Source organism: Dasypus novemcinctus, chromosome 30 (assembly GCF_030445035.2).
Source record: "Dasypus novemcinctus isolate mDasNov1 chromosome 30, mDasNov1.1.hap2, whole genome shotgun sequence".
NCBI lineage: Eukaryota > Metazoa > Chordata > Mammalia > Cingulata > Dasypodidae > Dasypus > Dasypus novemcinctus.
The window spans coordinates 34,842,854-34,914,942 of NC_080702.1; the positions used below are offsets into that span (position 1 = coordinate 34,842,854).

The window sequence follows — 72,089 nt, forward strand, 5'->3', positions numbered from 1 at the left end:
GACATATCTTAGACCCAGAGACTCTGGAGGCTAAAAGTGAATGGTTGGAAAACAATCATACAAGCAAACAATAATCAAAAAAAGGCAGGAGTAGCTATATTAATATCAGACAAAATAGACTTTAAATGCAAAACATTTGTGAGAGACAAAGAAGGATACTACATATTAGTGAAAGGAACAATCTGTCAAAAAGATCGAACAATCATAAATATTTATGCTCCTAACAAGGGCGCCTCTAAATACGTGAGGCAATGCTGGAAAATCTAAGTGAAAGAATAGATGCATCTACAATTATAGTGGGGGATTTTAATACAACACTATGAACTTTGGACAGAACATCTCAAAAGAGAATCACTAAAGAAACAAAATATTTGAACAGTATATTAAAGGAGCTGCATCTAATAGACATATACAGATCATTAAACCCAAACACAGCAGGATATACATTTTTCTCAAGTGCACATGGATCATCTCCCTCAATATAGACCATACACATCAGCCACCAAATAGCATTCTCCAATAGACCATACACTAGGCCACAAAGAGAGGCTTAATGAATCAGAAAGATCGAAATCATACAAAATAATATCTCTGACCACAGTGGAGTGATGCTGGACATTGGCAAGGGCCAGAGGCCCAGATTTCACACCAAGATTTGGAAATTAAACAGCACAGTCTTAGAAAAACAGTGGGTCAAAGAGGAAATCTCAAAAGAAATCAATGAATACCTTGAAAAAAATGATATTGATAACACAACATACCAAAATTTATGGGATGCAGCAAAAGCAGTACTGAAAGAGAAATTTATTATAGGCATAAATTCATACATCCAAAAACAAGGAAGAGCAAAAATTAAAGAACTAACTGCACAATTGGAGGAAGTAGAAAAAACAACAACAAAGTAATCCCACAGGAAGAAGAAGGAAGGAAATAACAAAGATAAGAGCAGAACTAAATGAAATAGAACATAAGAAAGCACTTGAAAAGATAAACAAGACCAAGAGCTGGTTTTTTGAGAAGATCAATAAAATTGACAAACCTTTAGTGAGACTAACAAAGAAAAAAAGAGAGAAGATGCAAATACACAAAATAAGAAATGAGAAAGGAGATATCACCACTGACACCACAGAAATAAAGACTATCATAAGAGGATACTTTGAAAAACTATATTCAAACAAAAATGACAATTCAGAGGAAATGGACCAATTCCTAGAAACACATAAGCAGCCTATAGTGACAAAAGAAGAAATTGATGATCTCAACAAACCCATCCCAAGTAAAGTGATAGAATCAGTCATTAAAAACCTGCCAACTAAGAAGAGCCAAGGGCCAGACGGATTCACAGGTGAATTCTACAAAATATTCTGGAAGGAACTAACACCAATCCTGCTGAAATTCTTCCAAAAAATCGAAACAGAAGGAACATTGCCTAACTCCTTCTATGTTGCCAACATTACCCTAGTACCAAAGCCAAACAAAGACACCAAAAGAAAGGAAAATTACAGATCAATTTCTCTAATGAACCTAGATGCAAAAATACTTAACAAAATACTTGCTAATCGTATTCAACAACACATTAAATGAATTATACACCACGATCAAGTAGGATTCATCCCAGATATGCATGGATGATTCAACTTAAGAAAATCAATGAATGTAGTACACCATATAAACAGATTGAAGGGAAAAAATCACATGATTATATCTATAGATGCAGAAAAAGCATTTGAGAAAATAAAGCATCTTTTCTTGATAAAAACACTCCCAAAGTTCGGAATACAAAGAAATTTTTTGAACATGATAAAGAGTGTATATGAAAAACCTACAGCCAACATTGTTTACAATGGAGAAATCCCAAAATCCTTCCCTCTAAAGTCAGGAACAAGACACTGATGCCCACTGTCTCCTCTTCTATTTAACATCATCTTAGAAGTACTTTCTCCAATACTGAGGCAAGAACCAGATATAAAATGCATTCAAATTGGAAAGGAATATGTCAAAATTTCATTATTTGCAGATGACATGATCCTATACATAGAAAACCCCGAGTCGTCTACAACAAAGCTTCTAGAACTCATAAATGAGTTTAATAAAGTCACAGGTTATAAGATCAATGTGCAAAAATCAGTAGCATTTCTGTACTCCAATAATGAGCAAAATAGGAGGAAATCAAGAAACAAATACCATTCACAATAGAAAATAAAAAATCAAGTATTTAGGAATAAATTTAACTAAAAATGTAAAAAACTTATACATTGAGAACTATACAAGACAGTTCAAGGAAATCAAAGAATACTTAAATAAATGGAAGAATATTCCCTGTTCATGGATAGGAAGACTAATATTATTAAAATATGTAACCTACCAAAACTGATCTACACATTCAATGCAATCCCAATAAAAATCGACCCAGCCTTCTTTAAGGAACTAGAAAAACTTGCTATGAAATTTATTTGGAAAGGAAAGAGGCCCCAAATAGCCAAAGACATATTGAAAAAGAAAAACGAAATAGGAGGAATCACACTACCTGACTTCAAAACATACTACCAAGCTACAGTAGTGAAAACAGCATGGTATTGGCATAAGGAGAGACACACAGACCAATGGAATTGAATTGAAAGTTCTGAAATAGAACCTCATATATATAGTCATATAATATTTGATAAAGCCACAAAACCCTCTCAACTGGGGAGAATGGCCTATTCAACAAATGGTGCCTGGAGAACTGGATGTCCATATGTAGAAGAATGAAAGAGGATTACCATCTCACAACTTATACAAAGATCAACTCAAGATGGATCAAAGGCCTAAATATAAGAGCCAAGACCATAAAGACCTTGGAAAGCAGTGTAGAGAAGCATCTACAAGACGTTTTAATAGGAAATAGCTTCATGAATATCACACAAAAGCGCGAGCAGCAAAAGAACAAATAGATAAATGGGACTTCCTCAAAATTAAAGCCTTCTGCACCTCAAAGGAGTTTATCAAGAAAGTAAAAAGGGAACTTACACAATGGGAGAAAATATTTGGCAACCATATATCTGATAAGAGACTTATAACTTGCATATATAAAAAAACTCCTTTATCTTGAAAATAAAAAGATAAACAACCCTTTTAAAAAATGGGAAAAATATTTAAACAGACACTTCTCCAAAAAAGAAATACAAATGGCTAAAAAGCACATGAAAAAATGCTCCAAATCTCTACCTATCAGGGAAATGCAAATCAAAACTACAATGAGATACCATCTTACTCCCATAAGATTGGCAGCTATGAAAAAAAACAGAAGACTACAAATGTAGGAGAGGATGTGGAGGAATGGGAACACTCATCCACTGCTGGTGGGAATGCAGAAGATTCCAACCATTCTGGAGGACAGTTTGGCAGTTTCTCAAAAAAATAACCATAAATTTGCCATATGACCCAGCAATACCACTGCTGGGTATATACCCAGCAGAACTGAAAACAAGGACACAAACCAATATATGCACACCAACGTTCATAGCAGCATTATTCACTATCGTCAAAAGTTGGAATCAACCCAAATGTCCATCAACAGATGAGTGGATCAATAAAATGTGGTATATATATATATATATGATGGAATACTACTCGGCTTTAAGAACAAATACACTAAAAGCACCCGTGATAACATGGATGAATCTTGAGAACCTTATGTTGAGTGAAGGAACCCAGGCATTGAAAGACAATCAATGATATGACATCAATGATATGAAATAAGCAAGCTGCCTCAGAAAGCTAGAGACTGGAAGGTAGGCTTACAGGAAATCGAGGGGAGGAGGAAGGATGTGAGCTGACGTCTGCAGGGGTGGAACATATGATGAGCTGGCGGTAAGTATGAGCACAAAGAAGAGATAAAATGGGGGCAAGGGGTTGCCTTTGGGTGGGGCTTTGCGGGTTTGAGGGGGGCTGGGGATGGGCAGATGTGTAATATTACCCAAAAAGTTGGGGGCAGGGAGGGGCAACATACAAACATAGGATATTGTCTGTTGTGGGTTGAGAGTAAAATGCTGAGAAAACCGTATCAGAATATAATTAGGGGGGTTACCTCTTTAGGATGCTCAGAGGGGATGGTCTGATGTGGGACAGACTCCTGGGAATGTCTGAATGCTCATTTTGCCAGGGTGGGTTGTACCATTGGGTAGAGACCCAAGTAGTGAGTGTGGGGGTGGACCCACATCCTGGGGAGGACTAATGCCATCAAATAGAGGGAACTGTATCTCTCGAGAGAAAGGGTGGCTCCCAGGGCATTAGGGCAGTTGAGCAAGTCAGGCCCTGAACATTGTTGCAAGTAACTCTGGACGTGGCTCCTCAGGAAATGGATATGGTTGTCACTGTGGGCCCCAAGGGGAGGGGAAAATGGATGTAGAATGGATGGAACCAAGGTAAATGTGGGGGCAAGAGAGGAGTTTTGCAAGAGTACACAAGGATGGATATAAAACAAGCACTATTACACCAAAAACATATAGGGGACGACAGAGTAATAATGTAAACCATAATGTAAAACATAGGATAACTAAAAAATTTAGTAAACTGTATAGCCTAATGTATGGACCACATTGTAAGCACAGATGTCACCTTGTTTGAAAGCTATTGTCTCAGAGTCTGTACATCAATTTCAGTAAATATGATATGAATAAGTTAAAAGATTATCACTGTGGAAGGGAAAAGGTTTTATGGTGTATGTGGGAGTACTGTTATATTGTATATATGAATTACTGTGATCTAAGGCTCTTGTGAAGAGAAGCTCAATAATTAGGAAAAAAGAAAAGAAAAGATAGGATGTAGAATATTTTCAAATCAATATGCATTCTATATCTAACCTTGAAACTCATGGCTATATTCCATTTTACTAGTAAGGGAACCTGACATTATATTGGGCTTCATTTTCAGGAAGTTTTGGATCACAGAGTGGTTCAAGAATGGCAGCAGAGGAATACTGATATGGGATGTTATTGACAGGTGATATATGGTTGACAGGGATTTATACAGGGCATGTGTCCAGGGTGCATGGAATTGTTTGGATATACTCATAGTGGAAGAAATTAAAAACAACAGCTGGGGTGGGTACTGGGTTACTGGCCGGGGGTGGGGGCTCTGTCGTGGTCCCTAGGGGAGCAGCAGCAGTCCCCCAGGTGCAAGTGTAAAGACCAGGAAGGAATGAGGGTCCAACAGTGAGCCCCTGATACTAATGTCTATGCTTGTGAGCCTATACACCTGAAATAAGAACAAGGCCTAGAGCAGCACTGTACCTAAAAGTTCCCTCCTGACAGCCTCCGTGTTACTCAAATATGTCCAGTCTCAAATTCAAACTCAGCATGTAAATGCAATGCCTTCCCCCCATTGTGGGACATGACACCCGGGGATGAGTCTCCCTGGCACCGAGGGATCACTACCAAGTGCCAGCTGATGATGTAACTAGTAAATGACCTTAAATTAAAGGTTCAATGTGGACCAGCAGAATATCCTTGTCTACATATAATAACAGGAGTTAAAAATGCTGTTTGACCTAAAGAAAGGGGGAAATGGAAAGGACAAATGAGTTCATATGACTATGTGTTTCTAAAAAAGAGTCTCTAGGTTGTCAGAATGATTGCTCTTATGCACACCTGAGCAGAGTCTAAGAGACAGATAAAGGAGATACAACCCCAGATATTGGTCCTTTTGAGGGCTAAAGAGACCCACAGGTTCTATGGTCATGACAGATGGGGTTCACTGCCATGCCAGTTGGCCCTTCTTTGGAGCTGGTGTTTCTGCGTGATGGAGCTGGATTCAGATGGGATCTCTTTTCACAACCCTTTCATGCTACTTTACTGGAATTGTTGTTGGTGCTGGGGCTTAAGATATATCTAGGGGATTTGAATCTCTGGACTGACAATATGATAGCCAGGCCCTGAGCCTCAACAGACTTCAGCTCCTACACTCTGATTTATTGGACTTACTCCACTCAGCTAACATGGATTTGAAGAATTTCATCCATGACACCATGGAGCCTAGAGTGCCTACAACTGAAAGCAGGAGAACTGCATCCAATATCCATGAGGAATCTAAACCCCCTCTTGAGATAGATGTGGAATGGACACAACTAAGCCAAGGTCCACAGGAAGGAGGACTACAGTAAGGATCAGAGTGGACTTACTGATATTCTATTCAGGAACTATTGTGGTTAATAATCGAGAAAATGTGGCATTGTTGTGGAAAAAGTGGCCATGGTGGCTGCTGGGTGTGGGGAATGGGAGGAAGAGAAGAGATGTGGAGGCATTCTGGGGACTTAGAGTTGTCCTCAGTGGTGTTCCAGGGACAATTGCCGGATGTTGTATGTCCTCCCATGGCCCACTGGATTGAACGTGGGAAAGTGTGGGCTATGTTGTGGAACATGGGACATGGGGTACAGTGATGCCTGGAGATGTACTCACCAGATGCAATGGATGTGACATGATGATGGGGGAGAGTGTTACTGTAGGGTGAGTGGTGGGTTGGGGGCGGTGGGGACGAATGGGGACCTCATATTTTTTTAATGTAATATCTTTTTTAAAAAAATGAATAAATTGAGTAGAATTTGGGGAAAAAAATCTAAGAAATTATTTTATAATCATAGACAATCATAGATTTACATAAAAAGTTGAGTTACAAGGATATTAATCACAACTTTCTATGTAATAACAAAAAATCAGAAATGTCCCAAAGATCCAACAGGCAGAGATTGATTTCTTAAGTGTTGGCACAATCTTAATAGAGAATATTATTCACCTATTAAATATGGAAATGTTGAATAACATCCTCAATGAAATAAGTGAGTTACTGAGTTACATAACAGAATATACACAGCAAACCCATGTTTATTAAAATATATTATGCACAGAGAAAAGACAGTGAGTTATACATAAAAATAGTTATGCTTTATTTAGCTTATTGTGATATTATCCTTTTTTGATTTTATCAGTATTTTCCAAAATTTCTGTAATAAAGTATATTCATTTTGTTAATAAATAAGTAAATAAGTAAATAAATAAATAACACAAGATACAAGAAACTCATGGTGCAATTATCACAGCAAGCTCATGTAAGAGATTGCTGTAAACATGCCTGACATCCTCAAACCAGTGCATAGAACCACAGTTCTTTTACTACAGATTTAGTTTTAAGAAAAAAAAGTGTATAGATGTTTATTCATTATTAAATAGTAAAAGACATACTGTATTATTATGTATAATAACAGTACATACCTTTTTTGCCTTTATGAGTTACTAAACTTTTAAAGATATCTCTACATTTCTAGCTTTTATGTGTCATCTGCTGGCTTTTGTGTTCTTTCACAAAGTTTAAGTTTTTACTTATTTTAACTTTAAAAAAGAAATGGTTCATATTTGTGATATTAATAGATAAAACATATTGATGTTATACAACACTATACACATATTCAATGCATTTCTGAGTTTCTAAACTTTTTCTGTGTCATCTGCTGGTCTTTGCATGCCATCTGTGGCTTCTGTGAAACACCCCCCCCAAATTTCCATTTAATTTCTTATGCCCACCCATGACATATCAAAACTGTGATGTGGAAAGTCCTGATGTGGAAAGTTTAATTGTACTCAATTTCATGATAACCTCATCCCTATGCATACTCCCAGGAGGTAAAATGCAATCTATAGCTTATTCCTGAGAAATTCATGATACTTTAGTGTCCTGGGATTTCCGATACTCAACAAGTCTTTAATATTGACATTTGTAAATCATTTCATTCTATGTTGTGTTCTTAAGAGCAAGGGCAATAAAATCATACTTTCTATGCTAATTAAGCCAAGATCAGAAGCTCTTTACAATGTTTCATGACTCTCAAACTTTGAGCATTTATGAAGGTTTTGTTAAATGGGATCTTTCTTGGAAATGTCATACTGCTGCTTCTAAACATAGAAAAATCTCCTTTCAGCTCCCCTTAACTGACTCTTTATCCTTTCTATAAAACATATTGACGGTCACCCACAGCTCCTGCTATCGATTTTCCACTTCTCAACTACCAAACTTTCACGTTCCCAAGTTTTTAACCTGTTTCCACACCTTCTCTTGTTAATCTTCTGCAGCTATACAACTACTTTCTGTTATACCCATATACCTCAGCTCCCTCAAGCTGAGTTAAATACTTTCCAAGAGACAATTGTTTTGTTCCTTTACCAATTTATGACATTTGTGCTATTTACTTGTTGTTTTACCAGTATCTTTAAGCTCCTTGTCCACTTCTAAATCAGAAGAGGCAATCATGGACAATAACTTGTGTGGTTTGTGAGTTTGGTTAGTATAGGGGAGAAAATTTGAACTTTCGGTCAGTGGATACGAATTCAAAATAAAGGCCTCAATCTTACATCAAATAATTGGCAAATAAATGGAGATTCATGTTTTGATTTAAAATAAAATATTAATGTGTAATTTAAAAAAATAGGAAAGGAATACACAAGACAATGTAGTTTTATATTAATCTGATAAGGAAGTGGAATGATATGAGGAAGTTATATGTTCTGACTTCTCACATGATTTTACAACTCAAAATATAGTTCAATATGTCTATAATTAAAACAATGACAACATTAATGAGCATTTATTGGATAACAAAATCAACAGGTGGACCCCAAATCTAAGATCATGGATAATAGGATGCAAAGCCACAAAGCCCATATTTACCAGCTCAGATCAACTAAAAATTCAACAATAATGAAGAGTGTATTATTTGCAGAAGTACAGCCAAAGATAATTTATTTGGAATCAGAAAAATGTACATTTGAATATCTTCTCCCACAGTTTCTAGAAAGATGAATTTGGGTGATTTCAGAACCACTTTCAGTTGGATCTGAGTGGGTTTTCTGCTGTGCATGGACACTGGGTACATTGTGTGGAGGTGATTGGGAGGTTGGATTTTTCTCCATTAGATAAGAGTGTGAAATACTTTCTTCTATCGTGACCTGTGCTTACTTCATATTTCCAGGCTGCTCCAGCCAAGAAGAGTGCTGGATTGGATTTGATGGTCTGCTCTTGCTGAAGGGACTGTGGGATTGCCTCTGGGGGTCTGCTCATGATGAGGGGAGACTTGAATTTTTAGTTGATCTGAGGTGGTAAATATGGGCTTGGTGGCATTGCATCCCACTATCCATGATCTTAGATTTGGGGCCCATCGGTTGATTTTGTAATTGTGTTCTAGAAGATGAGAGAGGTTCAATTATTTGCATTTACAAAGGCCAGGACTCAGGAATGATTTTGGGAAGGAAGATATGATCTATTGATGGCCGGAGAGATTCGGGAGTTTTCTATTTCAAAACCGAGACCTGAACAAGATTTCTGAGTTCATTTTTTTTTTATTGACTTTGTAATAATATTACATTAAAAATATATATGTGAGGTCCCATTCAGCCCCACCCCCCACCCCCCCTCTCCCCCCCCCCAACAACACTCGTTCCCATCATCATGACACATCCATTGGATTTGGTAAGTACATCTTTGGGTACCTCTGCACCTCATAGTCAATGGTCCACATCATGGCCCATACTCTCCTCCATTCCATCCAGTGGGCCCTGTGAGGATTTACAATGTCCGGTGATTACCTCTGAAGCACCATCCAGGGCAGCTCCATGTCCCAAAGACGCCTCCACCTCTCATCTCTTCCTGCCTTTCCCCATACCCATCGTCCACCATGTCCACTTTTCCCAATCCAATGCCACCTCTTCTATGTGGACATTGGATTGGTTGTGTCCATTGCACCTCTATGTCAAGAGGAGGCTCAGATTCCACATGGATGCTGGATGCAATCCTCCCATTTTCAGTTGTAATCAATCACTCTAGGCTCCATGGTGTGGTGGTTGTCCTCTTCAACTCCATCTTAGCTGAGTGAGATGAGTCCAATAGATCAGATTGTAGGTGCTGGAGTCTGTTGAGGCTCAGGATCTGGCTATCACATTGTCAGTCCAGAGATTCAAATCCCCTAAATATATCTTAAACCCCAACATTAACTGCACCTCCAGCACATTAGCATGAAAGTCTTATGAAGGAAGATCCCATCTGAGTCCAGATTCATCACACATAAACACCATTTCCAAAGAGGGGCCATCTGCCCTGGTAGTTGACCCCATTGGCCATGACCATAACTCCCTTGGGTCTCTTTAGCCCTCACAGGAACCAATATCTGGGGGTTGTATCTGCTTTATCTGTCTCTCTGACTCTGCTCATTTGTGCATGAGGGCAATCCTTCTGCCAGCCTCCAGACTCTGAGTTCATTTTATACAGAGGAAGGGCCAAATTGTTCTTTGTTTCAGTTTAGGTATCCTTTTTGCATGGACTTTACACATTCTAGATAAGCTTTTAGCACATTTGGTTTACATTTTCCCTGAATATTTAAAGTTTATAGAGTTGCATTGCTAAACTGTTTCTCCGGGTCTGGAGTCGTTGCCATGGTCACCAAGGGCAGGGCTGCAGCCTCTTACTGTCCCACACCCACAGGTTGGGACACCTACAGCTTAGTTTACCTACAGAAGGGAAGAACAGCCTCCCACCCAGAGCCCCCATCATTTCCCCCCCTTATGCTGAAGCTTAACTTGCTAAGCTTTGGCATAACTATTGTTGGAGTTATGAGGTGGGTGACTGTTTGTTGTTTTGATTGATTACTTTACTTATCAATTTTCAGTGAGGACCTAAAGAAAAAGTTTCTGTTTTTAGAAGTTTTCATTCTGGACAGTAGAATCCTGGGCATGGAGCCACCTTGCAGTCATCGTGGGGCCACTGGTGCTCACATGGAATTCCAGTCAGGCCCAAGAAACATCTGTTAATTTGATTTTACCCTTGAAGAGTTTACATCTTTGATCTTAAGGGGGTGCTGAATGGGCATGATCTCTTTTCTGTAACTGATTCCTGCTGGCCATGGACTATAGTCATTGCCTAACAAGGTGCACAACTACTATTTTATTTTAACTCGAGGAAGATGGATCTGGCATTCTGTATGAAGTTTTCATATGGTTAATAAGAAGCTCATTCTGAAAGAAACAAACTTAATAAAAATTTTGGAATACCCATTTTTAAAAGAGGACATTGAATTACAGACGTAGACAAGGTTAGGTGCCTATAAAGATGGCACCCCATTTTAAAAGCTGGTGGGAATGGTGTATATATATATATATATATATTTTTTTTTTTTTTCCAGAGAGAAACTGAAACAAATATTTAGCTTTGTTTTGAAGACTCATTTCAGGCTGTTTAATGATTGGCACTCATGTGCTCTGTCAGATGCTCTTGGTGAACTGGCAACTTTTCGGCAGTTGGTTTTATTTAGGATTAGTACACCAAGTTGGAAATTTTCTTAGTTTTAGCTGTGGGAGTGATTAGAATTACAGAATAAAGGTGTTTTTTTTTTTTTTACATTTTGGTTTTAATTGTACAATTTCTGGTAATTTTGAGTGTTTAGTAGGTAATCCCTTATTAGAAAGCAAGCCTCATTTTTGCTACACAGTAGAATAGTAACTTGATTGAGCCTGGCTAATACTGCACCTTATTTTATAAATATGTTTATTAAATAGTTAGAAAATGAGGTTACCGAGATTTTAACATGTCTAATGCACTTTTGTACTTGATCTAGAATAGAAAAGATAACATTATAATTATTAGGCATATATTTAGTACAGGATAAAAGTACAGCACTTAATATTAATTAATGTATTACTTAATGCATAAGGATTCTGAGTTGCCATTAATAGTTTTAAGTTTCAGGTTTGTAATATTTTACATGTTATCTCTCCATGGGAGCAGGCCATAATGCCAATTTTGTTTAAGTTTTACTTACAGAATCCTGGTAATCGTGGCTCCACTTAGCATGTTCTTCACACAGTGAGTAAGTCACATCATCATTGATCCTGGAGAGAGTTTCCAGTATTCTACCAGCCTTGCACATAGTGCTCACGGGCACTATGGAACAGCGCCAGTCTGGAGGCGATATCCATTGTACGCTTTGCTATAGTGAGTCATCATTGGCTGCTGCATGAGCTTGAAACTTCAACGTAGTTTTTGTCAACTTCAGGAGGAAAACATGAGGCTGATAGAGCAGATATTTCTATTTGAGGGGTCAGGGACCAGCCTAGCTAATAACTCACATGGAGAAGCAACCTGTAATGTATTCAAGGCCTGGTTTGAATGCACAAAAGAGTTTGACAATGTTAAAATTTTTCCTTGTTTTTATATATTTTAAACATTTTAATGCAACACATCACATGTATCAAATGACTTTATTTACTTATTCAAATTTACCACGAATAAAATAGTAGGTATTTTACTTTACTAATAGAGGGAAATTTTTTTTTTCATTGTTGAAATGAAAATGGAAGATTCCCAGTAGAATCAAGATAACTTTTCATTACCCTTTACTTAAATGTGCACCTTGGGGTGACTCTCAGACTGGCTTTATGATCAAAAAGATATTCTTTGCCACTAATACTAATCCAGGTTTTTAGTTAACAGTGAATTCTATAACTAGAACCATTTAAATGTTTTCAGTTTGGAACATGTTTTTACAAACTCTTTATAATTGACCACAACCACATAGACTAGTTACCTTACATTTAAATTAACTTATTAAATTACAATTAACAAGCAAAGAAGTTTACTTATTTATTTAAAAGAGCATATCTACATTTTTTCTTAGCTTAAATTCATTAACATGAATTTACAATTTTCATTATTTCAAAGAATTTGTATGTATAATGTTAATTTATTTAATGGGTAATTTATAAACTAAGGGAGATTACACACAAGCTAAATAAAATTGAAACTATTATAGTTTATGCAATTAAAGTTCTCTTTTCTTTGCAGGACGCTACAACCTCTTTTCTTTGTTTAAGTTTTGAAACTGTGAATACTTTTAAATGTATACTTGCTACCAGGTTCCAAAACACATTATAATCCTATAATTTGCTTAATCATAATCCAGGAAAGATCTCTCCATAGCTTTTATGGACCTTCCTTTACTTACTGAAATTTAGGCAACAGAACCAAAACCACCCTTATTTTAAGACTGTCAAAAGGTTTTAAACTGAGGAATTACAGGGCAAACTTATTCTTAATTCCCTAGCCTAGTAGATGGGTTTTAATCTGCCATACCTAGTTCAGCCCTCAAAGCTCCTGTAAAGAGAAGACCCTTTCCCAATAGTTTCTATAATCAGATTTTTATATGACCATCGTGCTTAGATTAATTTGTGATACGGGAATATTTATTTAGATATATAACTGCATATTTCACTTTTAGGAATTTCAATAGAGATCTTTTAAGAATTTTCATTTGTTACTTTGATATTATTATCCTCATGTATGAAGATATGCACTGAGCAAATATGCAGACACAAATAGAGTTAGACACAGAAACACAACTCATTGATGTTACTTATAATTTGCATTATTTTATATACCCTTCAGGTACTATATATATATACATATATATTTATATAACTGCATATTTAAGCAACAATGAGCAAATAGGCATACACAGAAACATAACTTAGTTACTTAAAACTTTCATTTTTTTTAGAAAACAAGTGTGACTGCAACATTTCTAAAGTTCTTTTTCCCCTTAATTTCCACTATAACCATGCAGGTTTGCACAAGAATTTTGTTTCTTAACTAATGGCTTATAACCAAAATGTTCCCAATGCTTTAGCACCATTTTCTTTTGTTTCAGAATTTTATATTTTACATTGAATTTAGCAGAATTTTGAATGAACAATGACACTAATTCTTTGTACATTTACCAAGGCTATTGGAGACTCAGGAATACTGTTTCTTTCATGAATTGCCAATCAAAGGAACCCTGACAGTCAAGGCAGGAGACCTCCTTTATTTTCCAGTCCTTGGAGATAATAAAACTCCTGTGGTCATTCAACCCCAAGGGCTAAGAATTTCACCAGGCAGTAATTTAGTTCACACCTGGAATCATGAGAGAAAGCAGGGTTACCAATACCACTAGGACAGGAGAGACGGATGTCCCATGTCTGCTTTTCCCAGGAGTATAGGGGCAGAAGTTTTTATGAAGTAACAATAAGCAAAGGCAAGGGATGAGGCTAGGCTTGATGTAACCATAAAAGAAGTTAAGGTTAGATTAGAATTTACACTTATGTTAATAGGTTCAGGCTATAAATACACCTATTCATAATTTCAGTTATTATCCTTCTGCTTCTTTATAATATAAATGCATCTGTAAATGATCTTAACTCTTTTTTTATTTTTATTTTTATTTTTTATCTTAACTCTCAGTTACAGTTTTCATTAAGTTTTAACCGTATGGTGAATTGGATACCTTGATTAATTAAGTTACAAGAATTTTATTAATAATAATTCTGTGAAGTTTTGTGTTTTCCTAGTAATGAAACAAATTCTCATCTGCAAGTTATACATTTAATTCACCATCAAGAGTGTATTGGCATTTAAAGATTCATTTTAAAATTATCTCATACAATGAATAGTTAAGCTCCAACAACCAACAAAAACCAAACACAGATTTTTTCCTCTGTAATTTTACAACCCTGATGTTCCCAGCCAGGCCATTAAAAAGGCTATCAAATGATTAGAGATCTATTGTTTCAAGTGATAGCCTCCTTTCTTCAGACAAGTGTACAGTTCTAAAACATTTCAAAGAATTTCTACATAGTCTCACAGAGAGAGAGATTTGGAAAAGCAGAAGAACATGGGCAGAATGCAAATTTAATTTGACCATTAACACTCTAGGGAGGAAACTTTACTGCATTTATTTGGATCATGCTCTGCATCCTTTTTACCTCCCCGCTTCCAGGCAGTTATGTGCACTGCAATCAAATAAGAATGTAGCTTAAAAATAGAAGGTGTGGACTCACTGGAAAGGGGCAAGCCATATCCCCTTTCCAGATTTCTGCGAAAATGGGCATAAAGAACCTACTCAAATTTGGTGTCCCTCATGGGGACCCATGCACCCTGACTGGGGCCTGCCCCAACAACCCCAAGTGCATGGTGTGGAAATGGACAGCCCCCAAGCCCCAGAAAAGGGACAGACCAGAGACAAGACAGCAGAGCATGAGCAAACATCCAGACTCTGCAGGTTGGCCTTATAATCAATTCACCCCCTTGCCAAAGGCAAGGGAGGGTTCCAGCTCAAACAAATTCCACCACTTTTTGTAACCACAGAGCATTGAGATGACACAGAAAGAAGCAAAAAGGTCATTAATCTGGCCCACAAGTTCTATATATATTTTTTCAGCACAGCTGCCCCCAGAGCCACAAACCTTAGAAAGAGAGAACACTTAACATTAACATCTGATATAAAGTAAATTCATTTGCAATTCAGCACCATAACAAATGTTGCCAGCTAGACCGTTTTCACTGTTTAACTTTACACCCAGTCTAAGCTTCACTAGAAAAGGTGAATCATTTTCCCTAACCAAGTTTTTCAAAATCCAGACCAATTTCCAGGACCTTAGGACTCAAAACTATAAACAACCTTTCCCATGATAATCAAGCCTCCACTCTTTCAGCAGAGATAGGACCAGTACTAGAGTCTAACATGCAGTTAGACAAAACAAAAACATCAGGTTTTTCCCTTTTTTCAGACCTAAAGAGAACTGCTTCCCCTCAAATTTCTGGAGGTACTAGGGTCCTTTCTTGAGAGGGGATCAGGCTCCTTCTACAGCAATTAAAGCTCTGGGTTTTCCCAACTAGGCTCCCCTGGGGTCTATTACCTTATGCCAAAACCAGAGTTCTTTTTTTTCCCCAGAATTTTCCTTCAGACTTTCCATTGCCCTCAATTTTCATCAGGAAGACTCTGCTGGAGCCCACATATTTTCTGAATTAATTTATTCCAGGAGCACCCTGATGACTGGGATTCACCCAAGTCCTCCCTGCTTCCTCTGGGATCTGAAAGGGGCAGCAAAATGGTACTGTCTCTTGTCTTCATTTCCAATCCTGGATGAGACCCCAAAATATTATAGAAGATGAGCGAGGTTCAATTATTTGCATATAGAAGGGCCAGTACTCAGAAATGATTTTGAGAAGGAAAAAACAATTTATTGATAGCCAGCCATACTCTGGAGCTTTCTATTTCAAACACGAGCCCCAAACAAAATTTTTGAGTTCTTTTTATACAGAGGAAGGACCAAATCATTCTTTGTTTCAGTGCTCAATATGCTTGAATTAGCATATACCTTAAACATCCTAGGTAAGCTTTTCACATGGACTTTATACATTCTAGATAAGCTTTTAGCACATTTGGTTTGCATTTTCCTGGAATATTTAAAGTTTATAGAGTTTCTCCAGGACTGGAGTCTTCGCCATGGTCACCAAGGGCAGGGCTGCAGCCTCTTACTGTCCCACACCCACAGGTTGAAACGCATACAGCTTAGGTTATCTACAGAAGAGAAGAACAGCCTCCCACCCAGAGCCCCCATCAATTGTATTTTTGCTTTGATGTGGGAAAATGTTGACTTTGAGGAAGTCCTGATATTGATGTTCTGTCTTTGTTATTTCTGTTGGTGCTGTGTGCTCAGCTACATCTGATCTCGGTGGTGTTTTGGAAAATTGGTCTGAATTTGGAGGAGAACCCCTTAAGAAAAAAGAAATGCTATTCTATTTCCACATTGCCTGGCCACAGTATAAAAAATGGTGTAAATAACCTATTAATGAGTCTTTAAATTTCAATAATATCTTGCAATTGATTTCTTTTTGTAAAATAAATCACCACTGGAATTAGTTTAACTGCTGAAGAAGCAGAAAATCTTAGCAACATTGTTGTTCTCAGTTTTGTTTCCATGTAAATTCTACTGGGTCTTGAAAGATAAGTTAATAATATCCATGTGTTTAAAGTTTAGTAACTTTTGAATTAGACAACTCTATGAACATAAAAGAGCGGGATAAAATAGAAAAAATGCTAGCTGCTTTTGTAAGCCTGCAATTTCACTGTGACTTAGCACTGAAAATGTGGCTCAAGAAAATTGTTTCAGAGTGTGTTCTTGTAAATGATTCTTAATACAGCTCTATAAAATACTGAAAAATACTAAACTAAAGATCCCTATAAGCTATCAATATACAAGTAGTATTTAAAATGAAGAAAAGTTATGTTTCCATATAACTAAATTGAATCATTATTCTGACCATTTTTCTTAGTGTTGATGATAATTGCACACTTCAAAGAGATTTGCTTGGAGAGTTTCCAAAGTCATTACAGTAATTTTATTCATGAATGTACATAGAATGTGTTATTAGAATTAAGGAAAGAGAAATTAATTTCATCCTAAGGAAATGAAATGACTGTTACTTAAGAAAAAAAAAAGGGAATTGTACTTGGCCCAATGGAAAGAGCATCTTCCTACCACATGTGAGGTCTGTGGTTCAAACTCTGGGCCTCCTTGACCTATGTGGAGCTGGGCTCTGCACAGTGCTGATGCATGCACAGAGTGCCCTCCCACACAGGGCTGTCCCCTGTGTAGGGGAGCCCCATGCACAAGGAGTGCACCCTGTAAAGAGAGCCACCCACCATGAAAGAAAGTGCAGCCTTCCCAAGATTGGTGCTGCACACACAGAAAGCTGACAGAAGGTGACACAAGAAAAAGAAACACAGATTCCTGGTGCCACTGATAAGGATAGAAGTGGTCACAGAAGAACACACAGCGAATGGACACAAAGAGCAGACAAGTGGGGCCAGGGGAAGAGAAGAGAAATGAATAAAAAAAATAAATCTTAAAAAAAAAAAGAAAAAAGAAAATATGGGACAAAACCTGAATGAATACAGAAAATGCAGAAGGTTCACAGAAAAGGAGTTTTTATCATCAAACTTAGGTAAGATTTGATGGATCTAGTTTTAGCATAAAAATCTTTAGCATCAAGTAGTATAGTGATGCAAAAGTAAAATTTGTTTTTTCTCTGTTAAAATGACAAAGTTGCTTAAATCATTAGTATATATTAGTAAAATATCATTTAGTTTTTCTCCTGAATAAGCAGTAAACAAAGGTGAAAGACTGTTTTGTCAAAAAGAGCTTCTTGGGCTTTGAATTTATTGTGTCCTTGGTTTAAGGGAAAATATTCCTCTCACTTTAAAAACAAAAGTGTCTAAACCACAACTTTTAACCTTTTGCTTTCTCAAAGGCAATTCCTGAAAATTATCTTTTTATTTCAAATGATTTCAAAAAATATATTCTATCACCTTATAAAATGTAAAGTACAAAATTAGTTAAGTTCAATGGAAATGTTATAAAATACCTAGGTAAAGATTAGAAAGTGTGTAAAAATTTTAACAGTTGGACTTCAGTGTCATTAGACTCTCTTGTTCATTTAATCCAGGCCCCTACTACTGTTTATGGTGCCTCCCAATCATTATTAGCTAGTTTGACCTCTATGACCCCTAAAATAATAAAGGTATCTGTCACAACTCCTGGACAATCTCTTGGAGAACATGGAAATGTGTTTCTCCTTCATATATCGTTGGCTCTGCCAACTGCAGATGGCATGGCAATACCTCCATACTGTCTCTCCTTCATATCACGGAGATGCTACGCACCAAGTTTGTGGAATTTATGTGCATGAACATTGCAAGATTTCTGAAAAATATTTCCAAATTATCTTCAAAAATATTTACTTTATTTATATCTTTTTAGTTACTCTATACATTATAGTTTCTAATGAACTATAGTAACAATTTCCACATCCTTTCTCTATGAGAGGTTATTATTTTCATTTTCATTTGAAAATGGTTAGGGAGTGCATTGATTGGAGGCTGGATGTGTTTTATGTGGACTAGTGTGGAGGACTGAATCATGACCCCCAAAAAGGCTTGTTCTGGTCTCACACCCAGCTCATGGGTGTGTGAACCCAGTTGTAAATAGAGTCTTTTAAAAAGCTATTAGGTAAGCTGTCCCCAAATTGAATGAGGGTAGGCATTAATTCAAATTGGACACCAAGAGTAAGCCATTGGTTCCAGCAAAATAAAGGAAATCAATATAACACAGGGGAGAGATTAGATTCCAATGCATTTTTTTGCATTGGACTGAATTTTTTTTTTCACTGTGCAAAACAGGACATATTGGACATTATTAAGTGAAAAACATCAAGCTTAAATTTTGGACATATCTCCTCCATTATTTCATCTAATTTGGATTTTTTGTTGTTCAATGTATTCTCTCTGAAACATCTTTAGTGACTGGAATCATTCAAGATTATCTCAATAACACTCATTTTCTTTGGTATTATTCTCTGTTTTCTCATTCTTTTCTGAGTTCTTGGTAAATTCTACAGTTCTATGTCCAATTCCAGTCTTTTGATGACTATGTTCATGTCTTGTCTAAGTATTTGTTCTAAATATTTAAATTGTATAATTCATTTCAACCAGTTTATACATTGTTTTAATGAATTATAATTTTTCTTTTTCTTATCTTTCTGATCTTGATTACTATATATCAATTTATTTCACATTAGTTTCTTAATACACATAATATTTCTTACTTCTTTGAAGAACTTAAATATACTTGATATAAGTTCACTTTGAGATTTACCTATTAGTTTTATTTTTCCTGAATGAATTCATCTCCCATTTTTGAAGGCTGAGCAGTCTCAATTAGTAACATTTTCCCTCATATCTTTGGATGAATTTTGGGATTTTCTCTCTCCTTCCATGACTCACTCCTGCCTACTTCTACCCACACACAGGAACCTCTACCAAAGAAGAAAAATTTCCATAAATATTCAAGAATAATTTTTAAACTCTGATTTCTCACACTTAGGAGCCACAGAAGTGCCTTGGAAAGACAGTTGCTCAAAGCAGGGAAGTAAGAGAGGTGAGCTGCCCATCTCTGTGAGCAGTGCGTCACCTCATGGCTAACTTGCACAAGATGGAAGAATCAAGGGAAGTGATGTTGTTCGGACTATCAATGCTAGAGACTTCACCAATTTAAATCACGGTGTGGTGGTAGCTATGCTGAAAACCAGTGCTGCTTCCCCAGCTTATGCCCTTAAACACTGGAGGTCCAGTTTTAGAGGAGCCAGTACAAGCCATGAAAGTGCACCAAGTGCATTCAGTGAGAATGAGTATCCTGCCAGCTGGTCCCCATCATGGGCCACATGGTTGGCCTTCCAAGAGCCCTGCATGGCTGCCGTGATTTAGTTTTAAGAAGAAGCTATTTGGCAAGTTGGGGCTTTACTATTGTTGGTGGACATGAGGAGAGCCACACCAATCAGCATTTTTTCATTCAAAGTATCATCCTGGAAACTCCTGCTTATTATGAGGGAAGAATAAAATGTATAGACAATACAGTGGTGGTGGATGGCCTATCTGACATGGGAATGAGCCACTCCACATTAGTCCCCATCCTGAGGGAGCAGAGGAACAAAGTCATGTTGACCATTTGTTGGCCTGGAAGCTGCATGTATATTTTTGAAATTTTTTAATATATTTTTTATTTATTTTTAAAAGATAGAAATAGCACACAAAATGTTACTAAAAATGTAGGAAATTCTCATATGCCCCATTCTCCTCAACCCTCACTTTCTTGAAATTAGTTTTGAATCAAGCACCTTTTCTAGTGAAAAGATGAATTTGTAAAGTAATTATAGTTTAGTGCTGAAGATGGTTAAAGCATTTACTTGAATAGTCCTGCAGCATTAAAAATTCTTTGCCAAAGGAATGTTTCATTATGTAGAAAAATTCTGAAGCAGTTTTTGCTAAATATTGTTTTTGGAGTATGTATTTTTATTATCAGCCGCATTGACTGGAAATATTTTTGTGACTTATGCAATTAAAATGGATGAAGATAAAACCATACTGCTATTAGATATACACTCATACATATATATCAAAGGTTAGTAAGAGGAGATCATTTATCTTATTTTCATAAGTCTTAAATGTTTTAGAAGCCCTTGTTTTCCCATTATTTCTTTAATTCTGAACTTAATTATTTCAAGTAAATTATTGAAAAGTTATTATTTTAATCTGAAACCGTAGATATTTGATGTTACCTTACAATCAACTCTTGGTCACTAGACTATTTCATATTTTGAAATATTTTTGAAAGACGAGCACCTATATATATATATATTTTTGGTCCTTTACTCAATATGGTTTAACTTTGAAATAGCATAAATAAATGAATTTCAAAAAGTATCATTTCCTTATTAATATTATGCATACTTGAAAAAAGTTTCATTTAGAAAACCAGTACAGAATGTAAGCTAATTTACAAATGACCTCTGGAATAAATGGTATTGATGATCAGAGAATATATTTCAAAACACTATATCTGTTGTGCAACACAGCCACTTTATTTTCCAACTTAGTAATTTCCTTACTATGGTTTAGTATATCTATACGGCACTGATGATTTCAGTAAGTTTTATAATAATTTTTTAAAAAAACATATCTCTTTTGACTAAACAAGAAATTGCATGTATAATGATTCCTGATAATTTCAGCACCTTTGCTACGCTCTATGGTGAACATATAACCAGGACACAGTGAAATGCCCTCTACATTACAGTATGGTTATTAGATGATTGCTTTTGAAATAATTTGATGTTGGAATGCTTTGATATGTTAATTGACATGGAACAAGTTTTTTCCTGTTTTGCAGAGAGAATTTTGTAACCTACTTTGCTATTTTTCAAAACATTTTATAAGAGTACATCTTTTTTATTGGGGAGTAGCCATCCATCAACAAATATCATAATTATTAGTCTGTTATATGTGAAAGACTCACATTGAGCCCTGGGGTATAATGAGCATTTTTGGAGGAAAATGTTTTCAATCTTATTTTTTTGTATACTTGTTTTATTAAAGTTAATAGATCAGAAAGAATCCTGCATTTAAAAACATAAAACACATAAGAGGTCCCCATATAACCCACTTCTGACCACTCCACCCCATCATTTTCATAAATTGTAATTTTTTTGGAGATATATACGGAAGCTGTGGAATGAGTTTAAGGCACAGGTTTTCTTACAGAGGATTTTTGATACTGGTCGGAATGATGTTTGGTGATGAAAACTTTTTCATAACTTATTGACACTATGAAAACACTTGGATTTTCTCATTTTAAGGTCTCTGGTTAAATATTTTGATTGCTCTGTGTCTTCCTTGAATTATTTCAGTGTTTTTCAGATGTGTTTAAATAATTTTGTTATAATCATTTTGGATGGAAACACAAGACATATTTTCCAATTAAAAAAGAACAACAAAGGAAAAACCTTCTCCTAAATCATACCAGATTCAGGACATCTCAAGACTTCTGTCTTCCTCTCAAGTTCTGAGAGTTATCCCCTCTCAGACCAAATGAATTGTGCCATAAGCATAAAATATTTTACACAGTCCCATGTTAAAGCAGGAGTTTCAACCCCTCATTCCACATTCTTCCACAGACTACTAGTTTAGCATATGTAAAAACAAAGGAACCATTTCTTCTTGGAATGTAGATGATTCAAAGTCTCAGGCAACAATCCAAGCATTAAAAAGAAAAAAAAAATCTGTTTCATAGAATATCTTACTTGCTTCATCATGAACTGGTTAAGGAGACACTGTTCTTTGAAATATGTGAGGAAGGACCCATTGTGCATGACTACATTTACCTTTTTTAAGTATATTGAATTTTAAATATAGATGTTCAATGAAAAATATAGAGGATTCCCACATGCCTCACTCCCTTCCCCTCCCACACTTTCCAACATTAACAACATTCTTCCTTAGTGTGGAACATTTGTTACAATTGATGGACTCACATTGAAGCACTGTAGTTAAGTGTGGATTATAGTTTACATTGTATTTTACACTCTGTCCTACACAATATAGTATTATGAGAAAATATATAATGGCTTGTATCCATCCCTGCAATGTCATTCAGGACAATTCCAAAGTCCGAAAAATGCCCTATATTACACATGTCTTTCCCTTTTCCTCCCCCTCAGAACTTCCAGTGACCATTGTCTTCACCTCAATAATAAAATACCTAACATTGCTGGAATAACACTAAGAATGTTCTAGAATAACCATAAAGTTTCCATAGTCCACCTTTCATTCCCTGATCCTGAGGATGCTGGGATGTTGTTGCTCATCCCACCTCTAAATGAGTGAGTCTTGCAGTTTCTCTCTTTCCTTGAGGTGGATGTGGTCCATCATCATCTCCTTGATACTTGTCCTGGGTGTGTCCAATGAAATGGAGAATAGGTGCTAGAACTCTGTTGAGATTTAGGGCCCAACTGGCACATGGACACATCAAACATTTAAGTCTTACCAAGGCTAGTACTAAGTAGAGGTTCAACTAGAAAGTGCAGAAGAACAGTGTGTAGGGAAACCACAAATGAGTCTAACTCTGTCACAGAGTCCAAAGTAGGGCTCATTGGCAGGTGTGAAATACAGTTACAACTTGAGAGCTCTTTCTGCCAATTTGAATCACTTGCATCACCTATATCCCAATAAACTTCAGCACAATATTCATCGTCACATGAAATTGTCTCAAAACCCTCAAATATGGTAATGAACTTACCAATATATATGACTTCAACAAAACCACAGTGGGAGTGTTTATGTATGAACTTCACTACTACCTGGAAGAGAGAGTAAAAAGCCCCTGTTGTCTGTTTAAGTTGTCTCTTTCTTCCTGGTGTTATAGGATCTCTGCCTTCAACAGCCTCAAGGATCATTAACTGGCCCACAATCAGAGGAGGTACACTGGATGTGGTATTCCCAAAACATAGAACTTCCTGCCCTGACCATTGATTAACTCGTAAGTGTATGTGCCCGTGAGATGGGCACAACTTTAATTTCCCTTCTGAGTTAGTGGCCATAAGCCCTTTATTTTTTATCCAGGGTAATAAAAAATCCATGTGTTGCCTGTGACTTAGATGTTTGATATGGTGGAGAGTATATGAGGTATTAAAGCGACTGTTCTCTGCTTTGGGTGACAAAAAAATAAGTGTTTCCAACATAGCTTTGTATTCCTATAGAGGTGCAGTTATTAGGGAAAACTATCTGTTGATGGAGAAATGGATCAGTGAAACCTGCTGATCTATGGTTTAAACACATTTTACAGGGGCTGAGGAGTAGATAAGTGTGTTAAATTTTAAGAATTCAAACTGTAATTTCATTTTCACATTAATCTTATGATATTGATTTGTAATTTCTGAATATTACATGACTGCTGCTTCCCAGGCTTGGGCACATTGGATTGTGAGTGTTTCTAGTCACAGGAATGGTATGCAGGCCGGCATGCACCTTAGGAGGAATGCTGTTTGCCTAATATCAGACATAGCTGTGTGAGGTTGTCCATCTCGCTATTGGACCATGATTCCAGGATGTCCTTTGATAAAGCATGACTGGCATGAGCCCTTATTGACAGAACACCCTTCTGATGCAATAAACACCAGTTTTTTTGACAAGGGATGGCACTCAGTCTGCCTGGAGAGGAGGTGGTCTGTGGGGCATTGCTATCCCTGGACTGGGGTGAAATCATAGCTCCGAGGGGTGCTGAGGATAATCCAAAACATATTTTCCAAGTCTTGTTTTTCACCTGGGCACAGAGCCTCAGCTGCAGAGCCCCAGGGCAAAAAGTGTTACAGGTCCCCCTATTGTCTAGAGAATTTGGAAAAGCTTAGCAAAAAAGAGGCCATAACAGCCCTTAGATTTGACTTTCCAGGTCTTAACAACAATATATACACCCAGATACATCTGCAATAAGTCTGCAGGTTCCATTTCAGCTCTGAATGCCCCTTACCTGGCATACAATTAAAGCATTGGCTAAATCGGGGAGCTACTTAAAGATGTACCTATTGATTTTCATTGTCCTCCTCCTGCAACTTCCCCTTTCTGCATGGAAGTTAACTGATCCCTCCTGCTTCCACAGAATGAAACCCAGTCTATTTAAGGATGGAGACCTGGTCATTGTGGGGTTTTTCCCAATTTATATATTTCTAACGGAAGAAAGGATGGCCCAGCCTATCAAGGAACTCTATGTTCAGCAGTGAGTGCCATTGTCATTTATTTTCTGCTTCATTCTTATGTTGAGTGATGTGTAGATAATTTACAGATGGCTAGACCAACATAATCCACGTTATTGTCCTTGCCTTCCCACCTGCTCTTCTACATCTTAGATTGTCCATAATTTTCTGTTTTTTTTTTTTCTTTCAAAGCAAAGTGAAAATGTTGCATTTTTCTTCATTTTAGTTCCCATGACTTTCTCTTTTCCATTTCTGGAACATAAGGGCTGCATCCTACTCCATCAAACTCCTCTCTCCTTGCCTCTCTTCTGACCTCAGTTTCCACAAGCGGTGGATGAAATGATAATCCTTAGAAACACAATCCACTGTCATTAGGGCTTTTCTAAGAGGTTCTAGAAAAATGTCTCTTACCCAAATTAGGGGTCTGCTAATGCTTCTTTCCCCATAGTTATAATTGCTAATATTCCTACAAAGATGCCACAAATATCTGGGGTCCACTTGCATGTGCAGATTTCTTACTGTAGACAGCTGGTTTTTCTTTGAAATATCTTTCTATCAAAGCCTGCCAGGTGTCCTCCCTGCCTCCTAAAGCTGCCAACCAGGCCACGATTAAAAGATGAAGGGTCTGTGAGTCATTTTCATCTCCAGGATGATTCTGATTTATTTTTGTATTTAAACTAACTGCATTTTTAGATTTATGTGAATGCCATTTCTATAGCCAATGTTCTAGTAATGAATTGATAAATTAAATCTGCAGGAATATAGGTTTCAAAAAATTCTTTAAAAATGTTTTTGATGGGCTTCCAGCAAATAGATGCTGCTTGAGTGAAATAGGGTGTTTTATTAAAGAAAATGATGCCTTAATACTTTTTAGAAAGTGCCAGACACATATGTTTTACAAGAAGCTGCAAACATTTGTGACTGCTGTTGGCACGGTTCAGAAATTTCTGTAGAAAGAGTTTGCAACTATGTTTTCTTACTTTTCATTTCTAGTTGTTTTTCTGATTATCTCTTTGATTCTTTGACAAACCTCCAGTGATTCATTGCTCATTTCCTTTCTGTAATTTTCCAAAATTGCTGTGAATCTCTGTAATAGACACACAGCTCATTCTGATGGGCACTGCTGATTGTTCTCCAGTGTCAGGGCTGCACGAGTTGAGGGTGGTTGATTCACGGCATTCTGGCCTGAATCTCCTAAGGAAGAAGGCAAGTTGAACTCATGTCCCAGCTTGCATGAAGCACCCTGTAAGGTGGAGGGGAAGAGTTTGTGCATTGTCAGAGAAGGAGATATTAAATGCTTTTCTTCGTATATTCTGCTGTTCTCTCAAACTGCCGAAGGGAAATGTGCACTTGGTGGATTTCATTGTTGTAGAGTAGAAACCCAGAGTGACACTTGCTAAAATGCCCTGATAATTAAATAAGGCTTTCTTTTCTGTGGTGACTTATCCACTAGATTCAGAAGGTGCAGTGCCCAGTGCTGACCACACTGGGGGTCAAGAAATGTTTTAATATCCTTTTAAATCTGAAGAAAAAATAAATGTTTTGTCAAGGAAATTGTTTTAATATATAATTTTAATGAATTTGTCTTTAAAATAACTCAGTCATAAAAAGTAAAATCTATATAATAATGTCTCAGACCATGGAAGTTGTAATGAAATCCTGAACATATTCTTTATTTTTCTGTGCTAAAAATTTGTATATAAGGTTGAGATCATTCTTTCCCCATTCCCCTTAAATGTGACTTGCATATAAAAGATACCATGAAGAAAAATACATGGTTCCAAAATACAATTTGTATGCCTACATATATTAAAGTCTTAGGGCTAAAATGACTTTTATCCAGTAAAAATTTTGTGTTTTTATTGGGTTCTAATATTTTATTACTATAATTGAGTACATAATTAATATAGTAATACATCTTTGTATTATGAAAGCAACTGACAGAATTTTTGGGGTTAATTGGTTGAGTGCAATTGTTGGTGTGTTTTAAATGTTTTATAAGCATATTATAAAAGAATCCTCCAGAAATATACTAATTGATACTTTCAGTAGCTATAAAGGAAAACATCACTTTCCTTGTATTGTTTTTGAACATGCTTGAATGACTTAATGTTTGCTAATGGTATCCTGTTGATCACATTTGCATTTTTTAAAATAAGTGTTGGATTAATATTTTCTTGGTTAATTGGTTTTAGAATATATTGTTTGGTGACTGAAGCTTTGGTCATTTTTTCTGCTCATGTATATAACTTTTCACTTTTTACAAATGTTTTAGATATTGAAAATATAAAGTATGTGGTTACAAATATTCATTTTAGGGCTGTGGATGGAGATCAATGGTTGAGCATCTGCTTCCCATGTACAAGTTCCTGGATTCAATCACTTGGACCTCCAAAATATTTTTTTTATCCTGTTGTTCTTTTAAAAAAAAATAGTTTTGATTGTGGCATATTTAAATCAAAAACAAAATGAAACTTCAGTTAAGTAAAATCCAATCATCTTTTCTCCTATTCTGTCTGCCTTTTTGGCCATGCCACTCCAATCTGTAGGTTTATTAAAAAGGTGCTAATTCCAGTAGTTTGTTTTATTTTTGAAATAAGAAAAGTGTATGCCTCTCAGATGAAGTAGATTACTTCAATTTTATATTCCAAAATTATTTTCTTTCTCCACTAATTAAACCCATTCATTTTCCCCTTTCTAGTTTTTCAAGACCACCTGGATGATGCATGAAACATTCCCTTAGACACAAATCCTTTCTCTATTTTCTATTATTTCCTAGAGATACAACAATATCTTCCTGTGTCATTGCCACACTCTTTAAAATATTGTGGCTAATTAAAAATTGCAGTTATTGCTTTTGGTAAATCAAATTCTGCTTTTAGTGTTCTCAATTATTTTCCCTAATTTTCTGAACTTCTCATGCTTCCGGGAAACTTCTAAAATTGTTTTAACATGACGTTTAATATAGCTCCCTGAATTTTTATAATTTTTTATCAACTTACATGCAAACTCCAAAGTTTCCATTTTAAGCACTGTCAAGTCTACAATTCAGTGGAATCAATGGCATTCACACTGTTGGGATACCGTCAGCAGCATCCCTTACCCCAAACTTTCATCATCTCTAACAGAAAATACTTGCCCAATTAGAAACAAATTCCCCTTCCCTCATCTGCTGGGCCCTGGTAACTTATCTACTGTGTTAGCTTTATTTAAGAAATCAATTTTTGACACATATTAATAAAGCATAAATTTATTCAAAGTGTACACTTGTATACTCACATAGTTGTGCATATATCACTTCAATAATTATGAGAGCATTTTCATTATTCTAGGAATATTAATAATAACAAAAAGCAAAAACAGGAAAACTCAACACTGCTCAATCTTTCTATGTTTCTTCTACTGTATCTAGCTGCTATACTCTTTTTATTTAGTTCATTGGAATTTATATTTTGTAGAAATGGTTTTAAACATGCAATATCACCCATATTCATATTTCTCATGAGGTTTTATTATGTTATATAACCCAATGTTAATTTTTTTAGTTATCCTTCTAGTAATGTACATGTACTTAGATTTTACTTTTCATCCTTAATCATATCCATATAAAAGCTCTGTGCTAGTTACTAACACTATGATGTGCTTTTTCCACTACTATTCCTTTCCAAAGGTTTACAAGCAACTTTTTAACAATTCAGCAATTTGTTAAAAACTGTCCATTCCCTACCCTCATTCTATTTTCTAATTATTAACTCCATGATTGTATACAACATATTTAGTTCATAATAACACCATCATACAATATTTATCCTGTGTTAACTTTTATAGAAATTTTGTAGATTTGTTTGTACCTTTGCAATATTGTTTTCAATGTTTTTACATTCCTTGATAAGAGATTTATAATCTTATCCACAGGAGATGCAGTAATGTCTAAATCTATTGCTATCATATATATCTTCCCAAAAAGCTTCTATAAGCTGTTGGTATATATTGAAAAACCATTGACTGTTATCTATTTGTTTGAGTACCACCTTATGAAGTACATTACCTTATCACATTCATTATTGGATTTCCTATGTGAACAACCTTATCCACAGCAAAATACTGTGACTCATTACTCTTTCCATTGTTTTTTACCTGTTATTTTATTGCATTATCTAACTGACTAGAAATCCAACAAGGTAATAATTCTGGCACCTACAGAACTTATATATATTCTTGATTTTAAAAGGAGTGCTTTTTGTGCAAGGAATCTTTAGCAATATTCATCCAACCACACATGAGGAAAATGACACTCATAAGTAAATTTGGCTAATAGTGAGGATTCATTCAGACTGCAAGGAGAGAGTATGGAATGTGGAGATGAGTCCCTGGGTGGGGGTGATTCAACCATCCCTGACTTTCACCTACTTTCAATTGATTCACTGTCTCTGATTTAAGCAAAGTCTATATTCTAATGTTAAGAGGGTTTGTGTTTTTAAGCATATTCAGTAACAACTCTTCTCCTAAAATAATATGTTCAGTTAGAAGTTGTTCAATTTTCTTAAATTATTTCTTTCTTTTTCAGTATTGTGAAAGCATTTCTCACTAGGTAATTCAATTTATTTTCATAAAACTTGTACCATGTGTTTTCCATATTTTTATTTACAAGACATTTGGGGGGAAAAGGAAAATATGAAAGGCAACATATGGAATTAGAGGTAAAGGCTCCCAAGGAAGATAAGAATCAAAATAAATCAGAGGTAGATATATTTATATCAGACAAAATGGATAAGGATAAAATGCATCATTAGGAATCAAATGGTAAATTCATAATGATAAAAACACTCAAACCATCAAAATTGTATAGTTGTTGTTTTATATTAATGAAGATATAAAACCCTAAGATGAATAAAGCAAAAAAGAAACAAGAAAATATAAAATAAGTTATCATAGTGGAAATTTTCAACCTTTATCTCTCAAACAAATGATAACATATATCTAAGAAATACAAATTCTATTTGATAAAAGAATAACAAGTTTGATTTATTGAGCACATTTGGATACCTGTGTGCTACTACTGAAAAATATCCATTCTTGTCAAACAAACAGGGTGCAGTAAGCTACAGTTAGTCATATTTTAATCAAACCTGAACAATAGGACTTTTGAAAGAAATACAAGATATTTTTATTTTTCTTGCAATTTCAGATCAAAGTAATAAAAATGAAAGGTATTTCCTTTGGTCTGGATGATGATTTCCTAATAAATAAATGGGAACTTACTACAAGCTGCAGAAAAGATGAAAAGATTAAGGATTATTTGGAAAAAAATCTTGATTAATTATTAATAATAGGATTTTATTTTTTTAGTTAGCAAACAGATGATAGACTTTTTAGAATTTATGATGCTGTTGGTCTTAGACCCTAAAGTTTTTCCTCTCCTATTAGGTAAACGTAATATTCAATTCCTTCTCCATCATTTTTTTTCTCCCAAATCTTCCTACCTTGCCTGATTCCTCCTTCACTGGGTCTCTGAGACTCTTCATAGTTCATTGATTTTTGATGAGGAAAGATCCAAAATTTGGTGGGGTAAATGTTTAGGCTAATTGACTGTCAGTCTTCTGTGGGTCACTCTGTCTGTCCCATCCACTTCTGCCTGTTTTGTGGATCTGATCTGTCAAGGAGATTCACATTGTAGTTGGAATTAATCCCTCTTCAAACTCATGACAAGTTTGCTGACATTCTACAAACCATTTAATGATATATTAATATGAAAAAAGGATTTTGGTTCCAGAATTAAAGAACAAATCCTACCATGAAGGTGGTCTGCTTTTCCACTCATTACATTTTCCATTGTCGCTACTCCCAACTTTCCCCACATAGGTTGAATTTCAGTTAGGGCTTTATAGAAATTTTTAGGTTTTAGCATTAGCTAAAATTCTGCAAATTCAGAAGACTGAGTCTAGATTGAATTCAGTGTGTTTTCCTCCTTAATTTGGTCATTGAATTGGATTAGTAGATAATCATGATTTGTGTCTTTTGCCTACATATCCCTGTGCCCACCACAAAGGTTTCTAACCAAGAACTACCAGTATGTTCTGGCCATGCTTTTTGCCATCGAAGAGATCAACAGGAACCCCAATCTATTACCCAATATTTCCCTGGGATTTGATATCTACAATGCCATGCACAGTGAACAGAGGACTTTGGAAAGTCCCATCATTTGGCAATCTGTGCTGGACAAGTACAACCCTAATTACAACTGTAGGAAAGAAAGCAAGTCGGTAGCAGCCCTTACAGGAATAACATGGGCACTTTCCGTTCAGGTTGGGACACTGCTGGAACTCTACAGAATTCCACAGGTAAGCCTGGGTGGAGTGGGGGGAGAATAAATCAAGTATCCTTTGTTGCAATTTTCAGGAAACTTAAAAGGAAAGTTCAAATACGGAATCATGTTTGTACGTCTCTGAAAGGGTGTGACCATTATACAGAGAGTTGGTGGGATGTGCACATGACCTTTATATGGAACATATATAAATGCAAGGGAGGTGAGGGACATGGGGGGTTTATGGGAACCTCATATTTTTTTTAATGTAACATTTAAAAAAGATAAGGAAGGGGGAAAAAAAACAGGCAAGGGGGGCAGAGACAAAGGAGTTCCCCAGACCTCAAATACTGATGAATTATTTTCTAGAACTCTCCCAGGAATTAGAAGATGATTAGAAAATAGAAAGTACAAGTCTTTCCTTCTCTGTTTCTAAGAATGCTGAATATTTATTGGGTTTGAGAGGGTAGTTCACCAAATCTCTTCTTCATATGGATTTATTTTCTCCTTACCCCGTAGCTTACCTATGGCTTTTATGATCCTAATCTGAGTGATGATGGCCAGTTTTCATCAATCTACCAGATGGCTCCCAAGGATACCTTTCTGGCCCCTGGCATGGTTTCACTGACGCTGCATTTCAGCTGGACATGGGTGGGGCTAGTCATCTCAGAAGACAAGAGAGGTATCCAGTTTCTATGGGACTTGAGAGAAGAGATGGACAGGAATGGAGTCTGTGCAGCCTTTGTGGAAATGATCCGCATCACTGAGAGATCATATTTCTCATTCCACTGGACATATCATTTACGTATCAAAGAATCATCAGCGAAAGTGGTTGTCATTTATGGTGACTCTGACTCATTAATGGGTTTGAGTTTTTGTAGATGGAGATTGTTAGTGATAGGGAAAGTCTGGATCACAACCTCAAAATGGGATGTTACCACAAGTGAAGGAGACGTTTTCCTTGACTCATTCCATGGGACTCTCATTTTTTCACAGCACCATGGTGAGATACCGGGTTTCAAAACTTTTATCCAGACTGTTAACCCTGTAAAATACCCAGAAGACTTTTACCTTACTAAATTGTGGGTCATGTCTTTTGATTGCTTGATTTCTGAATCTGACTGTAACACTCTGGAAAATTGTCCTCCCAATGTCTCCTTGGAGTTGATGCCTTGATGGCAGTTTGACAAGGACATGAATGAAGGAAGTTATAATGTGTATAATGCAGTGTATGCTGTAGCTCAGAGCCTTCAGGAAATGCTTCTTCAATGAGTAGAAATGCAGTCAGTGGAAAATGGAGATGGGCTTATTGTTGAGCATTGGCAGGTAATGTCTCTTCCATTTGATAGCACGTGTTTTTTAGAACATATCATAAATGTGACTTTCTTAGAGTGCAGTATGTGCTCAAGATTATAGATTAGGCTTTTTTCTCCAAAATCCCAGAATTCACTGTACTTGTTTTAGCGTCTAGGAGGTAAATCTAGTCTTAGGTAGAAATGGTCATCAAAAAGAAAATGCCATTGGCATGGAGGAAATGAGTTTACAATCAAACTCAAAATTTTTGTTACTAAGGACCTCAACATCCTTCCCAAATAATGTTTTAAATAGTAAATATCAAGACATCTTCCACGAGGCACTTAAATGACAACAGGAATTAATTCTTTTTAGACTTCTTAGACAGTGCTTTGTATTATACTTATATTATCACATTTAGTTCTACAACCACTTTAGATATTGATAGCCATGCTTTGCAATATGATACTCTGGGAGAATTCAAAGAGTAAATGAGTATGGTTAGGTATAATCTACCTTAAGATTTTCTGCAACCCACATCTATAGATTGTATTATTATCTTGTCTTTGAAGGTTTCTGCACAAGCTGAGTATTATTTTATTGACTTTATGACATGTTAGACCGCCATACATTTTATTTTATTGAAATATTCATACATGAAAATGGAAAAACAGTAAATGTATAGTAAAAGCTATGAATTTACAAAACAGCCATGCATATCATATATCGGTCCCATACATCACACGACCACCAACATCTTGCATTGTTTTGAAACTTTTGTTACAAGCTATGCAAGGGTGTCATCAAAATATTACTAATAATTATAGTCCATATCTTATATTTGGTATATTTTCCCCCAAACCTCCACATTATTTTTTATATTTTTTTTATTATAGAGGTTGTGAAGTTACAAAACAATCATACATGTGTTCAGAATTCCCATGCAACATATATTCACCAACACATCACACAGCGGTGGAATATTTAATATGGATTATGAGATAATATAATCAGACTATTATCAATAATTGTTGTCCAGAGTGTACATATGCCAAACTTTTCCATACCTCACCATTATCAACACAGTATATTTTTGGCATTGAGTTGAGAATATTACCGTAATGCTGATAACCACAGTCAAGGGGTCACACGAATTGTATTTTTCCCATGCTTATCCACATTCTCACCACATTGAAATAGTGACACACAACTAGAATAGCTCACAGAAGGACACCCTTACACCTGATCCATCAATCATAATTGTCATCCAGCTATGGATTCACTGTTATTCAGCCCCTAGATTATTCTCTAGCTTACTTTCATTTGACTTTTATATCCCTAGACTACCCTTTCAGCCACAATCCCATTTACAAATCAACTACTATTCATTTTAATATGTCACCATCACATATATCCATTTCCGAGTTTTAGAGTCAAGTTAATTAAAATTCAATGTACATTAAGCATCAGTAGTCCTTTTCAGTCCGCCTCTCATCTCCTAATAACTTCCACTTAGAATTTATCTCCATGCATTTATTTTTCATATTTAGTTCATATTAATAAGATTATGCAATATTTGTCCTTTTTTTCTGCCTTATTTCATGTAGCATAATGTCTTCAAGATTCGTCCATATTTTCATAAGTGTCCCAATTTCATTTCTTCTTACCACAGCATATGTATAAACCAGATTTTGTTTACCATTCATAGGCTGATGGACACTTGGATCATTTTCACCTTTTGATAATTGTGAATAATGCCACTATGAACATTGCTCTGCAGATGTCTGTGTGTCTCACAATGTTCAGTTATTCTAGTTATATCCCTAGTAAAGGAATGCTGGGTCATACAGCAGTTCTATATTTAAATTCCTAAGGAATTGCCAAACTGTCTTCCACAGAGACTGCACCATTTTACAGTCCCACCAACAGTGAAGGAGTACTCTTATTTCTCCACATCCTCCCAGCAATTACTGTATTCTAATTTAAGTTATAATGACTGTTGTATTAGGTGTGAGATAATACCTCATTGTCATTTTGATTTACATTTCCTTGATAGTGTCATGGAACTTTTTTTAATGTTCTTTTTGTCCATTTGAATTTCCAATGTCCTCTTTGGAGAAATGGCTTTTAAAATCTTTAGCCCATTTTTAATTTGGATCCCTCCTCTTTTACCATTGAGTTGAATGATTTCTTTAAATTGAATGGAAATTATATCTTTATCAGATATCTTGTTTCCAAATATTTTCTTGCATTTAACAGGCTGCCTTTTCAGTTTCCTGGCAATTTCCTTTGAATCACAAAAGCGTTTAGGTTTCAGGATGTCCCGTTTATCCATATTTTTCTTTGATGCTTGTGCTTTCAGGGTAAGGTTTAAGAATGCATAGCTTGCTTCCAGATCTTGAAGACATTTTTCAACATTTCCCTGAGAAGCTTTATGGTTTTTTCTTTCCTTTCATCCATTTTTTGTTCATTTTTTGTACAATATATAAGATAGGCATCCTGTTTCTTTATTTTGGCTATGGATATCCAGTCTCCCAGCAGCTTTTGCTCAATAGGCTGTTTTGCCCCGCAGGGTGGGTTCTCAAAAATCACTGGACCATCGATGTGAGGGTCAGTTTCTGAACAGTCAGTTCATTTCTGTTGGTCTATGTGTGTATCTTTATGCCTGTACCGTGATACTGTTACCGCTGTAGCTAGGTAATATGATTTTAAGTCTGGATGTGAGAGTCCTCCAACTTCACTTTTCCTTTTGAACATGTTTCAGGCCATAATATGGATCCTTACCCTTCCAAATAAAATTTTGTAATCGTAAAATTACAAAAACGCTGGTGGAATTCTTATTGGGATTGCATTAAATCTGCATAACAATTTGGTTAAATTGGCATCTTAATTATATATAGTCTTCCAATCCATGAACATGGAAAGATCTTCCAATTTTTTATGTCTTTTTAAAAATTCTCTTAACAATGCATTATAGTTTTATGAATATGTGTTTTACTTTATGTTGAAATTTATTCCCAAATATGAGATTCTCTTATTTGCTATTTTAAATGGAATTTTTTACTTCATCCTTCCAATTGTGACATTACAATTGTATAGACATACCACTCATTTATGCATATTGATCTTGTATCCTCACAATCTACTGAAACGTTTTATTAGCTCCTGCAACTTTATTGTAGATTTTTTGGATGTAGTAGATATAAGATTATATCACCTGCAGTAGTGAAATTTGACTTCTTCCTTTTCAATTTGGATGCTTTTTATTTACTTTTTGCCTGATCATTATACCTAGAATCTGTAGCAGTATATTGAAAATCAACAGTGACAGTCGGCACTCTTTTCTTCTTCATGGTCTCACTTTGAAAGCGTTCAGTCTTTCATCTTTGACTACAGTGTTAGCTGAAGGTTTTTCATATATGGCCATTATCATGTTAAGAAAGTTTCCTTCAATTCCTATCTTCTGTAATTTTTTTTATCTAGAAGAGATGCTTTGTTTTGTTAAATGCCTTTACTGCATCAATCAATAAAGTCATATGATTTTTCCTCTTTGATTTATTCATATGTTGTGTTATCTTGATTGTTTTTCTGGTGTTGGACCACACTTTCATGCTTCTTTAACACCCACTTGATCATAATGAATAATTCTTTTAATGTGTCAATGAATTCAATTATCCAGTGTTTTGTTGAGGATATTTGCATCTATACTCATTAGAGAAATGGGGTTGTAATTTTCTTTTTTCCAAAAATCTTTATCTGGCTTTGATATGAGGGTGATATTGACTTCCTAGAATGAGTTTGGAAACATTGCTTGTTGTTCAAACTTTTGGAGACACTTGAGTAAGATTCCTATTAAATTTTCTTTGAATGCTAGGAAGAACTCACCTGTGAAACCAGCTGGTCATGGGATTTTCATTTTGGTGTGTGTTTGTTGTTGTTGTTTTTGTGAGCGCTTCAATCTCTTTATTTGTGATTAGTTTGTTGAGGTCTTCTATTTCATTTAGAAACAGCATAGTTTGTACATTCCTAGGAATTTATTCCTTTCCTCTAAATTGTCTGGTTTTCTGGCATACAATTGTTCATAGGATCCCCTTATGCTGTCTTTTATTTCTGTGTGGTTGGTAGTAATGTCTGCATTTTCATTTTGTAATTCATTTATTTGTATCTTCTCTATTTTTTCCTCTAGCAGTCTACATATGTGTTTGTCAATTTTGTTTATCTTCCTGAAGAACCAAATTTTGGTTTTGTTAATTCTATCTACTTTTTCTGTTGTTGTTGTCAAATTAATTTATTTCTCTTCTCATCTTTCTTATTTTTTTCCTTCTACTTGCTTTGTCACTACTTTGCTGTCCTAGTTTCTCCAGCTGAGCGGTTAGTTTATTGACTTTAACTCTTTCTTCCTTTAAATGTAAGCATTGAGGACTTTAAACTTCCTTCTCAGCACTGCCTGGATTGCATCCAATAGGTTCAGATATATTGTGTTCCTATTTCCATTCATGTCATGCTATTTGTGGATTTACTCAAAATTTCATATTTGACCCCCTGATTATTTAATAATGTGATGTCTAATGTTCACATATTTGTAAATTTCCCACTTTTCTGCCTCTTGTGAATTTCCAACTTCATTCCATTATTATAAGAGAAAGTGTTTTGTATAATTTAGATCTTGTTGAATTTATTGAGATCTGCTTTGTGATCCATCATACAGTCTTTCTGAAAAAAGATCCATGAGCACTTGAAAGGAATGTGTACCCTGCTGTATTTGGATGCATTGCACTGTGTATGTCCAGTGGATTTAAACCATTTGTCATATTATTAAAGCTCTTTGTTTCTTCATGGATCCTCTGTGCAAGTGTTCTCTCCAATGCTGAGAGTGGTGTATTGAAGTCTCCACTATTATTGTAGAACTAACTTTACTTCTTTCAGTTTTGCCCTGTACCTTGGGACATATTGCTTAGGTCTACATACATTTTTGACTATTACTTCTTCATGGTGTATTGTACCTTTTATTAATATATAATGTCCTTCCTTGACTGTAATGAAAACTTTGCTTTTAAAGTCTATTCCATCCAATATGTGTAGAGCTGCTTAAGCATTCTTTTTTTGTTTACTGCATGCAGGGAATATCTTTTTCCAGTCTTTCATGTTCAATCTCTTTGTATCTGGGTTTTAAGGTGAGACTCTTGCAGACAACCTATAAATGGCTCTCCTTTTCCTATCCATTCCATCATTCTGTGACTTTTGACTGGGTCTTTAATCCATGAATATTTAATGTTATTCCAGTAAAATCAGTTCTTATTTAACCCTTTTTAAGCTTTGGGTTTTATCAATCATATTTTATTTTCACCACACTTTTGGCACTTTTACTTAATTACACTGATATAATCTTCATTTCTAGAGTCTCTTTCAAGACTGTCTCCTTTTTTTTCTTTTCAGACTCTAGCACTCTCTTGAGTATTTCCTATAATGCTAGTCTCTGTAATACAATCTCTCAGCTACTGTTTTTCTATGGCTCTTCTAATCTCACCCTCATTTTTGAAAGACAGTCTCACCAGATATAAAGTCTTAGCTGGTATTTTTTCTCCTGCAGTATCTTAAATATATCATTTCACTTTCTTATTTTATCCATTGTTTTCAAGGAGAAATCATCAGTTTTATTTGGTATCCCTTTTATGTTATATATCACTTTTCTTTTACTGCTCTCAGAATTCCATTGATGTTTTTGGTATTTGACATTCTGATTACTGTATGTTTTGGAGGTGGTTTATTTGGATTTATTCAGATGGCAGTATATTGTGCATCTTGGACATGGGTATCTAAGTCTTTCAATAGTGTTGTGAAATTTTCTACTATTATTTCTTCAAATAATCCTGTCCCTTTTTCCTTATCTTCTCCTGCTGGAAAACAAATGATATGTATCGTTCCATGTCTCTTTCTGCCATTTAGTTGAATGAGACTCAGTTAATTATTTCTGTTCTTTCCTATCTTTGTTCTTTTGTATGTTTACTTTTAGAAGTGATACCTTCAAGTTCAATGAACTTTTCTTCTCCCTCCTCAAATCTGATGTTATATGTCTCCAGTGTGTGTTTAATTTCATTTATTTAATCATTCTCATAGGATCTGTAGTTTTTCGATGAATACTTTCAAATTTTTCTTTGTGCTCACACAGTGTCTTCTTAATATCCTTAATTCTTTTATTCGCCTCATTGAATTTATTACGGAGATTTGTTTGAAGTCTAGGATTAGTAGTGTCAAGTCCTTTGTCATCTGGAGGGTTATCTTGATCCTTTAAATAGCTCATATCTTCCTCTTTCTTGTACTCCTTACTTGGCCACCATATTTTCCCATCTTCCCTCCATTCACTTTTATTTCTTTTAGTTCATTAGATGCTAATAATTAATTTGCATTTTGAAGCAGGGCTCACATAGGTTCATGTATGTTCCCTAATTTGGGTTTTCAATCTTTAATCTTTCGACAAACTCCCTCACAAAATGATGTCTCGTTTAGCTGAACCCATTTCTGAAAAACATACAATTTAAAAATCCTGTTGGTGACCGCATGATTTTGGATGAGGCAAGGAAATTGGATGCCCGGTTTGACATTCTTAACTTTTGGAATTTCCCAGAAAGTTTTGCTCTAAAAGTTAAAGTAGGACAGTTTGCCTCAGATGTGCCACATGATCAACAATTTTCAATATCTGAGGAGATGATTGAGTGGAACACAGGATTTTCAGAGGTGAGTATGTCTCAATCATCATATTTTGTGTTACATATAAGAAAATCTATTTATAGGGGATTTCTTCCTCCTTACTGCTTAGTAAATTGCCACATGTGGGTATTTAACATCTTGCCTTTCAACTTGAAAATTTTTCTTACCCAGTGTCAAATGGATGGTAAAAACACATTTATTCAAATAATGTGTTTGTAAATTATTATCTATTTCACATGTTACCATGAAAATGAAATCCTTCCAGATAAATTGATTTATGTATTTAAAATTTAAATTTGTGTATGAGTCAAAACCACTAGCAGTGTTATATTTTGGAGAATTATAAGTCACAGTTGTTAATACATTTTTTTTATTTTCTTCCCAGACTCCCCACTCAGTATGCAGTGAGAAGTGCATTCCCTGATTCAGCAAAATCTCTCAGTTGGGAAAGCCTGCCTGCTGCTTTCTTTGTACTGCATGCCCAAAGAATGAGATTTCCAATGACACAGGTAAGTTCATACCCAGAAGAAAGTCCTACTTCTCCTTTATGTCCCCCACTTATACAAGGTCTTGAAAAGTTTCTGTAGGAAACTAGAGTCAAAATTCATCCTTCCTTCATTTAGCAATTTAATTTTATAATCCATAATATTTTCCATTGAAATGACATTCCTCTGCAATAATCTATCCTATTTAATAAGCTTTAGCCACATTGCAGGCAAAGTCATCTCTAGGAAACACTTTTTCTGAACCCACAATAGTAAACTAAGTTTCATCCTTATCCTGTAACTAACATATTGTATTATAAGTACCTGCTCTCCATCCTGTTTGAAAGAATATTTAGATTGTATCAAAAGCTTGGGTCTTAATCATCTTCAGTTTCCCCATAACTAACCCTGAGATGAAAAACAGATGCTCAGAAAATTTGTGATGGTTTTAAGAATGAGTATTTCCATGGCGTGCTATATGAGGACAATATAGCACAGCCACAATGAATGGGTTTCACTTTCTGCTTTCTCATAGTTCACAGCTGACTGAGGGGACAAAACATAGGGATACTTTGTGAAAATCCTTAAAGCCTGCAATTAGTGCATGTATAGAGTCTTAAGGGCCTGCGATTTCATTGGGACAAGTGGTTCCAAGGAGTTTTTCATAAAGGCAGTAGCATTAGTATTATCTAAGATGAATAAAGGGACAATAAACTCTTGGGAGAATTCTTATGAATGAGAGAAAGGCAAATCACCACTGCATGTATTATTCATAGATTCAGAGAGCTGCAAAACAAAGGATCCGTATGACTAAATCATAGAAAACATTGATGATAGTGATGGAAACATAGAAATGTGACAGAAAATCAATGTGCCATCTTTTCTTGATAATACAATTCTAAAAATTAACCATATTCATGATATTACCTGTTGGAATGGCATCTTCAGTGGGGAATTTCTGATGATCATTTCTTGATTAATATGCAGTTAAATTTTCCAAAACACTATTATTTTATTTTTTGGAGATGAGTTCAGACTAATGATATAACCTTGCAATTAGTCAATTTGGGAAAATGATTCATGTACACATCGGTACAAAATAGTTTCAAGTATATGATCCATGTGCACATATAAAGAATGCATTAATCATAAACTTCAACTCCCACATGTTTGAAGATTAAGAAATATACTTTTTAGCAACTCATTTAATTTAGATAATACAATAGATGTTATGAAAATTTTGAAATTGAAAATGCATTTCAATTCATTGGTATAGAGCTAAAACTAGCTATTTCAGAGAAAACTGTATAATCCTCGAATATGTAATTTTAAATAGTTTAGTATATTTATTTAAATGAAAAAAAAGCTGAACATCTAAGTATTCATCAAAAATTAAAATAATAAAAGCAAAGAAATCATAAAAGGAGGCAAGATAGAAAATATGAATATAAGAAAGAAACATAATAAAGGACAATATAGATAGGATAAAAAGATAAATTTAACTCCAGAATTAGAAAAATTAATTAATAATCCCTAGAATGGTGTATTAAAGAAAATGAAACTTGCAAAATATGTAATACCAGGACTTAAAAAGTTGCCTTCTGTGCAGAATTTTGTAACATAAAATGCTAGTATAAATAATTTCATGCCAATACATTTGAAAATGTAAATTATATACACAAATCCCCAGAAACCTAAAAGTTATCAAAACATGTCCCAAGAAAAAATGAAATATCTCAAAAGTTTCATGTCTCCTTCAGTTATTGAATTCATAGTTCAAAACATTTTCATGCATTTTGAAATTGAGCAATGGCTTTACTTGGGAATTCCACCAAATTTTCAAGGCAAAAATAATACTTAATTACTTAAACTCTTACAAGGAATAGGAAAGAAATCGGAAAACTTCTCAATTCATTTTATGATTAGTATTTACCATATGTATCAATATCTTATAAGGTCATTACAAGATAGAAAATTTACAGGTGTCTTGCTTTTTAAACATAAACTCACAAACTAAAGAAAAAAAATTGCAGTCTAGGTTTCCAGCTATATTTTATAAAGATGTGTTCTCATGGCAGCAAGGTAATTCAGTACATATGCCCCTGAAAAGTAGAAACAGTCATCTAGATGAATGCAGGAAAACATTGAATAAAATTCAATACCCACCAGTGTTTTTAAAACAAACAACAAAAATAGCACTTATCAAATAAGAATAGAAGGGAATCATCTTAATCCCTTATAAGACATATCCTGAAAATTAACAAGTATTATTTGGAAGCATTTGTCCCTGGGAGATCGATAGAGACAAAAATCTACAATATTCACACAGCTACCAATACACTGGGGTTCTTTCCCAATGAAATATTGGCAGGAAAAGAATTGGAAGGAATAATTATGAGAAAGGATAAACTATAGTTGACATACTTTGTGAAGGATTTTATTGTGCAAGTCTAAAATTGGGGCGATTTTATAAATTGATATTATTGGTCTGAATACAAGCATAATATAAATCCTTCTTGTATATGGAAGTCATAGGGCTTTCTAAAATGAAATTGTCAGGATGATAGTTGCAATATCTTGAAAGTGTTAAATGCCTAAAAATAATATTAAGCAAAGTGTTGAAAGACTTCTGCACATAAAGATACAGAAAATCATTCAGAAAAATTTAAAGAAGACTAAATAAATGGACGGAAAAACCATATTCATAAGCGAAAGTATTCAATATTGTAAAGGTAGCAGTATACTTCAAATTGATTGATTCAATGCAATTGCTGTTAAAATCACAACTTTTTTGAGGCAATTGAAACTTATTAAATCATTCACATGAAATCAAACAGGAGAAAAACTTAGCTAAGACAAACTTTAAGATTCTGGGGGGACGGAGCAAGATGGCGGCTGAGTTAACTTCCTGGTCACTAGCTACTGTGGGGAATCGGCTGGGCGGAGTTGGAGACTCTTTGGGACCGGGCTGTTTCGGGAATTTTACTGGTCCAGACGTGTCTGGACATCGATTGGGAGGGAAGATAACAGAGAAGATCCATCTATGAATCATATACGGACATTCCAGCTACGTGTGGAGGATTCCCTCCTTGGGTAGGCAGAGCCGAGGGGTCTTGCACCACGGCGGCGGGGGGAGCTGGGCCCAGCGCTGAGCGGCGGCGGTGGGGGGGTGGGGGGGCTGAGCCGGGCCGAGGGGCGGCAGCCGGGGGGGCGGGGCTGAGGCAGGCCGAGCATCGAATGGTGGCAGCCGGGGGGCGGGGCCGAGCGGCAGCAGCCGTGGGGGCGGAGCCGAGGCAGGCCAAGCACTGAGTGGTGGCGGCTGGGCGGGGCGGAGCCGGGCCAAGCGGTGGCAGCCAGGGGGGCGGGGCTGAGGCGGGCCGAGCGGCAGCGGTGGGGAGGTGTAGTGGAGCCAAGCCGGGCGGAGCACAGAGCGCGGCGGCTGGGGGAGCCTGGCCGAGCCCAGCGGTGGGTTTTCTGTTCTTTGTGTGTGTGTGTGTGTGTTTTGTTTGTTTGTTTTTTTGTTTTGTTTTGTTTTGTTTTGTTTATCCTCTCTTTCTTGTCCCTGATCTTCTTCTTATTCTATTTTATCTTAACAATACAATAGGTCCTGCAGGAAACACCTCACATTTCATAGGTTTCCTCATCCTTCACTGTCTCATTTCTCTGTGAATAGATTAAGGCTATCTACACTACTCCCTTTCCCCTACAACTTGATATCCTCCACCATCTGCTATCTCTCCTATATCCCACTCCTCCCTTTCTTTGACCCACAAAGTATCTAACTCCTAATTTCTAATACCTTTGTTTAGTTTTCCATCTGGTATCCACCCTTGAAACTATTACCTCTCTTTTCTCTTTCCCTCTCTTACGAAAACTATAGCTTCTTCGTACGTACCACATTCCTCCCATATTCAGTCGTCTACCTCATTATAGGTACTTTCCTACTACTATAACTCTACACAATTTACACGATCTAACCTCCATCCTCCCAGAACGCATATTGTTGCTTTGTTAACATATATCACCAATACTACTTTACACTTTTCCCTTCCTTACACAATTGCCTTTCCCCAGCACTAATACTTTCCTTTAAAGTGAACTTAACCAGCAATAAGAAATTGGAATAAGAGGAACAAAGGGACAAAGAGAAGATATAACACTAACGCAAAAACAACAGCTAATTAATCTCCAAGACTAGACAAAGAAGCTAAGGAACTGATTAAACCCGTCAAGATAAAAGGATGACAAGACAGCAACAAAAAAATACAAATCAAACCAGTAATCAGGAAAACATGGCTGAATCCAATCAACAAACTAAAAATCAGGAAGGGGAACAGATCTTCGCACAAGCAATGAAAGATCTCAGAAAATTTATCACCGACAAATTTGATGAAGTAATGAAAGAGGTTAACAACATGAAGACAACACTTGGAGGGGAAATTGCAGACATGCGCAAAAAAATAACAGATATGATGGAAATGAACACCACAATTCAAGAAATCAAAAATACACTTGCAACTAATATCAGCAGACTAGAAGAGGCAGAGCAGAGAATTAGTGATGTGGAAGACAGTACATTGGAAATCAAACAGATAGAAGTGGTCAATAAAAAGGAAGAAAAAATCCAGATAGGACTTAGGGACCTGAATGATAATGCAAAACGCTCAAACATATGCATTATAGGCATTCCAGAAGGAGAAGAGAAGGGAAAGGGGTCAGAAGGAGTGTTGCAGGAAATAATGACTGAAAACTTCCCAAATCTACTGAAAGAGACAGATGTACATATCCAAGAAGCGCAGCCCACTCCACTGGTCATAAACCCCAACAGGCCCACCCCAAGACATATACTTGTCAAATTATCCAATGCTCAAGACAAAGAGAAAATTCTAAAAGCAGCAAGAGAAAAGAAAACATTACATACAAGGGAAGCTCCATAAGATTAAGTGCTGATTTCTCATCTGAAAAGATGGAGGCAAGAAGGCAGTGGTATGATATAGTCAAGGCACTAAAGGAAAAAAAATTCCAACCAAGAATATTCTATCCAGCTAAACTAGCATTCAAAAATGATGGAGAGTTCAAAATATTCACAGATAAACAGAAACTGAAAGAGTATATCAACAAGAAACCTCCCCTTCAAGAAATTCTTAAGGGAGTTCTGCAAGAAGAAAGGAAAAAACAGGACAGTCAGAGATGGAGGAGAGTGTAAGAACAACAAAAAAGACAAAAATAGAAAGGGAAAATAAAATATTACAAACAAAATATAACAAACACAAATCCAACCAAAATATGGCTACCACAAATAATTCTCTGAACATAATAACAGTGAATGTCAATGGACTAAACTCACCTATCAAAAGATTCAGACTGGGACACTGGATAAGGAAATATGACCCATCTATATGCTGTCTACAAGAGACACATATCAAACCCAGAGTCTCATGGAGGTTGAAAGTGAATGGCTGGAAAACAATCTTACAAGCAAACAACAACCAAAAAAAGGCAGGAGTAGCTATATTAATTTCAGACAAAATAGACTTTAAATGTGAAACAATTGTGAGAGACAAAGAAGGATACTACATTTTAGTGAAAGGGACAATCTGTCAAGAAGATCAAACGATCATAAATATTTATGCTCCTAACAAGGGTGCCTCTAAATACGTGAGACAAACGCTGGAAAAACTAAGTGAAAAAAATAGATGCATCTACAGTTATAGTGGGGGATTTTAATACACCACTATCAAATCTGGACAGAACATCTCAAAAGAGAATCACTAAAGAAACAAAACATTTGAACAGTATACTAGAAGAGCTGTATCTAATAGACATATATAGATCATTACACCCAAACACAGCAGGATATACATTTTTCTGAAGCGCACATGGAACATTCTCCAAGATAGACCATATGCTAGGCCACAAAGAATGGCTTAATGAATTCAGAAAGATTGAAATCATACAAAACAATATCTCTGATCAAAGTGGAGTGAAGCTGGAAATTTGCAAGAGATGGAGGCCCAGATTTCACACCACAATTTGGAAATTAAACAGCACACTCTTAGAAAAATAGTGGGTCAAAGAGGAAATCTCAAAAGAAATCAATGACTACCTTGAATCAAATGATAATGATAACACAACGTACCAAAATTTATGGGATGCAGCAAAAGCAGTACTGAGAGGGAAATTTATAGCCATAAACTCACGTATCAGAAAAGAAGAAAGAGCAAAAATTGAAGAACTAACTGCTCTTTTGACGGAATTAGAAAAACAACAACAAAGTAACCCAACAGGAAGAAGATGGATGGAAATAACAAAGATAAGAGCAGAACTAAATGAAATAGAAAATAAGAAAGCACTTGAAAAAATAAGCAAGAGCAAGAGCTGGTTTTTTGAGAAGATCAACAAAATTGACAAACCTTTAGTGAGACTAACAAAGAAAAATAGAGAAAAGATACAAATAAAAATAAGAAATGAGAAAGTGATATCACCAATGATCCCACAGAAATAAAGACTATCATAAAAGGATACTTTGAAAAACTATATTCCAAAAAAAATGACAATTTAGAGGAAATGGACAAATTCCTAAAAACACATAAGTAGCCCATATTGATGAAAGAAGAAATTGAGGATCTTAACAAACCAATCATAAGCAAAGAGATAGAATCAGTCATTAAAAATCTCCCAACTAAGAAGAGCCCAGGGCCAGACGGCTTCACAGGTGAATTCTACAAAACATTCCGGAAAGAACTAACACCATTCCTATTGAAACTATTCCAAAAAATCGAAATAGAAGGAACATTGCCGAACTCCTTCTATGAGGCCAACATTATCCTAGTACCAAAGCCAAACAAAGACACCACAAGAAAGGAAAATTACAGACCAATTTCTCTAATGAACCTAGACGCAAAAGTACTTAACAAAATACTTGCTAATCTTATTCAACAACACATTAAATGAATTATACACCATGACCAAGTGGGATTTATTCCAGTTATGCAAGGATGGTTCAACATAAGAAAATCAATTAATGTGATACACCATATAAACAGATTGATGGAAAAAAACCACATGATTATATCTATATATGCAGAAAAGGCATTTGACAAAATACAGCACCCCTACTTGATAAAAACACTACAAAAGATCAGAATACAAGGAAATTTTTTGAATATGATAAAGAGTATATATGAAAAACCTACAGCCAACATTGTTTACAATGGCGAAATCCTGAAATCCTTTCCTCTAAACTCAGGAACAACACAAGGATGCCCATTGTCTCCGCTCCTATTTAACATTGTCTTGGGAGTACTTGCACGAGCACTGAGGCAAGAACCAGATATAAAAGGCATTCAAATTGGAAGGGAAGAAGTCAAAATTTCATTATTTGCCGATGACATGATCCTATACATAGAAAACCCTGAGAGATCTACAACAAAGCTTCTAGAACTCATAAATGAGTTCTATAAGATCAATGCACAAAAATCAGTAGCATTTATGTACACCAATAATGAGGAAGATCAGGAAGAAATCAAGAAACAAATACCATTCACAATAGTAAATAAAAAAATCAAATACTTAGGAATAAATTTAACTAAAGATGTAAAAAACTTATACACTGAGAACTATACAAGACTGTTCAAGGAAATCAAAGAAGACCTAAATAAATGGAAGAATATTCCTTGTTCATGGATAGGAAGACAATATTACTAAGATGTCTACCCTACCAAAACTGATCTACACATTCAATGCAATCCCAATAAAAATCAACACAGCCTTCTTTAAGGAACTAGAAAAACTAACTATGAAATTTATTTGGAAAGGAAAGAGGCCCTGAATAGCCAAAGACATATTGAAAAAGAAAAACGAAATAGGAGGAATCACACGTCCTGACTTCAAAACATACTACAAAGCTACAGCAGTGAAAACAGCATGGTATTGGCATAAGGAGAGACACACAGACCAATGGAATCGAATTGAAAGTTCAGATATAGAACCTCAGGTATATAGCCATATAATATTCGATAAAGCTACCAAACACTCTCAACTGGGAGAGAATGGCCTATTCAACAAATGGTGCCTGGAGAACTGGATAGCCATATGTAGAAGAATGAAAGAGGATTACCATCTCACACCTTATACAAAGATCAACTCAAGTTGGATCAAAGACCTAAATATAAGAGCCAAGACCATAAAGACCTTAGAAAGCAGTGTAGGGAAACATCTACAGGACCTTGTAATAGGAAATGGCTTTATGAACTTCACACCAAAAGCATGAGCAACAAAAGAACAAATAGATAAATGGGACTTCCTCAAAATTAAAGCCTTCTGCACCTCAAAGGAGCTTGTCAAGAAAGTAAAAAGGGAACCCACACAATGGGAGAAAATATTTGGCAACCATATATCTGATAAGAGGCTTATAACTTGCATATATAAAGAACTCATAAATCTTGAAAACAAAAAGATAAACAACCCATTTAAAAAATGGGAAAAAGATTTAAACAGACAATTCTCCAAAGAAGAAATACAAATGGCTAAAAAGCACATGAAAAAATGTTCCAAATCTCTAGCTATCAGGGAAATGCAAATCAAAACTACAATGAGATACCATCTTACTCCCATAAGATTGGCAGCTATGAAAAAAACAGAAGAATACAAATGCTGGAGAGGATGTGAAGAAAGGGGAACACTCATCCACTACTGGTGGGAATGCAGAAGGATCCAACCATTCTGGAGGACAGTTTGGCGGTTTCTCAAAAAACTAACCATAAATTTGCCATATGACCCAGCAATACCACTGCTGGGTATATACCCGTCAGAACTGAAAACAAGGACACAAACAGATAAATGTACACCAATGTTCATAGCAGCATTGTTTACTATCGCCAAAAGTTGGAATCAACCCAAATGTCCATCAACAGACGAGTGAATCAATAAAATGTGGTATATACACACAATGGAATACTACTCGGCTGTTAGAACAAATACACTACAATCACACATGATAACATGGATGAACGTTGAGAATCTTATGTTGAGTGAAGCAACCCAGGTATTGAAGGACAAATACTGCATGACCTCAATGATATGAAATAAGCAAACTGCCTCAGAGAGCTAGACACCGGAAAAGAGGCTTACAGGAAATCGGGGGGTGGAGGAAGGATGTGAGTTAACGTCTGTAGGGGTGGAATCTGTGATGAGCTGGCGGTAAGTATGAGCATAAAGAAGGGACAAAATGGGGGCAAGGGGTTACCTTCGGGTGGGGCTTTGTGGGTTTGAGGGGGGCTGGGGATGGGCGGAGGGGTAATATTGTCCAAAAATTGGGGGGAGGGAAGGGCAACATACGAACATGAGAGAGCGTCAGGTGTTCATTGAGAACAAAATGTTGAGAAAATCGTATCAAAGTATAAGTAGGAGGTTTACCTGTTTAGGATGCTCAGGGGGTATGGTCTGATGCGGGAGGAACTCAGGGCAAATAGCTGAAGGCTCATTTTGCCAAGGTGGGTTGTACCATTGAGAAGAGACCCAAGAAGTGAGAGGTGGGGTGGACCCACATCCCAGGGAGGACTAATGCCATCAAATAGAGAGAACTGTATCTCTAGTGAGAAAGGATGGGTCCCAGGGCATTAGGGCAGTTGAGAAAGTCAGGCCCTGAATACTGCTGCAAGTATCTCTGGACATGGCCTCTTGGAAAATCGAGATTGGCTGGCGTTGTGGGCCCCAAGGGGAGGGGAAAATGGATGTGGAATGGATGGAAACAAGGTAAATATGGGGGCAAGAGAGGAGTTTTGTGAGAGTACACGAAGGTGAATATAAAACATGTAATATTAATTCAAAAACATATAGGGGACGACAGACTAATAATGTAAACCATAAGGCAAAACATAGGATAACTAAAAAAGTTAGAAAATTGTACAACCTAAAGTATGGACCACATAGTAAGCACAGATGTCATCTTGTTTGAAAGCTATTGTCTCAGAATCTGTACATCAGTTTCAGGAAGTATGATACGAACAAGTTAAGTGATTATCGCTGTGGAAGGGAAAAGGTTTTATGGTGAATCTGGGGAAGTACTGTATATTGTATATATGAATTTCGGTGATCTAAGACTCTTGTGAAGCTGACATTATGTTGGGATTGACTTTACAGGAAGTTTTGGATCACAGAGTGGTTCAACAATGGCAGCGGAGGAATACTGATATAGGATGTTATTGAAAGGATATATATGGTTGACAGGGAGTCTTATACAGGGCATATGCCCAGGGTATATAGTAATGTCTAGATATACTCATAGTGGAAACAATTAAAAACAATAGCTGGGGGGGGGGGTATTGGGCCCCGGCCGTGGGGCCACTGTCGTGGATCCTGGGGGAGCAGCGGCAGTCCCCCAGGTGCAACGGCAAGAACCAGGAAGGAAGGAGGGCCCAACAGTGGGCTCCTGTACTTATGGCTATGCTTTTGAGCCTATACACCTGCAATAAGAATAAGGCCTAGAGTAGCACTGTGCCTGGGAGTTTCCTCCTGACAGCCTTCATGTTACTCAAATGTGGCCACTCTCACAGCCAAACTCAGCATGTAGATGCAGTGCATTCCCCCCAGCGTGGGACATGACACCCGGGGATGAGCCTCCCTGGCACCGAGGGATCACTACCACATATCAGCTGAAGAGGCAACTAGAAAAGCACCTTGAATTAAAGGTTCAACACGGATCAGCAGAATATCCCTGTCTACATATAATAACATGACTTCAAAATGCTGTTTGACCTAATGTAAGGGGGAAATGGAAAGGAGAAATTAGAATATAAGGCTATGAGTCTCTAAAAAAGAGTCTGGAGGTTGTCAGAAGGAATGCCCTTATGCACAACTGAGCAGAGTCTGAGAGACAGATAAAGTAGATACAACCCCAGGTATTGGTTCTTTTGAGGGCTAAAGAGACCCACGGGTCCTATGGTCATGGCAGATGGGGTTCACTGCCATGGCAGATGGCCCTTCTTTGGAGCTGGTGTTTCTGAGTGATGGAATTGGACTCAGAGGGGATCTCTTTTCACAAGACTTGCATGCTACTTTAATGGAATTGTAGTTGGTGCTGGGGTTTTAGATATATTTAGGGGTTTTGAATCTCTGGACTGATAATATGACACCCAGGCCCAGAGCCTCAACAGACTTCAGCTCCTACACTTTGATTTATTGCACTTACCCCACTCAGCTAACATCGAGTTGAAGAAGGTCAACCACCACACCATGGAGCCTAGAGTGTCTACAACTGAAAGCAGGAGGATTGCATCCAGTATCCATGTGGAATCTAAGCCCCTACTTGACATAGATGTGCAATGGACACAACCAATCCAATGTCCACAGAGAAAATGTGGAATGGGTGTGGGAAGGGTAGCCATGGTGGCTGCTGGGCTGGGGAATGGGAGGAAGAGATGAGATGTGGAGGCGTTTTCGGGACGAGGAGATGTCCTGGGTGGTGCTTCATGGACAATTACGGGACATTGTAGATCCCCCCAGGGCCCACTGGATGGAACATGGGAGAGTGTGGGCTATGATGTGGACCATTGACTAGGGGTGCAGTGATGCTCAGAGATGTACTTACCAGGTGCAATGGATGTGTCACGTTGATGGGAGAGAGTGTTGCTGTGGGGGAAGTGGGCGGTGGGGGCAGGGGGGTTGAATGGGACCTCATATTTTTTGAATGTAACTTTTAAAAAATAAATAAATAATTAAAAAAATAAGATAAAATAAAACCCACATTCTGCTGTTAAAAGAAAAAAAAGACAAACTTTAAGACAAAGTGAAATTGAAGTACTTATTCTACCTGCATCATTTCTTAAAAAAGTCACAATAATGTTGTTTCAGCATAGGATAGAAAAGAAAAAAAATAAAAAATGACATATCCAGAAACAAACTCGTCACATAAAGATTCATTAAAATCAGGCAAATTGGAATTCTAAATGTAAAAATAAAAATATTAAAGAAACATAAAGAATATTTTCATCTTCAAAGTCGAAAATTTCTTAAATAAAACAAATGTAACATCAACCTTAAAGGAAATATTCAATAAATGTTAACTACCCTAATACTGTTATTTTCTGTTCATCAATGTATGTTCAAGACACAAGTGGATTAAATTATTTAAAATAGATCTGTCAACAATTAATTACATCAAGAATATACAGGGAGCTCCTACAGAAAGAAGATAAGCAAAAATTTCATTAGGAAAATAGTTCAATGTGTGAACAAGCCCTCCTTACCAAAATATCTCCAAGCACACAGTGCACATATGTGATAGTGCTTAATTAATTATTCACAAGGAAATTACAGTTAAAAAGCATAATAAAATAGCTCCAAACATCCCCATAAAAGCTAAAATTAAACATTACTGTGTCCATTGTTGAAGAGAATATGGAACAACTGGATCGTAAATTGGTGTAAAACTTTGGAAAGCTCTTTGGTATTTCTTGCAATGGCGAATATTTGTTTATTATATGATCCAAAATTATAGCATCATATTGTACCAAATATGTTCATGGCAGTAGATTTAATAATAACCAATACTCATAAACAATCTAAAAATCCATCAACTATAAAATGGATAAATAAAAGATGATGTATTAATAGAATTCTATTCAGCATTATAAGAGAACAGATTATAACACTTCACATCCACAAAGACTATGTTTTAAAAACATGAAATAACAAATGTCAGAAAGATGAAGAGAAATTGGAACTCTTATACACTGGTGGTGGGAATGTAAAATAGTTCAGCTGCTGCAGAAAGCAGTATGTCAATTTCTTAAAGAGTAGAATTACCACATGATCTGGTAATTCCATTTCTCTGTATATACCCATACAAAGTGAAAACATGTTCTCAAACAGATAATTGTGCACAATGTTTATAGCAGCATTTTTCACAATAGTCAACATGTGAAAGTGACCCTATGTCTATCAATAAATGAATGGATAAACAAGCTGTCGTACATACAAACAATGGGGTATGATTTGGCTACAAGAACAATGAATTTCTGAGATGTGCTGCTACACAGAAGAACCTCGCAAACAATATACTCTTTGAAATAAGGAAGTTGAATGTCATTTATATGCCATGTTAAAAAGGAGTAAAATCTCCAGTAGCAGAAAGCAGTGATGAGGTTACTAGGGGTTGAGGGTAGTGGAAAGGGGAAATATACGTTGGGTGCACATATTAGACTGAAAAAATAAAATAAAAATATATTTTAAAAATGAATGAAATCTAAATTATGAAAGAACATCATAACAATCTTAATATTAACTATAGTCCATATTATTATATTTAGAGTATTTACCACCAACCCACTCAATTATTAGTTTCAAACAAATTTTTCACAAAGTTGGCACTTAAAAAACTATCAAGCACGTGTAGAATTCCCATACAACACCCTTTCATCAACACACCAAAACATAGGGGAACATTTGTTACAGATTATGAGATAATATCATCAGAATATCGCCACCAGCCATCATCCATACCATATATTTGGCACACCTTTTCCATGCTCCCCAATTTTGTCTCTCAACAATGCAGCGTGTTGGTGGTGGGTTGACCCTGTATGATATGATGCATGTTTGTTTTGTAAGTTCACAACTTTTATATTACACTTAGTTCTTGTGTAAGTTCATTTATTAGTAATTTTGTATACAATTTTGAAAAGTGAAAGAACTATGTAAATATATCCGGTGAAATGAATGGATGTCGCAAATAATATTGGTCAAAGAACTCAAGCAGAAGTAAGCTACATGCTTAGAATTCAAGAAGGTAGGTTGTTTGTAGATTTGAGAGGGAGTAAATAATTTAGAGGGGTTAGAAAAGAGGCCTCTGGAATGCTGGGTATGTTCTAGTGCTTGGCATGTGTGCTGTTACCCACAGGTTCACTTCCTCATAATTCTTTAATGCGTACACTTATGGTTTGTTTACTTTTATGACCATATGTTACACATGAAGAAATATATTTTAAAAAAGAAAAGAATGGAAGCTCATCAGTGAATAAAGTGGAACTGTTATCAAATTGAAGCACTGAATTTTTAAAAGAAAGCCTGAGGTCTAAAAGAAAGTTTGGGGGAAGGATAACATGCAGATTAAAACATGGAGTTAATTAGAGTCATCACAAACTGAACCGATTTGGGTCCACTTTTTTTCTGTTGGATCCAGTGAATAGGAGAGAGTTATTGAATATGGGCTGATGACAATTTGCATTCCTTGTCAGATACAGAACACTGCGTGAGATGTCCAGATCATCAGTATGCAAACAGTGAGAGAACTCGCTGCATGCAAAAAGTTGTGGCTTTCCTGGCTTATGAAGACCCTTTGGGCATGACTCTGGTCTGCACAGCACTTTGTTTCTCTTTCCTCACTGCTGTTATACTTGGAGTCTTTGTGAAGCACCAGGACACTCCCATTGTCAAGGCCAATAACAGGACTCTGAGCTACATTCTCCTCATCTCCCTCAACCTATGCTTCCTCTGCTCCTTACTCTTCATCGGTCGTCCCAACACAGCCACCTGCGTCCTCCGACAAATCACCTTTGCAATTGTGTTTACCGTGGCTGTGTCCACTGTCTTGGCCAAAACAATCACTGTGGTTCTGGCATTCAAGATCACTGCTCCAGGGAGAAGGATGAGGCAGTGTTTGGTGTCAGGAGCACCTAACATTGTTATTCCCATTTGCTCCCTGATCCAGATGACACTCTGTGGCATCTGGCTGGGAACCTCTCCCCCATTCATTGATGAAGATGCACACTCTGAGCCTGGTTATATCATCATTGAGTGCAATAAGGGCTCACCCACTGCCTTCTACTGTGTCCTGGGATACCTGGGCTGCTTGGCACTTGGGAGCCTTACTGTAGCTTTCATGGCCAGGAAACTGCCTGACACCTTTAATGAAGCCAAGTTCTTGACCTTCAGCATGTTGGTGTTCTGCAGTGTTTGGGTCACTTTCCTCCCTGTCTACCACAGCACCAAGGGGAAGGTCATGGCAGCTGTGGAGATCTTCTCCATCTTGGCTTCCAGTGCTGGATTACTAGGCTGCATCTTTGCCCCAAAGTGCTATATTATTTTGTTATGCCCAGATAGGAACTCTCAGCATGCACTCTGGTATAAACCACATTCTGGAGGCAATAAGCGTTCTTAAGTTATAATTGAGTATTTTCCTCCAACAAATAGAAGGCCTGAAGAAAATCAAAACGATGCTGCTTGCATTTACCTTCATCAATTATGAAGTGAATCGCATTTTTCTCCTCTCTAATAATATCACGAGAATGACAACAACAAACTTCCAACTTTTCAACATTAAATTTCATTTTTGTTCCTTTTTTTGGTCACATTTAATCTAACACTGAATACTGATATTCTAGTTACTTTTGTGTGTTCTTACTATATTTATATAGTCTTCCACTTTGGTTTTCAGTTCTTTGTTTCTCAATTTCCTTTTGTATTAATTTTCCTGGAAAGTACAATAAACATTTTTCCCTTTTCTCTTGCTAAGATTTTCTTTGTTATTGTTGTTGTTGTTTGATTTCTTAAATATGTATTTATTTATTTTTAAAAGATGTACAGATCACACAAATTATTACATTAAAATATATAGGAGGCTCCACTTCCCATACCCCCAATTTTCCCACACCAATTACTTCTTTCATTAGTGTGGTACATTCATTACAATTGATGAATGCATTTTGGAGCACTGTTACATAGCAAGGATTATAGTTTACATTGCAGTTTACACTCTCTCCTAGTCCATTCAGTAGGTTATGGCAGGATACATATTTTCTTACATCTGTCTGAGCAACACCTTTCAGGATAAATTCCAAGGCCTGAAAATGCCCCCATATCACACCTCCTTTTCCCTCTCCCTGCCTTCACCAACCCCCATGGCCACTGTCTCCACATCAATGACATAATTTCTCCCATTGCTAGAGTCACAATAATTCTATAATAGAATACCAGTAAATCCACTCTACTCCATATTTTACTTCTCTATCCTGAGTACCTTGGGATGCCAATGCCCTCTCCACCTCTCAGTTGAGAGAGGCCTTTGATCATGCATGGATTGTGGATGGGAATCTCATGCCCTCAGGTTTACTCTCTCAGTTCCTTGGTGTGGTGGTGGTTCATCCTCACCTCCCTATCAGCTGACCTGAGAAAGTCCAATGAACCAGAGAGTAGGAGTTGCAAGTCTGATGAGTCTCAGGCCCAGCTGGCTCATGAACAGTCCAGAGATTCTAGTCTCCTTGGCATCCACCAGCCCCAGCACCAACCACAGGTTCATTAAAAAGATCAGAAAAGGCATGTGTGGAGAAGTCACTTCTGATTTGAACTCCACCTAACTCAGGAGCACAAATTCCAAAGTAGGGCCCACTGGCAAGACACCAAATTCCAGATCCATCTGCCATGACTGTAAGACCTGGGTCTGTCTATACCTTCAGTACTACCAGTAGCTGGGGTTGTATCTCCTTTGCCTGTCTCTGAGATCCTTCTGAGATGTGCATTAGCACCACCCCTCTGAGGACCTCCCAACTAATTTTGAAGCCTCTTAGTCATATAAACTCATTTGTCTTTCCCTGCCTATGGTGATCTTCCAATAATCTTTAGTGAATATTGCTTTCTTTCCCACATATTTGAATTATTATATTTTAAGGATAATAAATACCTAAATATAAAGTTTCTGCTTCTAGACTCACTCTGTAGCAGTTTGAATTATACAGCTTTGATTGGGCCATATCAGTAGGACATTGAGTCTCCAACACTTGCTTCTAAGATCCAGGATTTGGACTCAGAAACCAATTCTCCCCCAACATCAGTATCATTTGCAGTGCAAATATTGTATGAATAAGTACCCTACTACCCCTAGGTTTAGAGGTGCTCACTGTCAAAGGCTTGGAGACGAAGGTGATATATAAACTTTAACAGATTTCTGTACAAAGAACCACAGCATTTTCCCATTACTACAGGCAGCAGGAAAAAGTGCAGGCAGAAACAATAGCTCATATAGGAAATAGCATGGACTGGGTGAGAAAACCCCATGGTGTGAGAGTGGTGGAGCAGACCATGGTATAGCTCTCATCCAGTCATTTTGGTTTTCACGTTAATGCATTTTTTGTACTCCACTGTCACACAAAAATATTTAAAATGAATATACTTGCTAACTAGAAGTACTAAAATGGAACATGAGATCAGATTTTTACTCACTCTCCTTCTAAGTCCCATTTTACCTGCTTCAGTTTATAGTTCCTAACACTGAATTACTGACCTTGAATTTACCCCTCTGTGAAATATCATTATGGATTTAACTTTTTAAATCCTCAGAGGAAATGTTTTCTATGCAAAAGGTCTTGTGCACACTAGACTTCACTATGTTAGTTGAATAAATTTGTGAGCTCATTTATTTGTGATGCTATGTGTGCATTTCATTTTGTGTGCATTTGTTCAGTCATTCAACATGTATGCATTAATACATTTAAAGTATTTATTCTATAAAGATACAAAAAAGAACATCATAGAACCAGAAAATGTCTTCATTAATCTAGTTGAAAAGTTTGATTTGATCGCATTGGCCTTTGAAGCGAAATTCAGGATGCAATGAGAGTAAAGGAGTGAATGCCCTAATACAGATATCGTAGCTAAGTTAAAAGCCTTGTATGATGAGGAAATTAGACAAAATACTTGGAAGATGGGAAGGATTTAGGAATAGGCAGGGAAAGGGGACAGAGTTGTAGAAAAAATGATTTTATAAGCATGGGGACAAACTGAGCTTAGACCCTGAGTTTGACAGGTGCTCTAAAGAAGACAGAGGAACTGGAAACCAAGGTGAAGGGAAAAGAAATGAGAATAGACAGGCATGGGTCAGACTGTACAGGTTTTGTAGTTCATTTTAAGAGTTTGAACTTTATTGTAAGAATGGGAATTCATTGAAAGATTGCCAACTAAGGACGTGGAAGATGTTCATAAAAATGATCTCATTTTGGTAGCACATTCTTGTGAGTTTAATGAACACTTCTGAATTATACAGGTGAGTGTTGTTAAAAGTGGAAACTTTAGGTCTTATATATTATTGGGAGAAATAATAAAAATAACACATAGGACTATATAACACAGGGAACATTATTGTAGATGATGAACTTTGTTTAATAGTGCATTTATAAGAATGTTCTTTCAAGGGAACATTATTGTAGATGATGAACTTTGCTTAATAGTGCATTTATAAGAATGTTCTTTCATATGTTATCACAAATGAAGAACATTTTAATAGCAAATATTAGTAAGAATGTGATAAAGTGGAGAATGCACCTAATGTAAGCTATTAATGATTGTTAATAGCATGATTTTAATAATCCTTCATCCATTGCTGCTAAAAATACTTATGCAAAGTGCAAAAGAATAAGAGATATATGGGAACACTTTAATTTTTACATGATTTTTCTGCAAATCAATGACTTCTTTAATTAAGCATACATAATAATGATAATAGGAAATATTTCTTGTGCCTTCGTAATGGGTGTTTTTATATTGTAATCCATGTAAATTGCTTCACACACTGCCTAGAATATAGAATCTTTCATTAAATACTGGGTATTACGGTAAAAAATAGAGCTCACTTATTTTTAAAAATCTATCATCAAATTTAACAATTATTCCACACCAATGGAAGGTATTGGTGGTATGGTGGTATATGGGAATCCTGTATTTTCTGCATGATTGTTCTGCATACCCCCAACTTCTGCTTATACTGTTTTTTAACAAATCAATTTTATTGATAAATATTATTAAAGCATAAATCCATCGATAGTGTAAAATCAGTGATATTCAGTCTAATCAGACGTTTGTGCATTCAACACTGTTTTCATTCCTAGGGCACTTACATTACCCCAATAATAATAATAAATATTAACAAAAACAGATACACACACAAACAAAACTCATCATCTCTTCTTCTCTATGCTTCTCCAGCCATAGATAGCTGCTATTCTTTTTACTTCTCTGTAGTATATCATTATTTATAGTTTGTAGAAAGTGTCTTACATATGCAATATCACACATACTTGTATTTTACATGAGGTTTTACTATCTTATAGAGTCCCATATTGTAGTTTTTAGCTTACCTTGTAGCAATATACATGACTTTAGACTTTCCATTTCAGTCACTGTCATACTAACACTGTCATATAATAGCTCCGCTAGTTACAAACACAAAGATCCATGATGTGCTTTAACCATTTTTATTTATTTCCAAAGATTTAGAAACAGTCTGCTTTTTTAGCCAATTTTGCTGCTTAATCATCAGGTTTTTATTTTATATCCTCCTCCTATTTTTGGTGTCTTATATTCTAATTATTAACTCCATGAGTTGTACAATACACTTAGTTCATTATAGCCCAATAATACAGGATTTGTCCTTTTGTGTCTGGCTTGCTTATCTCAACAAAATGTCCTCCAGCTTCTTCCATGTTCTCATAGGATTCATGATTTCGTTTCTTCTTACTGCTACATAATATTTTATCATGGCGGTGGACTTGGCCCAGTGGTTAGGATGTCGGTCTACCACAAGGGAGGTCTGCGGTACAAACCCCGGGACTATTTGACCCATGTGGAGCTTTCCCATGCGCAGTGCTGTCACACACAAGGAGTGCCCTGCCATGCAGGGGTGTCCCTCACATAGGGGAGCCTCACACTAAAGGAGTGCCCCATAAGGAGAGCCGCCCAGTGCAAAAGAAAGTGCAGCCTGCCCAGGAATGGTGTATCACACATGGAGGGCTGACACAAGATGATGCAGCAAAAAGAAACACAGATTCCCGTGCTGCTGACAAAAACAGAAGCTGACAAAGAAGACACAGCAAATAGACACAGAAGAGACAACCAGGGTCAGGGGAAGGGAGAGATAAATGAATGAATAAATAAATCTTTTAAAAATTAAAAGAAATATTCATCCTGTGTATACGCAACAATTAATTTAGCCATTCATAAGTTGATGGACACCTGTGTTGTTCCCAACTTCTGGCAATCGTGAATAATGTTGCTGTGAATATTGATGTTCAGATGTCTATTCATATCTCTGCTCTCAGCTCTTCTAGATATATTCCTAGTAATGGTATTGCCAGGTAACATGACAAGTCAATGGTCAATGTCCTTAGGAACTGATAAACAGTTCTCCAGAATGATTTTAACTTTCTATACTCCAAACAATAAATAAATGTGCCTAACAAAGCACATCCTTTTAATACTTTTCTGATATTTTAATAGTGACCAGTCTAGTAAGTATAAAATTATGTCCCATTGTCTGTTTGATTTGCATTTCCCTAATTTCTAGTGATGTTGAACATTTTTGCATGTGCTTCTTCACCATTTGTATTTTTTCTTCCAATAAGTGTCTTTTCACGTCTTTGATCTATTTTTTAAATTGAATATTTTGTCTATAATGGAGTTGTATGGTCTCTTTTTATATCATGGGTATTAAAGTCCTTATCAGATATTTTATGACCAAATATCCTTTTGAGGTGGCTGCCTTTACACCCTTAAGCAAGTCTTAAATTTGCATGTATATATTTTTGAGAAAGTCCTCATTTGCCTATGTTTTTTTATTTCTCTCCCCTTACCCCCCCCCACCCCAGTTGTCTGTTCTCTGTGTCCATTTGCTGCGTGTTTTTCTTTTGGTCGCTTCTGTTGTTGTCAGCGGCATGGGAATCTGTGTTTCTTTTTGTTGTTGTTGTTGCTTCATCTTGCTGCATCAACTCTCCATGTGTGTGGCACAATTCCTGGCCGGGTGCATTTTCTTTCATGCTGGGCGGCTCTCCTTACGGGGTGCACTCCTTGTGCGTGGGGCTCCCCTACATGGGGGATATGCCTGCGTGGCAGAGCACTCCTTGCTACACATCAGCACTGCACATGCACCAGCTTTACATGGGTCAAGGAGGCCGAGGGTTTGAGCTTCAGACCTCACATGTGGTAGACAGATGCCCTATACACTGGGCCAAGTCTGCTTCCCCTATTTCCTCTTTCGTTGCTCATGCTTTGGATGTAAGTTATGAGAAACTACTGCCTATCAAAGATCTTGAAGATATTTTCTTAAATTTTCTTCTAGGAGTCTTCTGATTGTAACTTTTATACATGGGACCTTGATCCATTTTCAGTTAATTTTTAAATAAAGTATGAAATAGGGATCTTCTTTCTTTCTTTTGATAAAGATATCCAGTTCTCCCACCATTAGTTGAAAAGACTGTTCTGGCTCAGCTACTGGGGCTTGTCCACCTTCTAAAAGTCACTTGAGTGTAGATGTGAGGTTGTATGTCTGAGTTCTTAAATAGGTTCCGATGGTCAATGTATCTGTCTTTATGCTAGTACTATGTTGTTTTAAAAACTGTGGCTAAATAATATGCTTTAAATTCCAGAAATGTGAGTCTTCCAACGTTGTACTTCTTTTTCTAAGAATGTTTTTTTCTATTCAGTTCCCCTTACTGTTGAACCAATTGATAAATATCCAGTTTACTATAAACAGTCTTTCTTTCCTTTCACCCTTCTGGATGACCCAGGACACACACACCCCTAATACACTCCCTATATATATTGAGGTGCTGGCAAGGAGGAAGAAGGCTGTTCTCCTCTTACATGGACATCTTTTGCCAGGTGTTTTACCCTTGCCTGATATCTCAGTGATGGGAGATGGGAGAATTTCCTGTGCCTGGGAGGTTCAATAACTCACCATTTGCAGTTTCAGCTTCATCCTCTCTGTCTCCGACTCTCATTTTATTACAAAACAGTGTCCTGGTCTGCTGTGCCCCAAAGCAGGTTACCAAAGCAGCCCTGGACTCCCTCTCAGGTGTTTTAGTAAGAGCTAAGCTTTATCTGTCTGCCCCATCGGCCCTGTTCCCACAATCCTCTCCTGTATTTTTTCATGTAACTTGGATGTAATCTAATTTTTAAAAAAAGATAATAAAAGAAATAATAATGAATTAGTATTTGATGTAAGAAAACAAGGCTATAATTTAACTGCAAAAACTCCAGTAGGGAGCCAAGAGTGCCTCCAACTGAAAGGAGAATTGCATCTAGCATCCATGTGGAATCTAAGCCCCCTCTTGATATAGATGTGGAGTGGACACAAACATTGTAAGGTCCACAGGATGGAGAAATAGAGTATGGATTAGAGGGAATTAACTGATATTCTATTCGTGAACTATTGTCATTAGTAGTAATTAAAGAAAATGTGGCATTGGTGTGGAGAAAGTGGCCATGGTGGCTGCTGGGATTAGGGAGTGGGAGGAAGAGATGTGATGTGGAGGCATTTTCAAGGGTTGGATTTGTCCTGGGTGGTGTTGCAGGGACAGTTACCAGATATTGTATGTCCTCCCATGGCCCACTGTGTGGACTGTGGGAGAGTGTGGGCTATGGTGTAGACCATTGACCATGAGGTGCAGCGGTGCTCAGAGATGTATTCACCAAATGCAATGAATGTCTCCTGATGATGGAGGAGGTGTTTGATGGGGGAAGAGTGGGGTGAGGGGGGTGTGGGCTATATGGGGACCTCATATTATTGGAATGTAACATTAAAACAAAAAAGACCAAAAACCTCCAATAATACATAAATGCATATTTTGTCAGATGAGTTTCTCTAATATGAATTTTTGCCAATAAGATAATATTTTATCATTACTTTTAAGCTTTAAAATTCATACACTTTTAAAATTAATCCTCTTTTGAAGTGATTCTAACACATTAATCAACTCTCTTCAAATTACTGTTTATGTGTTTGTTTGTAAACCTATATATAAATTGGCTTGATAAGTTGTCCCTTGTAAATATTTAAGGCTGTGTTAACAATTTTCCTGTCAAGAGCCAGATAGTAAATGTTTAGCTTTGTAAACCCTCGTGGTCTCTGTCACAACTACTCCACTTGATCTATGTAGTGGAAAACTTCTCACAAATGATATCTAAGTGAAAGTAAAAGGCAGTAACACTTTATTTAGGGACACTGAAATTTGAGATTTGCAAAATACTTGCATGTTGTTAAATATTTTGTTTTGAATTTTTCACAATCATTTAAAATTATAGGAAAAGTCTTAGCTCATGGGCTGTATAAAAATTGAGGTACAGATTTGGTATATGTGTTGTAATTTGCTCACACCTGAAATAAAGAAATCCAAGGTAAATGGAAAAATTCTTACATATGGAAGAAATCATCATTTACTTATAAGTGTCACCCTGAACTCTCTGTTACTCCCATTTGTAATATAGGATAATTATATCTACTTCATAGTTTTATAATAAATTGTCAGGTTGTTGATGAGTAACACTTCCTTCCCTCCACCTGCCCCCTTCTATTTCCACATTCCACCCCATATACACACGGGATTTTTTGGATATCTGAAAAATACATATGGCATCACCAGTGTGGTAAAAAATCCCATAGAAAAACAACATATGCTAAATGCCTCTAAAAAATGGGTACAATATTAAAAATAGTACCTTCCTCTTAGGGTTATTTTGAGTGTGAATAGAAATGGTGCATGTGAAGCTCTTTGCACAAAATTGTGAGTAAATATTCAGGGGTTTTAGCATCATGTTTCTCAAAGTCAACTCCAAGTTTCTTCCAATCCTTGGATTCATATGTAGACAGGAGGTATGCAATGCCCTGTTACTGTTGTAGAAGTCAAGAAAGGTTCAATTATTTGCATATAGAAAGGCCAGGGCTTGGGGATAATTTTTGGGAAGGAAAAATGATTTATTTATGACCAGCTGGGCTTGGAGCTTTTCATTCCAAAATCTGAGCCCCAAACAAGATCTTTGAGTTCCTTTTATACAGAGAGGAAAGAACAAATGGTTGTTTTTTATAGTGCTCAATAGACTTGAATTAGCATATATCTTCCACATCCTAGATAAGCTTTTAGCATGGACTTTATACATTCTAGATAAGCTTTAAGCACATTTGGTTTGTGTTTTCCTTGAATATTTAAAGTTTATAGGGTTTTCATTGCCAAACTGTTTCCCTGGCCTGGCGTCGTTGCCATGGTCACCAAGGGCAGGACTGCAGGCTCTTACTGTCCCACACCCACAAGTCAGGACACAGAGAGCTTAGGTTATCTATTGTTGTAGAATTTGAGAGAGGTTCAATTATTTGTGTATAGAAAGGCCAGGACTCAGGAATGTTTTGAAAAGGATAAATGGTTTATTGATTGGTCAGAATTGGGAGCTTTCTGTTTCAAACCCGTGCCCTGAACAAGATTTTTGAGTTCTTTTTATACAGAGAGGAAAGGCCAAATGGTCTTTTTGTTTCGGTTCTCAATAGGCTTGAATTAGCATATATCTTCCACATCCTAGGTAGGCTTTTAGCATGGACTTCATACATTCTAGATAAGCTTTTAGCACATTTCGTTTGCATTAACCTTCATATTTAAAGTTTATAGAGTTTGCATTGTTAAACTGTTTTCTGGGACTGGAGTCGTTGCCATGGTCACCAGGGCAGGACTGCAGCTTCTCACCATCCCACACTCACAAGTCAGGACAGACAGCTTAATTTAAGGTTATTTCCAAATAGACAAAGAGCCTCCCACCCATAGCCCACATCATTTCCCCCCCTTATGCTGCAGCTTAACTTGCTAAGCTTTGGCATAATTATTGTTGGAGCTATGAGGTGGATGGCTATTTGTTGTTTTGATTGATTACTTTACTTATCAATTTTTAGTGTAGCATCCAGGACTTTATTTTTAGAAGTTTAGAAGTTTTCATTCGGACAGGATAATCCTGGGGTGGGGGGCCCCCCTGCAGTCATCCTGGGGCCACCATCTCACATGTATTTCCAGTTAGGCTCCAGATCTATCTATTAATTTTGTTTTACCCTTAAGGAATTTCCACTTTTAATCTTAAAGGGGTGCTGAAGGGAGATGATCTCTTTTCTGTAACTGCTTCCTGCTGGCCATGGCTTGTCGTCATTGCCTAACAAGGTGTAAAGCTCTTTATTTTATTTTAACTGGAAGATGGATCTGCATTTTGTTTGAAGTTGGATGAAGTTTTCATAGGGTTAATAAGATGTTCACCCTGAAAGAAACAAACTTAATTAAAAATTTGGGATACCTGTTTTTAAAAGAGGACATTGGATTACAGAGGTAGAAAAGGTTACTTGCTTATAAAGATGGCACCTCTTTTAAAAGCTGGTGGGAACAGTATATATATATACTGTTATATATATATATATATATTTATTTATATATATATATATTTCTCTAAGGTATTTTTAGAGAGAAATTGCAATATATATTTAGCTTCGTTTTGAAGATGCATTTCTGGCTGTTTAATAATTGGCACTCGTGTTCTATAGATGCTCCTGGTGAACTGGCACCTTTTGGACTTTTGGTTTCATTCAGAACTAGTGCACTAAGATGGAAATTTTCTTAGTTTTTAGCTGTGGGAGTGGATCAGAACTACAGAATAAAAATTATTTTTTACATTTCAGTTTTAATTGTACAATTTCTGGTAATTTTGACTGTTTAATAGGTGACCCATTATTAACAAGCAAGTCTCATTTTTGCTACACAGTAGAGGACACTAGAATAGTAAGTTGGCTGAGCATGGCTAAGACCATGGCCTTATTTTACAGACACGTTTATTAATTATTTAGTAAATAAAGTTACCAGGAATTTAACATGTCTAATATATCTTTATACCTGATCCAGAATAGAAAAGATAACATTATAATTATAAGGCATATATTTAGTACAGGATAAAAGTACAGCACTTTAATATTAATGAATGTATTAGGATTCTGAGTTGCAATTAATAGTTTAAAGTTTCAGGTTGTAATACTTTTCATGTTATCTCTCCATGGGAGCAGACCATAAGGCCAATTGCATTTAAGTTTTTCTTACAGTACCTGGTATCATGACTCCACTTAGCATGCTCTTCACACAGTGAGCAAGTCGCAGCTTTGTTGATCCTAGAGAGAGTTTTCAGTATTCTAGCAGCCTGGTGCATAGTGCTCTCTGGCACTATGGAACAGTGTCAGTCTGGAGGCGATATCCACTGTACACTCTGCTATACCAAGTCATCATTGGCTGTTGCAGGAACTTGAAACTCCAATGTAGTTTCAATCGACTTTGGGAGCAGAACCAGAGGCTGATATAGCAAATATTTCTAATTGAGTGGTCAGTGAGCAGCCTAGCCAATAACTCACATGGAGAGGTGCGGTCACCCCTCGGGCTGAAGTGTGGTTTGCTGGCCTGGTGGGGGAGCGGCCGCGGTAGGCCTAATTCCGCTGCCCCCATAATAGGGTGGTTGGTCGGGCCCACCGCCACCCCTGAAGGAAGCTCGGCATGGGCGCAGAGTGCCCTCGGGTCTTCCCTTCTCGGCAGCCATGCTTCCGCGGCCGCCCCTCCTCCCGGATGGCGCCACCCGATGCCTTGTGGGGCGGCACCCTTCTTCTTCCTTCTCCCTGCGCAGGCGCAGGGCAGAAAATTCCAGTCTGCCCTTTTCCCCTCCCCCGACAGCAGCAACAGCCAGGCGTGGGCGGAGAAATCCAGTCTGCCCTTTTCCCCTCCCCCAACAGCAGCAACAGCCAGGTGTGGGCGGAAAAATCCAGCCCGCCCTTTTCCCTTCCCCCGACAGCAGCAACAGCCAGGCGTGGGCGGGAAACTCAAGTCTGCCCTCCACCCCAGCAACAGCAGCCACCAATCCCTAAACCCTGCCCCTTCCCCCAGCAACAGCGACAGGCAATCCCTAACCACCACCCCTCCCCCGTCCAGTACCGCCCACTGACCTTTCGCTGGCAACCAATCAGAACAGGGCGTGGCTTCGACCAATCAGCCTTCCCCAGCCCCTATAAAACTGTTGCCTCTCCCTCAGTTAAGTGGACTTGCGTGTTTACCTTGTCTCTGCGGTAGTTCTTCTGCCATGCGCCCTCCAGTCCTGAGAGCCCCCGACAAGGGCCTGGCCTCCCTTGTCCCCAGTTTGTCGCCTGCTTCTCCAGGCGACCCCTTCGTCGCCTGCTTCTCTGGGCGACCCCTTCATCGCCGGCTTCGCCGGGCGACCCCGTCAGCCAAACTGCGCAACCCCTTGTGAGACCGATCCCTCGTCTGCTGCCGGACCGACCCCTCGTCCCAAGTGGGACCGACCCCTCGTCCCAAGTGGGACCGACCCCTCGTCCAGAGCTGGACCGACCCCTCGTCCGCAGCCAGACCCCACCTCTACCGACCGAGCAAGCTGCCGCAGAGAGGCAACCGGTGATGTATTCAAGGCCTGGTTTTAATGCACAAAAGTGTTTGACAATGTTAAAGCTTATTCTTTGTTTTTATATATATTTTAAACAATTTAATGTAACACATCATATATCAAATGACTGTTTACTTATACAACTTTATCGTGAAGATAATATTGGGTACTTTATTAATAGAGGGAAAAATCTATTTTTCTGTTTTAGTGTAAAAGGAAGATTCCCAATAAAATCAAGATAACTTTTTATTACCACTTACTTAAATATGCACCTTGCAGTGACATTCAGACAGGTTTTTTTACCACAAAGTTATTTTTTACAACCAGTACTAATCCAAAAATGACTTCTAGAACTAGAACTATTTAAATATTTTTAGTTTGGAAGATGTTTTACAAATTCTTTATAATTGACTACAACCACATTGACTAGTTACCTTATGTTTAAATAAATTTATTAAAACACAATTACTAACCAAAGAAATTTACTTTACTTATTTAAGAGAGCATATCTACAATATCTTTTCTTTAGCTTAATTTTATTAACATGAATTCAATTTTTATTACTCTAAAGATTTTGTACATATAATGTTAATTTAGTTTATAAGTTAACTATGGGAGATTACACTCAAAATAAATAAAATTGAAACCATTATAGTTTATGCAAGGAATGTACTCTTTTTTTCTTTACAGGAAGCTAAATCTTTTTTTGTTGTTGTTTAAGTTATGAATAATGAATAATTTTTAAAAGCATACTGACTGCCAGGTTTCAAAACACAATACACAATTACCTAATTTTTAAAATCATTATCCAGGCAAGATCTCTTCATAGTTTTTATGGACTTTACTTAGTGAAACTTGTCAACAGAGCCACTAATTACCTTTATTTTATGGCTGACAAAAGGTTTAAACTGGGAAATTGTAGGGCAAATTGATTCTTAATTCCCCAACCTAGTAGATAGGTTTAATCTGCTATACCTAGTCTTGCCTCCAAAGCTCTTGCAAAGAGGAGGCCCATTCCCATTAGTTCCTATAATCAGATTTTTATATGACTTTTTAAGCCTGTTTATTCTAATTTGGGCTCCAAGAATATTTATTCACATATATAAATGTGTATTTAATTTTTAACAATTTGAATAGAGTTCTTTTAGGAATTTTCTCTTGTTAATTTGATATTATCATCCTGATATATGAAGACATACATTGAGCAAATGGGCAGACGCAATTAGTTAGACACAGAAACACAAATCATTGATGTTACTTATAATTTGCATTATTTTATATACTGTTTAGCTTAATTTGGGTTCCTGAAATATATATTACTTATATAACTGCATATTTAACTTCAACAATTTGAGCAAATAGGCAGAAAAATTTTATACAAAAACTTAATTTTAGTTACTTAAAACTTCCATTTTTTACAAAATAAGTGTGACTGCAAAACATTTTAAAGACTCCTGAAACTTTTCTTAGTTTGTACTATGACTGTGCAGGTTTACACAAGAATTTTCTTTCTTAACTAATGGCTGGTAACCAAAATTTTCCACATGCTTTAGCACCATTTTCTTTTGTTTCAGAACCTTATATTTTACCTTGAATTTAGCAGAATTTTGATAAGCAACAAGATTAATTCTATGTATATTTACTGAGGCTATTTGAAACCTCATGGAGACTGCTTTCTCTCATGAATTGCCACTTTTAGGAACATTGACAGTTAATGCAGGAGATTTCCTTCCCCCCCCCCCCAGTCCTTGGGAGATAATAAACTCCAGTGTTGATTTAATCCCAAGCACTAAGAATTCCACCAGGCAGCAATTTATTTTACACTTGGATTCATTAGAGAAAGCAGGGTTTCTAATACCAGTAGGACAGGAGCTGTTATGAAATAACCATAGGCAAAGGCAAGGTGTGGGGCTAGGCATGAAAGTAACGATAAATAAAGGTAAGGTTAGTTTAGAATTTACACTTACAATAATAGTTTCAGGCTTAATTCACCCAGTTATAATTTCAGTTATTATCTTTCTGCTATTTTTTAATATACATGCACCTATAAATGATCTTAACTCTTTGTTACAGTTTTATTAATTTTTTAACCTTAAGTTGGATTGGATACCTTTGTTAATTAAGCTACAAGAATTTTATTAGAAACAATTCTGTGAAGTCCTGCTTCTTTTTAAGTAATGGAACAAATTCTCATCTGCAAGTTATGCATTTAATTCACCAGCAATAGAGTATTGCATTTAAAGATTTATTTTAAACTGTGTTTTTACCTTTTTACCATGAATTCTTAGGTGCCAGCAACTGAAAAAAGCCAAAGATAGATTTAAAAGTGGCATTTCATTCCTTTTCTTCTCTTTTTCCTTGGTAATCTCACAACCCTGAAGTTCCCAGCCAGACCATTGAAAAGACTATCAAGAGATTAGTGGCCTAATGTTTTAAGCAATAGCCTTCTTTCTTCAGAGTTTACAGTTCAGAGTTTACAGTTTTAAAACATTCCAAAATATTTCTACAGTCTTACAGAGAGAGAGAGATTCAGAAAAGTAAAGAAGCTGGGCAGATTGCAAACATATTTTGGCCATGACACCCTAGGAAGGGTACTTTACTGCATTTATTTTGATTCTGCTTTTCATCCCCTTCACTTCCCCCCCTTCCAGGCAGTCAGGTGCACAACAATCAAATATGGAAGTGGCTTATGAATAGAAGGTGTGGACTCAATGGAAAGGGGCAAGCTGCTCCCCACTTTCCAGCTTTCTGCCAAAATGTGCAGACAGAACCTACTCAAATTCGGCACCCCTCTCGGGGACCCAGCCACCCTGACTGGGGCCCCCCCAACAGACCCAGGTGCATGGCACAGACTCAGGTGGCCTCCAAGTCCTGGCAAAGTTGTGGACTCAGATGAGACAGCAGAACATGTGCAAAGATCCCAACTCTGCAAACATCCAGACTCCACACACATTCAGACACCACAAACATCCAGACTCCTCAGTTTTGTCCATAATCAATTCTCCCCCTTGTTAATGGCAAGGGAGGGTTCAAGCTCAACTAAATTACACCACTTTACATAACCACACAACTCCAACACCAGCATTGAGCTGACAGACAGAAGCACAAAATCACTAATCTGACCCACAATTTCTTTATATATGTTTTTCAGCATGGCTGCCCCTGAAGACATCACAAACATTAGAGAGATCACTTAACATTAACATTTGGTATAAAGACAATTCATTCGCAATTCAGCACTATAAAAAAGATTCCAGCTAGTCCTTTTTCACTGTTTTAACTTTACACCGAGACCAACCTTCAGTAGAAAAGCTGATCTATTTTCCTGTAACCAAGTTTTTTTAAATCCATGTTGCTGCCTCTCGCTACCCCTCCTCCCCTTTCTAGCCATCGCTATCTTTCCCGCCAGTCCTGCCCATATTGCCAACGTACAATCTGCCTCTTCCCCGGTAACTGCTTACCTCGGGGCTGTTTATCAGCTTCAGCCTGTCCACTACTGCCCCGTAGCTAGCCCTCCCTCCATCTTACTCCTCCCTCTCAACCCTATATAACTTAGTGCACTTCTATAATAAAGCAGACCTGTTTTTGCGCTCAAGCGGTCTCTGTGGTTTTTTCCCCAACCGCGCGTCCCCCACACCTGGAGAACCGGTGCTCCCTTCGGGAGTACCCCCTGCCGGCAGTTCGGCAGGAGCGAGCCCCCCCCCTGACTCTTGGGCCTGAGCGAGGCTAAGCCCTCCAGCCCGACGGCATTTGGTGCCCGAACGTGGGGCTGCTCCTCCCCCGGCCCCTCTCTGCTACTGCTGCTGCTGTGAATCGGACGGCTCATCCTCTTCTCCAGGTAGGGACCCCTCGCCGTCGTCCCGCCTCTATTTTAACATGGGCGCCTCTCTATCATCGCGTCAGGTGCCACAAGTTAGGGCCCTCGCTGCCCTGCTCGACACCAACGGAGTCCGCGTTTCCCTGCGGCAACTCCAAAAATACTGGGACCTTTTGCTCCCTTTTAATCCATGGCTCGCCACCTGCTAACTCTGGAGCCCAGATACATACTCTCGACTCATAGATCGAGTCACCTCCGCAATGGAGCATGAGAAATGCACTTTCCCAACAGGCCTCTTACCTGTTCTCGTTGCCATTCACGCCTGTCTCCTTGGCGCCCCATCCGAGACTATTTGTGAGGTTGCTCCCAAGCGGCCTCTAGACTGTGATTCTGATGAGTCCGCCGACACTGACTCTCTGTCTGACTAACTTGCGGCCGCCCTCGAGCGTGAGCCCCCCTGTCCCAGCTCCCCGCGGCACACAGAGACCACTCCTGCCGCTCCCCAAGATGGCGAACTTCCGCCTTCTTCCTCCACCTCTGCCCAGGATGGCGCACATCCGGCTTCTTCTTCACCGATGCCCTCTTTCTGCCTCTACCTGCCTCTTCCTGTCCGGTCAGCATCCGGCTCCACCCCGGAAACGGTATGGTCGCCATCTTCCGCTAAACCGGAAGCACCCCCCGCGCCATTTTGTTCACAACCGGATGTGGCTGCTTTGCCGTCTTGGCCGGCGCCCGGAAGGGTCCGCCGCCATTTTGTTGTCGCCTGGAAGCTGTTAGACCGCCATTTTCTCACCTGTGTTCCGCTTATCCCTTGCCGCCGCCGTATGGCAATAGCCCTTCACTTGCCCAAGCCGCTGTCCCCGGTGCCATGCCTTCTCAACCCTCCCAGCTGTATCCGCTGAATCCGCAGCCCACGCTGCAACGGCCGCAATCCTGGCTGCCCTTTACAGCGGATGAAGTTAAAACCCTCCACAAAGCTGTGAAGGAGGATGGAATCAGCAGCCCTTATGCGCAACAGCTCCTCGAGGAGCTAGGAACCCAGCTCGTTCTCCCATATGACTGGATTTCCCTAGCACGTGCCGTCCTCATGCCAGGACAATTTATTGAATGGCGCGCTCACTACCAGGCGGCTGTTGACCGGCAGGTAATAGAGAATGCCCAAGCCGGTGTCCTGGATCCATCCGACGCATACACGGGGACCAACAATTATGCAGACCCTCGCTCTTATCTCGAAATCAACCCAGGGTTTTGGCACCAGGTAAAAGTCCTCGTCCAGCGATCGTTCTCTCTAGTT

General features: G+C 37.2%; 2 pseudogenes; both read left to right on the top strand.

The window, feature by feature from the left end:
• Positions 1-31,055: 31,055 nt before the first annotated feature.
• Positions 31,056-38,023, top strand: LOC139437887 (vomeronasal type-2 receptor 116-like; annotated as a pseudogene).
• A 1,104-nt stretch (positions 38,024-39,127) lies between these two features.
• On the top strand, positions 39,128-55,072 carry LOC131272962 (vomeronasal type-2 receptor 116-like; annotated as a pseudogene).
• Positions 55,073-72,089: the final 17,017 nt, after the last annotated feature.